At 47.2% G+C, this 72,089-nt stretch overlaps 2 protein-coding genes and 1 pseudogene across 4 annotated transcripts in view; 1 reads left to right on the top strand and 2 right to left on the bottom strand.

The window, feature by feature from the left end:
• Positions 1-15,131: 15,131 nt before the first annotated feature.
• LOC140219604 (uncharacterized) lies at positions 15,132-16,315 on the bottom strand (annotated as a pseudogene).
• An 18,604-nt stretch (positions 16,316-34,919) lies between these two features.
• Positions 34,920-36,866, top strand: LOC129385383 (uncharacterized). Its single transcript, XM_055072020.1, has 2 exons — positions 34,920-35,087; positions 35,988-36,866. The coding sequence occupies exons 1-2, from the start codon at positions 34,945-34,947 to the stop codon at positions 36,211-36,213; spliced, it is 369 nt and encodes a 122-aa protein (XP_054927995.1). The 5' UTR covers positions 34,920-34,944; the 3' UTR covers positions 36,214-36,866.
• An 8,695-nt stretch (positions 36,867-45,561) lies between these two features.
• LOC126534668 (uncharacterized) overlaps positions 45,562-72,089 on the bottom strand; it is a 155,289-nt gene continuing 128,761 nt past the window's right edge. For all 3 annotated transcript variants that reach the window (XM_055072460.2, XM_055072461.2, XM_050181929.2), the window contains 9 exons: positions 64,253-64,319; positions 61,400-61,632; positions 59,503-59,722; positions 58,525-58,678; positions 57,009-57,130; positions 53,598-53,727; positions 51,264-51,434; positions 48,103-48,216; positions 45,562-45,810 (listed from right to left, as the gene is read on the bottom strand). In XM_055072460.2, coding sequence (XP_054928435.1) covers positions 45,670-45,810; positions 48,103-48,216; positions 51,264-51,434; positions 53,598-53,727; positions 57,009-57,130; positions 58,525-58,678; positions 59,503-59,722; positions 61,400-61,632; positions 64,253-64,319 — 1,352 coding nt within the window. In that variant the 3' untranslated portion in view covers positions 45,562-45,669. The remainder of the gene's footprint in view (positions 45,811-48,102; positions 48,217-51,263; positions 51,435-53,597; positions 53,728-57,008; positions 57,131-58,524; positions 58,679-59,502; positions 59,723-61,399; positions 61,633-64,252; positions 64,320-72,089) is intronic.

Here is a 72,089-nt window from a genome sequence, read left to right as displayed (position 1 = left end):
TACAAGGCTAATGAAAGTGCTGCCGCCTATTTACGCGATGAATAAACGGATTTCACAAATTTGACATTTTTCAGAATGAAGGTAAGGCTAAGCCCAGTGAAATTTCAGGGGAAGACCGGTGTGCTAACTTCTCTGGAAAGCACTGCGTCGCCACAAACATAACTCTCAAGGCTATACAAGGCCAATGCAAGTGCTGCCGCCTATTTCCGCGATGAATAAACGGATCTCAAAAATTTTATCTTTTTCAGAAAGAAGGTTAGGCTATAGCCCAGTGAAATTTCAGGGGAAGACCGGTCTGCTAACTGCTCTGGAAAGCATTGCGCCGTAACATAAATAACTGTCAAGGCTATACAAGGCTAATGCAAGCGCTGCCGCCTATTTACGCGATGAATAAACGGATCTCACAAATTTGATATTTTTTAGAAAAAAGGTAAGGCTGTATGTAGCCCAGTAAAATTTCAGGGGAAGACCGGTCTGCTAACTTCTCTGGAAAGCGCTGCGCCGTCACATAATTGTGAAGGATAATGTAAGTGCTGCCGCCTATTTACGCGATGAATAAACGGATCTCAACAATTTTATATTTTCCAGAAAGAAGGTAAGGCTATAATCCAGTGGAATTTCAGGGGAAGACCGGTCTGCTAACTTATCTGGAAAGCAATGCGTCGTCACATACATAACTGTCAAGCCTATACAAGGCTAATGCAAGTGCTCCCGCCTATTTACGCGATGAATAAACGGACCTCACAATCTTGATATTTTCTAGAAAGAAGGTAAGGCTATAGCCCAGTGAAATTTCAGGTGAAGACCGGTCTGCTAACTTCTTTGGAAAGCACTGCTTCGCCACATACATAACTGTCAAGGCTATACAAGGCTAATTCAAGTGCTGCCGCCTATTTACGCGATGAATAAACGGATCTCACAAATTTGACATTTTTCAGAAAGAACGTAAGGCTATAACCCAGTGAAATTTCAGGGGAAGACCGGTCTGCTAACTGCTCTGGAAAGCACTGCGCCGTAACATACATAACTCTCAAGGCTATACAAGGCTAATACAAGTGCTGCCGCTTATTTAAGCGATGAATAAACGGATCTCACAAATTTTATATTTTTCAGAAAGAAGGGAAGGCTATAGCCCTGTGAAATTTCAGGGGAAGACCGGTCGGCTAACTACTCTGGAAAGCGGTGCGCCGTCACATACTTAACTCTCAACGCTATACAAGGCTAATGCAAGTGCTGCCGCCTATTTACGCGATGAATAAACGGATCTCACAAATTTGATATTTTTTAGAAAGAAGGTAAGGCTATAGCCCAGTGAAATTTCATGGGAAGACCGGTCTGCTAACTGCTCTGAAAAGCACTCCGCCGTAACATACGTAATCGTCATAGCTATAGAAGGCTAATGCGAGTTCTGCCGCCTATTTACGCGACGAATAAACGGATCTCACAAATCTGATATTTTTCAGAAAGACGGTGCAGCCCAGTGAAATTTTAGGGGAAGACCGGTCGGCTAACTTCTCTGAAAAGTGCTGTGCCGTCATATACATAACTGTCAAGCCTATACAAGGCTAATGCAAGTGTGGCCGCCTATTTATGCGATCAATAAAGGGATCTCGCAAATTAGACATTTTTCAGAAAGAAGGTAAGGCTATAGCCCAGTGAAGTTTCAGGGGAAGACCGGTATGCTCACTGCCCTGAAAAGCACTGCGCCGTCACATACATAACTCTCAAGGCTATACAAGTCTAATGGAAGTGCTGCCGCCTATTTACGCGATGAATAAACGGATCTCACAAATTTTGTATTTTTCAGAAAGAAGGTAAAGCTATAGCCCAGTGAAATTTCAGGGGATGACCGGTCTGCTAACTTCTCTGGAAAGCACTGCGTCGCCAAAAACATAACTGTTAAGGCTATACAAGGCTAATGCAAGTGCTGCCGCTTATTTACGCGATGAATAAACGGATCTAACAAATTTGATATTTTTTAGAAAAAAGGTAAGGCTATAGCGCAGTAAAATTTCAGGGGAAGACCGGTATGCCCACTGCTCTGAAAAGCACTGCGCCGTCACATACATAACTGTCAGGGCTATACAAGGCTAATGCAAGCGCTGCCGCCTATTTACGCGATGAATAAACGGATCTCACAAATTTGATATTTTTTAGAAAAAAGGTAAGGCTGTATGTAGCCCAGTAAAATTTCAGGGGAAGACCGGTCTGCTAACTTCTCTGGAAAGCGCTGCGCCGTCACATAATTGTGAAGGATAATGTAAGTGCTGCCGCCTATTTACGCGATCAATAAACGGATCTCAAAAATTTTATATTTTCCAGAAAGAAGGTAAGGCTATAATCCAGTGGAATTTCAGGGGAAGACCGGTCTGCTAACTTATCTGGAAAGCAATGCGTCGTCACATACATAACTGTCAAGCCTATACAAGGCTAATGCAAGTGCTCCCGCCTATTTACGCGATGAATAAACGGACCTCACAATCTTGATATTTTCTAGAAAGAAGGTAAGGCTATAGCCCAGTGAAATTTCAGGTGAAGACCGGTCTGCTAACTTCTTTGGAAAGCACTGCTTCGCCACATACATAACTGTCAAGGCTATACAAGGCTAATTCAAGTGCTGCCGCCTATTTACGCGATGAATAAACGGATCTCACAAATTTGACATTTTTCAGAAAGAACGTAAGGCTATAACCCAGTGAAATTTCAGGGGAAGACCGGTCTGCTAACTGCTCTGGAAAGCACTGCGCCGTAACATACATAACTCTCAAGGCTATACAAGGCTAATACAAGTGCTGCCGCTTATTTAAGCGATGAATAAACGGATCTCACAAATTTTATATTTTTCAGAAAAAGGGAAGGCTATAGCCCTGTGAAATTTCAGGGGAAGACTGGTCGGCTAACTACTCTGGAAAGCGGTGCGCCGTCACATACTTAACTCTCAACGCTATACAAGGCTAATGCAAGTGCTGCCGCCTATTTACGCGATGAATAAACGGATCTTACAAATCTTATATTTTTCAGAAAAAAGGTAAGGCTATAGCCGAGTGAATTTTCAGGCGAAGACCGGTCTGCTAATTTCTCTGGAAAGCGCTGCGCCGTCACATACATAATTGTCAAGGCTAATGCAAGTGCTGCCGCCTCTTTACGCGATGAATAAACGGATCTCACAAATTTGATATTTTTTAGAAAGAAGGTAAGGCTATAGCCCAGTGAAATTTTAGGGGAAGACCGGTATGCTAACTGCTCTGAAAAGCACTGCGCCGTCACATACATAATTGTCAATGCTCTACAAGGCTAATGCAAGTGCTGCCGCCTATTTACGCGATGAATAAACGGATCTCACAAATTTTATATTTTTCAGAAAGAAGGTAAGGCTATAGCCCAGTGAAATTTCAGGGGAAGACCGGTCTGCTAACTTCTCTGTAAAGCACTGCGTCGCCACAAACATAACTGTCAAGGCTATACAAGGCTAATGAAAGTGCTGCCGCCTATTTACGCGATGAATAAACGGATTTCACAAATTTGACATTTTTCAGAATGAAGGTAAGGCTAAGCCCAGTGAAATTTCAGGGGAAGACCGGTGTGCTAACTTCTCTGGAAAGCACTGCGTCGCCACAAACATAACTCTCAAGGCGATACAAGGCCAATGCAAGTGCTGCCGCCTATTTCCGCGATGAATAAACGGATCTCAAAAATTTTATCTTTTTCAGAAAGAAGGTTAGGCTATAGCCCAGTGAAATTTCAGGGGAAGACCGGTCTGCTAACTGCTCTGGAAAGCATTGCGCCGTAACATAAATAACTGTCAAGGCTATACAAGGCTAATGCAAGCGCTGCCGCCTATTTACGCGATGAATAAACGGATCTCACAAATTTGATATTTTTTAGAAAAAAGGTAAGGCTGTATGTAGCCCAGTAAAATTTCCGGGGAAGACCGGTCTGCTAACTTCTCTGGAAAGCGCTGCGCCGTCACATAATTGTGAAGGATAATGTAAGTGCTGCCGCCTATTTACGCGATGAATAAACGGATCTCACAAATTTGATATTTTTTAGAAAGAAGGTAAGGCTATAGCCCAGTGAAATTTCATGGGAAGACCGGTCTGCTAACTGCTCTGAAAAGCACTCCGCCGTAACATACGTAATCGTCATAGCTATAGAAGGCTAATGCGAGTTCTGCCGCCTATTTACGCGACGAATAAACGGATCTCACAAATCTGATATTTTTCAGAAAGACGGTGCAGCCCAGTGAAATTTTAGGGGAAGACCGGTCGGCTAACTTCTCTGAAAAGTGCTGTGCCGTCATATACATAACTGTCAAGCCTATACAAGGCTAATGCAAGTGTGGCCGCCTATTTATGCGATCAATAAAGGGATCTCGCAAATTAGACATTTTTCAGAAAGAAGGTAAGGCTATAGCCCAGTGAAATTTCAGGGGAAGACCGGTATGCTCACTGCCCTGAAAAGCACTGCGCCGTCACATACATAACTCTCAAGGCTATACAAGGCTAATGGAAGTGCTGCCGCCTATTTACGCGATGAATAAACGGATCTCACAAATTTTGTATTTTTCAGAAAGAAGGTAAGGCTATAGCCCAGTGAAATTTCAGGGGAAGACCGGTCTGCTAACTTCTCTGGAAAGCACTGCGTCGCCAAAAACATAACTGTTAAGGCTATACAAGGCTAATGCAAGTGCTGCCGCTTATTTACGCGATGAATAAACGGATCTAACAAATTTGATATTTTTTAGAAAAAAGGTAAGGCTATAGCGCAGTAAAATTTCAGGGGAAGACCGGTATGCCCACTGCTCTGAAAAGCACTGCGCCGTCACATACATAACTGTCAAGGCTATACAAGGCTAATGCAAGCGCTGCCGCCTATTTACGCGATGAATAAACGGATCTCACAAATTTGATATTTTTTAGAAAAAAGGTAAGGCTGTATGTAGCCCAGTAAAATTTTAGGGGAAGACCGGTCTGCTAACTTCTCTGGAAAGCGCTGCGCCGTCACATAATTGTGAAGGATAATGTAAGTGCTGCCGCCTGTTTACGCGATGAATAAACGGATCTCAAAAATTTTATATTTTCCAGAAAGAAGGTAAGGCTATAATCCAGTGGAATTTCAGGGGAAGACCGGTCTGCTAACTTATCTGGAAAGCAATGCGTCGTCACATACATAACTGTCAAGCCTATACAAGGCTAATGCAAGTGCTCCCGCCTATTTACGCGATGAATAAACGGACCTCACAATCTTGATATTTTCTAGAAAGAAGGTAAGGCTATAGCCCAGTGAAATTTCAGGTGAAGACCGGTCTGCTAACTTCTTTGGAAAGCACTGCTTCGCCACATACATAACTGTCAAGGCTATACAAGGCTAATTCAAGTGCTGCCGCCTATTTACGCGATGAATAAACGGATCTCACAAATTTGACATTTTTCAGAAAGAACGTAAGGCTATAACCCAGTGAAATTTCAGGGGAAGACCGGTCTGCTAACTGCTCTGGAAAGCACTGCGCCGTAACATACATAACTCTCAAGGCTATACAAGGCTAATACAAGTGCTGCCGCTTATTTAAGCGATGAATAAACGGATCTCACAAATTTTATATTTTTCAGAAAAAGGGAAGGCTATAGCCCTGTTAAATTTCAGGGGAAGACCGGTCGGCTAACTACTCTGGAAAGCGGTGCGCCGTCACATACTTAACTCTCAACGCTATACAAGGCTAATGCAAGTGCTGCCGCCTATTTACGCGATGAATAAACGGATCTTACAAATCTTATATTTTTCAGAAAAAAGGTAAGGCTATAGCCGAGTGAATTTTCAGGCGAAGACCGGTCTGCTAATTTCTCTGGAAAGCGCTGCGCCGTCACATACATAATTGTCAAGGCTAATGCAAGTGCTGCTGCCTCTTTACGCGATGAATAAACGGATCTCACAAATTTGATATTTTTTAGAAAGAAGGTAAGGCTATAGCCCAGTGAAATTTTAGGGGAAGACCGGTATGCTAACTGCTCTGAAAAGCACTGCGCCGTCACATACATAATTGTCAATGCTCTACAAGGCTAATGCAAGTGCTGCCGCCTATTTACGCGATGAATAAACGGATCTCACAAATTTTATATTTTTCAGAAAGAAGGTAAGGCTATAGCCCAGTGAAATTTCAGGGGAAGACCGGTCTGCTAACTTCTCTGTAAAGCACTGCGTCGCCACAAACATAACTGTCAAGGCTATACAAGGCTAATGAAAGTGCTGCCGCCTATTTACGCGATGAATAAACGGATTTCACAAATTTGACATTTTTCAGAATGAAGGTAAGGCTAAGCCCAGTGAAATTTCAGGGGAAGACCGGTGTGCTAACTTCTCTGGAAAGCACTGCGTCGCCACAAACATAACTCTCAAGGCTATACAAGGCCAATGCAAGTGCTGCCGCCTATTTCCGCGATGAATAAACGGATCTCAAAAATTTTATCTTTTTCAGAAAGAAGGTTAGGCTATAGCCCAGTGAAATTTCAGGGGAAGACCGGTCTGCTAACTGCTCTGGAAAGCATTGCGCCGTAACATAAATAACTGTCAAGGCTATACAAGGCTAATGCAAGCGCTGCCGCCTATTTACGCGATGAATAAACGGATCTCACAAATTTGATATTTTTTAGAAAAAAGGTAAGGCTGTATGTAGCCCAGTAAAATTTCAGGGGAAGACCGGTCTGCTAACTTCTCTGGAAAGCGCTGCGCCGTCACATAATTGTGAAGGATAATGTAAGTGCTGCCGCCTATTTACGCGATGAATAAACGGATCTCAACAATTTTATATTTTCCAGAAAGAAGGTAAGGCTATAATCCAGTGGAATTTCAGGGGAAGACCGGTCTGCTAACTTATCTGGAAAGCAATGCGTCGTCACATACATAACTGTCAAGCCTATACAAGGCTAATGCAAGTGCTCCCGCCTATTTACGCGATGAATAAACGGACCTCACAATCTTGATATTTTCTAGAAAGAAGGTAAGGCTATAGCCCAGTGAAATTTCAGGTGAAGACCGGTCTGCTAACTTCTTTGGAAAGCACTGCTTCGCCACATACATAACTGTCAAGGCTATACAAGGCTAATTCAAGTGCTGCCGTCTATTTACGCGATGAATAAACGGATCTCACAAATTTGACATTTTTCAGAAAGAACGTAAGGCTATAACCCAGTGAAATTTCAGGGGAAGACCGGTCTGCTAACTGCTCTGGAAAGCACTGCGCCGTAACATACATAACTCTCAAGGCTATACAAGGCTAATACAAGTGCTGCCGCTTATTTAAGCGATGAATAAACGGATCTCACAAATTTTATATTTTTCAGAAAGAAGGGAAGGCTATAGCCCTGTGAAATTTCAGGGGAAGACCGGTCGGCTAACTACTCTGGAAAGCGGTGCGCCGTCACATACTTAACTCTCAACGCTATACAAGGCTAATGCAAGTGCTGCCGCCTATTTACGCGATGAATAAACGGATCTCACAAATTTGATATTTTTTAGAAAGAAGGTAAGGCTATAGCCCAGTGAAATTTCATGGGAAGACCGGTCTGCTAACTGCTCTGAAAAGCACTCCGCCGTAACATACGTAATCGTCATAGCTATAGAAGGCTAATGCGAGTTCTGCCGCCTATTTACGCGACGAATAAACGGATCTCACAAATCTGATATTTTTCAGAAAGACGGTGCAGCCCAGTGAAATTTTAGGGGAAGACCGGTCGGCTAACTTCTCTGAAAAGTGCTGTGCCGTCATATACATAACTGTCAAGCCTATACAAGGCTAATGCAAGTGTGGCCGCCTATTTATGCGATCAATAAAGGGATCTCGCAAATTAGACATTTTTCAGAAAGAAGGTAAGGCTATAGCCCAGTGAAGTTTCAGGGGAAGACCGGTATGCTCACTGCCCTGAAAAGCACTGCGCCGTCACATACATAACTCTCAAGGCTATACAAGGCTAATGGAAGTGCTGCCGCCTATTTACGCGATGAATAAACGGATCTCACAAATTTTGTATTTTTCAGAAAGAAGGTAAAGCTATAGCCCAGTGAAATTTCAGGGGAAGACCGGTCTGCTAACTTCTCTGGAAAGCACTGCGTCGCCAAAAACATAACTGTTAAGGCTATACAAGGCTAATGCAAGTGCTGCCGCTTATTTACGCGATGAATAAACGGATCTAACAAATTTGATATTTTTTAGAAAAAAGGTAAGGCTATAGCGCAGTAAAATTTCAGGGGAAGACCGGTATGCCCACTGCTCTGAAAAGCACTGCGCCGTCACATACATAACTGTCAAGGCTATACAAGGCTAATGCAAGCGCTGCCGCCTATTTACGCGATGAATAAACGGATCTCACAAATTTGATATTTTTTAGAAAAAAGGTAAGGCTGTATGTAGCCCAGTAAAATTTCAGGGGAAGACCGGTCTGCTAACTTCTCTGGAAAGCGCTGCGCCGTCACATAATTGTGAAGGATAATGTAAGTGCTGCCGCCTATTTACGCGATCAATAAACGGATCTCAAAAATTTTATATTTTCCAGAAAGAAGGTAAGGCTATAATCCAGTGGAATTTCAGGGGAAGACCGGTCTGCTAACTTATCTGGAAAGCAATGCGTCGTCACATACATAACTGTCAAGCCTATACAAGGCTAATGCAAGTGCTCCCGCCTATTTACGCGATGAATAAACGGACCTCACAATCTTGATATTTTCTAGAAAGAAGGTAAGGCTATAGCCCAGTGAAATTTCAGGTGAAGACCGGTCTGCTAACTTCTTTGGAAAGCACTGCTTCGCCACATACATAACTGTCAAGGCTATACAAGGCTAATTCAAGTGCTGCCGCCTATTTACGCGATGAATAAACGGATCTCACAAATTTGACATTTTTCAGAAAGAACGTAAGGCTATAACCCAGTGAAATTTCAGGGGAAGACCGGTCTGCTAACTGCTCTGGAAAGCACTGCGCCGTAACATACATAACTCTCAAGGCTATACAAGGCTAATACAAGTGCTGCCGCTTATTTAAGCGATGAATAAACGGATCTCACAAATTTTATATTTTTCAGAAAAAGGGAAGGCTATAGCCCTGTGAAATTTCAGGGGAAGACTGGTCGGCTAACTACTCTGGAAAGCGGTGCGCCGTCACATACTTAACTCTCAACGCTATACAAGGCTAATGCAAGTGCTGCCGCCTATTTACGCGATGAATAAACGGATCTTACAAATCTTATATTTTTCAGAAAAAAGGTAAGGCTATAGCCGAGTGAATTTTCAGGCGAAGACCGGTCTGCTAATTTCTCTGGAAAGCGCTGCGCCGTCACATACATAATTGTCAAGGCTAATGCAAGTGCTGCCGCCTCTTTACGCGATGAATAAACGGATCTCACAAATTTGATATTTTTTAGAAAGAAGGTAAGGCTATAGCCCAGTGAAATTTTAGGGGAAGACCGGTATGCTAACTGCTCTGAAAAGCACTGCGCCGTCACATACATAATTGTCAATGCTCTACAAGGCTAATGCAAGTGCTGCCGCCTATTTACGCGATGAATAAACGGATCTCACAAATTTTATATTTTTCAGAAAGAAGGTAAGGCTATAGCCCAGTGAAATTTCAGGGGAAGACCGGTCTGCTAACTTCTCTGTAAAGCACTGCGTCGCCACAAACATAACTGTCAAGGCTATACAAGGCTAATGAAAGTGCTGCCGCCTATTTACGCGATGAATAAACGGATTTCACAAATTTGACATTTTTCAGAATGAAGGTAAGGCTAAGCCCAGTGAAATTTCAGGGGAAGACCGGTGTGCTAACTTCTCTGGAAAGCACTGCGTCACCACAAACATAACTCTCAAGGCGATACAAGGCCAATGCAAGTGCTGCCGCCTATTTCCGCGATGAATAAACGGATCTCAAAAATTTTATCTTTTTCAGAAAGAAGGTTAGGCTATAGCCCAGTGAAATTTCAGGGGAAGACCGGTCTGCTAACTGCTCTGGAAAGCATTGCGCCGTAACATAAATAACTGTCAAGGCTATACAAGGCTAATGCAAGCGCTGCCGCCTATTTACGCGATGAATAAACGGATCTCACAAATTTGATATTTTTTAGAAAAAAGGTAAGGCTGTATGTAGCCCAGTAAAATTTCCGGGGAAGACCGGTCTGCTAACTTCTCTGGAAAGCGCTGCGCCGTCACATAATTGTGAAGGATAATGTAAGTGCTGCCGCCTATTTACGCGATGAATAAACGGATCTCAACAATTTTATATTTTCCAGAAAGAAGGTAAGGCTATAATCCAGTGGAATTTCAGGGGAAGACCGGTCTGCTAACTTCTCTGTAAAGCACTGCGTCGCCACAAACATAACTGTCAAGCCTATACAAGGCTAATGCAAGTGCTCCCGCCTATTTACGCGATGAATAAACGGACCTCACAATCTTGATATTTTCTAGAAAGAAGGTAAGGCTATAGCCCAGTGAAATTTCAGGTGAAGACCGGTCTGCTAACTTCTTTGGAAAGCACTGCTTCGCCACATACATAACTGTCAAGGCTATACAAGGCTAATTCAAGTGCTGCCGCCTATTTACGCGATGAATAAACGGATCTCACAAATTTGACATTTTTCAGAAAGAACGTAAGGCTATAACCCAGTGAAATTTCAGGGGAAGACCGGTCTGCTAACTGCTCTGGAAAGCACTGCGCCGTAACATACATAACTCTCAAGGCTATACAAGGCTAATACAAGTGCTGCCGCTTATTTAAGCGATGAATAAACGGATCTCACAAATTTTATATTTTTCAGAAAAAGGGAAGGCTATAGCCCTGTGAAATTTCAGGGGAAGACTTGTCGGCTAACTACTCTGGAAAGCGGTGCGCCGTCACATACTTAACTCTCAACGCTATACAAGGCTAATGCAAGTGCTGCCGCCTATTTACGCGATGAATAAACGGATCTTACAAATCTTATATTTTTCAGAAAAAAGGTAAGGCTATAGCCGAGTGAATTTTCAGGCGAAGACCGGTCTGCTAATTTCTCTGGAAAGCGCTGCGCCGTCACATACATAATTGTCAAGGCTAATGCAAGTGCTGCCGCCTCTTTACGCGATGAATAAACGGATCTCACAAATTTGATATTTTTTAGAAAGAAGGTAAGGCTATAGCCCAGTGAAATTTTAGGGGAAGACCGGTATGCTAACTGCTCTGAAAAGCACTGCGCCGTCACATACATAATTGTCAATGCTCTACAAGGCTAATGCAAGTGCTGCCGCCTATTTACGCGATGAATAAATGGATCTCACAAATTTTATATTTTTCAGAAAGAAGGTAAGGCTATAGCCCAGTGAAATTTCAGGGGAAGACCGGTCTGCTAACTTCTCTGTAAAGCACTGCGTCGCCACAAACATAACTGTCAAGGCTATACAAGGCTAATGAAAGTGCTGCCGCCTATTTACGCGATGAATAAACGGATTTCACAAATTTGACATTTTTCAGAATGAAGGTAAGGCTAAGCCCAGTGAAATTTCAGGGGAAGACCGGTGTGCTAACTTCTCTGGAAAGCACTGCGTCGCCACAAACATAACTCTCAAGGCGATACAAGGCCAATGCAAGTGCTGCCGCCTATTTCCGCGATGAATAAACGGATCTCAAAAATTTTATCTTTTTCAGAAAGAAGGTTAGGCTATAGCCCAGTGAAATTTCAGGGGAAGACCGGTCTGCTAACTGCTCTGGAAAGCATTGCGCCGTAACATAAATAACTGTCAAGGCTATACAAGGCTAATGCAAGCGCTGCCGCCTATTTACGCGATGAATAAACGGATCTCACAAATTTGATATTTTTTAGAAAAAAGGTAAGGCTGTATGTAGCCCAGTAAAATTTCAGGGGAAGACCGGTCTGCTAACTTCTCTGGAAAGCGCTGCGCCGTCACATAATTGTGAAGGATAATGTAAGTGCTGCCGCCTATTTACGCGATGAATAAACGGATCTCAACAATTTTATATTTTCCAGAAAGAAGGTAAGGCTATAATCCAGTGGAATTTCAGGGGAAGACCGGTCTGCTAACTTATCTGGAAAGCAATGCGTCGTCACATACATAACTGTCAAGCCTATACAAGGCTAATGCAAGTGCTCCCGCCTATTTACGCGATGAATAAACGGACCTCACAATCTTGATATTTTCTAGAAAGAAGGTAAGGCTATAGCCCAGTGAAATTTCAGGTGAAGACCGGTCTGCTAACTTCTTTGGAAAGCACTGCTTCGCCACATACATAACTGTCAAGGCTATACAAGGCTAATTCAAGTGCTGCCGCCTATTTACGCGATGAATAAACGGATCTCACAAATTTGACATTTTTCAGAAAGAACGTAAGGCTATAACCCAGTGAAATTTCAGGGGAAGACCGGTCTGCTAACTGCTCTGGAAAGCACTGCGCCGTAACATACATAACTCTCAAGGCTATACAAGGCTAATACAAGTGCTGCCGCTTATTTAAGCGATGAATAAACGGATCTCACAAATTTTATATTTTTCAGAAAGAAGGGAAGGCTATAGCCCTGTGAAATTTCAGGGGAAGACCGGTCGGCTAACTACTCTGGAAAGCGGTGCGCCGTCACATACTTAACTCTCAACGCTATACAAGGCTAATGCAAGTGCTGCCGCCTATTTACGCGATGAATAAACGGATCTTACAAATCTTATATTTTTCAGAAAAAAGGTAAGGCTATAGCCGAGTGAATTTTCAGGCGAAGACCGGTCTGCTAATTTCTCTGGAAAGCGCTGCGCCGTCACATACATAATTGTCAAGGCTAATGCAAGTGCTGCCGCCTCTTTACGCGATGAATAAACGGATCTCACAAATTTGATATTTTTTAGAAAAAAGGTAAGGCTATAGCCCAGTGAAATTTTAGGGGAAGACCGGTATGCTAACTGCTCTGAAAAGCACTGCGCCGTCACATACATAATTGTCAATGCTCTACAAGGCTAATGCAAGTGCTGCCGCCTATTTACGCGATGAATAAACGGATCTCACAAATTTTATATTTTTCAGAAAGAAGGTAAGGCTATAGCCCAGTGAAATTTCAGGAGAAGACCGGTCTGCTAACTTCTCTGTAAAGCACTGCGTCGCCACAAACATAACTGTCAAGGCTATACAAGGCTAATGAAAGTGCTGCCGCCTATTTACGCGATGAATAAACGGATTTCACAAATTTGACATTTTTCAGAATGAAGGTAAGGCTATAGCCCAGTGAAATTTCAGGGTAAGACCGGTGTGCTAACTTCTCTGGAAAGCACTGCGTCGCCACAAACATAACTCTCAAGGCTATACAAGGCCAATGCAAGTGCTGCCGCCTATTTCCGCGATGAATAAACGGATCTCAAAATTTTTATCTTTTTCAGAAAGAAGGTTAGGCTATAGCCCAGTGAAATTTCAGGGGAAGACCGGTCTGCTAACTGCTCTGGAAAGCATTGCGCCGTAACATAAATAACTGTCAAGGCTATACAAGGCTAATGCAAGTGCTGCCGCCTATTTAAGCGATGAATAAACGGATCTCACAAATTTTATATTTTTGCGAAAGAAGGTAAGGCCCAGTGAAATTTCAGGGGAAGACCGGTCTCCTAACTTATCTGGAAGCAATGCGTCGTCACATACATAACTACCAAGCCTATACAAGGCTAATGCAAGTGCTGCCGCTTATTTAAGCGATGAATAAACGGATCTCACAAATTTTATATTTTTCAGAAAGAAGGTAAGGCTATAGCCGAGTGAAATTTCAGGGGAAGACCGGTCTGCTAACTGCTCTGGAAAGCACTGCGCCGTAACATACATAACTCTCAAGGCTATACAAGGCTAATACAAGTGCTGCCGCTTATTTAAGCGATGAATAAACGGATCTCACAAATTTTATATTTTTCAGAAAGAAGGTAAGGCTATAGCCCAGTGAAATTTCAGGGGAAGACCGGTCGGCTAACTTTTCTGGAAAGCGGTGCGCCGTCACATACATAACTGTCAAGCCTATACAAGGCTAATGCAAGTGCTGCCGCCTATTTACGCCATGAATAAACGGATCTTACAAATTTTATATTTTTCAGAAAGAAGGTAAGGCTATAGCCGAGTGAATTTTCAGGCGAAGATCGGTCTGCTAATTTTTCTGGAAAGCGCAGTGCTGTCACATACATAACTTCCAAGGCTATACAAGGCTAATGGAAGGGCTGCCGCCTATTTACGCGATGAATAAACGGATCTCACAAATTTCATATTTTTTAGAAAGAAGGTAAGGCTATAGCCCAGTGAAATTTCAGGAGAAGACCGGTCTGCTAACTTCTCTGGAAAGCGCTGCGCCGTCACATACATAAATGTCAAGGCTAATGGAAGTGCTGCCGCCTATTTACGCGATGAATAAACGGATCTCAAAAATTTTATATTTTTCAGAAAGAAGGTTAGGCTATAGCCCAGTGAAATTTCAGGGGAAGACCGGTCTGCTAACTGCTCTGGAAAGCACTGCGCCGTAACATACATAAGTGTCAAGGATATACAAGGCTAATGCAAGTGCTGCCGCCTATTTACGCGATGAATAAACGGATCTCACAAATTTGACATTTTTCAGAAAGAAGGTAAGGCTATAGCCCAGTGAAATTTCAGGGGAAGGCCGGCCTGCTAACTTCCCAGGAAGGCGCCTAGCCGTCACGTAACTTTTAACGGTAATCCTAGTGTTGCCGCCTATTTACACTATGAATGAACGGATTTCATAAGTCTGAAGTTTTTAGTCGGACCCATCCAGAACTCTGAAGCAAAGACAAGATTTTGACGTAGTAGTTTTGCGGATGCCCGCAAGGTGGAGGGAAATATTAATAAAGGGAAAATGAGACATCCACCCATACTAAGCGATTGCTACAAAGGAAACCCGAACGGGTTCCTCGAAAGCGAAAGCTTCGCAGTTGAGAAAAATCCGTCCTGGTCTGGGACTCGAACCAGGGACCACCGCCTTTCCGGGGCAGCTGCTCTACCATCTGAGCTAACCAAGCTTTTTTTTTCTTTATTGCATGGAATTATCAGTAGTGTCAAACTAATACAGTTACATTACATGTGAACATACACGAGAAACAAATTGACACATAGAATGCAGTCCAATGGCAGTTCAAAATTCTGGCAAAAAAATTCTGGCAAAAAGGGTCCACACGCGAAATCCATTCAGGTTCGGGACCAAATGTAGCCACCACACTACGGACTTCAGCAGTCTCTTCTCGGCAGATAGACCTTGTCGAGCGAGGAGGCTCGGCATATCTGTCGATCATTCGACTTCTCCATAATGAATAAAGTCCTAATAACATAAACAAATCGTATGGTGTATTACTGGCTGTCTTTTTGAAAGGAAGGAACCGGATACCATAACATGTGAGAGGAAAGTCTTTTTTGATGCTTCTTCGTAAAATGTCCCAAAAATGAAATGCGTCACGACAAAGTATAAAGCAATGTTCCATTGTCTCGGGTTTATTGAAAAGTCTACAATTTGTATTCCAGGGTACATACGGTCCTTTTCCCTGAAACCACGTTTTAAATGGCAGTGTGGAGCTGTGCAGCTTAAAGAAAAACGTTTTCGCTGCTGGCGCAATGCCCATTCAGCGGACATGGCAAAGAACATCTTGACCAAATAGAAACAGATACGGCTTTCGGTACAGAGGTTGAGGGAAAAGGTTATCTATAAGTGCTACATTTAGCGACGTGCGATTAACGGTAAACAAATATTCGATGCTTGATCTGGCTTTTAAGAATGAAATAGTGTCGACAAGTTCCCTTAGGAAGCCCCATAACGGTAGTTCTTGAGCAAAGTTTATCGTGACAAAAGGAAATGGGAGGTGTGAGGCAAGACGGGTTCGATTAACTGCGAGAAGGAATGGATGACGGACATTTTTAAGGTAAAATAAGCGCATGACCAATTGTTGCACAAACAATAGGCACAACACCCAGGCCTTCCTTTTCAAGCGGAAGAAAAAGGTTGTCCCTTCTCATGGCTTCTCGTGATGAATGCCAAATAAAACATGCAAATATTCTTTGAAATGCTTGGACATGGACACGTGAGCAGTGCAAGACCTGCAGAACATAAAGAAGCTTAGAAGCGAGAAATGTATTGCATGCCTTAACTCTCGCAAAAATGGAGAGATCACGTCCCTGCCAGGTGGTCACCTTTCGACGTATAGTGGTTATCGTGGACGTCCAATGAGGTCCGCTATTATGGAAGTTATCGAGAGCCACACCAAGATATCGCAACGGAGACTGATTCCAATGAATATTCGCGAATACAGAGGGAGTGAGCGCCCACATGCCCAGCCGAAAGCCTCTACTTTTGCAAAATTTACACTAGCTCCTGCAGTCTCACAGAAACGCAGGGTAGCGTTTGTGGCCTTGGTAATGCTTGGCTTATCGACGCAAAAGAAGGTAACGTCATCTGCATAAGCTTGCACTTTAATTTCCTCATCGGCGTACCTGTATCCTTTAATGCTCGAGTCGCAAAGCACGCTTAAGCAAAGCGGCTCTAAGTATATGGCGAAGACTAAAGGCGAGAGCGGACAAACCTGACGAACGGATGACTGTACCTGTATTATATCTGAGAGGGTACGTTTCACAATTACCTTTGTAGTGCAATGTTTATAACAAAGTGTTATACCATTGTATAATACATCCCCTAACTGAAGGTGTCGCAGTAGTTGGAACAAAAAGTCGTGTTGAACCTTATCACAGGTTTTGGCGAGGTCAATCTGGAGGAGAGCTACATGATCCGTACTACCCTCTATGCACTCAAGGACTGAACGTGTGATATGAACATTTGTCTGTAAAGAGCGGCCTCGAATTCCGCATGTTTGATGGTCACCTACTAATTTAGTCATGGCTGTGTGCAACCTATTTGTCAGTACTTTTGCAAATATTTTGTAGTCGACGTTACATAATGATATCGGCCTATATCCGTTTACCCTCTTTATTACTTCATTATCAGTGCTCTTTGGTATTAAGGTTGTCTGGCCCTGATAGAAAGATGGAGGAAGCTCACCATATTGATAGGCTTCCTCGAAAAGCTGCTCAAGAAAAGGACACAGGAATTTCAGAAATTTTATATGAAATTCAGCACTAAGGCCATCATGACCAGGCGTCTTGTTCTTTTGCAGCGTTTCGACGGCGAAATTAATTTCATCTCGAGTTATTGGCCCATCAACGCTGAGTTGATCATCTTCTTCTAAGTGCGGCATAAGCGAAATAATGTGATCAGCTTTTTCTTCGTATCCATTCTGCGGCTTAACTGCAGTGAAAAGATTTTTATAATGAGCTTCAAATAGGGTTATTATTTGGGACGTTTCTCTGTATATAGATCCACCAGACTCAATTTCCCATATTTGCTTAGAAAGCGCGTATCGCTTTTCATCACCGAGAGCCCTTTTTGAGGGCTGCTCATCTGTGAAGCGAGTAGTGCGTGAACGCACCATTGCTCCTTTGTACACTTACGTGTCATATTTTTGTATTTGCGCGCAAACTGTATTTATTTCATCACTATACAACCCTGGTTCCTGGCTTTCGAAAGCGTGCAGCTTATGAAGTAGATCATGAAGGTAATGCTTTTCAACCTTTTTTTTTTTAGACAGCTCACATCAAGTGGCAATCGCCTCATTTTTTACTCTATTTTTGAACATTTCCCATTGAGAAAACTATGGAAGCTGTTGACATTGTGTTATTTCTAGCAATAATTCTTTCACTTTGTTTACAAAACTTTCCTCTCGTAAAAGTTGTGTATTAAGTTTCCACAGTTTCCAGGCTGGAGCAAACTTGCGAAACTTTTGGGGACCCCATGAAACAGCTACTAAACAGTGGTCTGTGAAAAATACAGGCTTCCCGTCGTAGTTATGAATGTGAGACCAGAGATTCGTCGAAACATACACACGATCAAGTCGAGCTTGGGAGACGCCTTGAAAGTGCATGAACCGCAACCAAGAAGGTGTGTAGGCTCCCACGTCTATTAGATTGTGATCTTCCGTTAACCTGTGCAGTAAAGTAGCCCTTGCATCATAACGATTAGTTAGGTATGATTGATCTCTGGAATGATAAACACAGGTGAAGTCTCCCAAGAGTACCAAATCTCTGTCAGTATCTAGGAGCGGATCAAGTGATAGGAAGAAAGCCTTCCCGTCACTCACTTTTGTGGGAGCATAAACGCAAATAAACCGCCGACTACGGGAACGAAAAGAGAGGTCACAGCATGTAAGGCAGCCTTCCGCATCAACACATAGCGACAATGAAGAATGATTTAACTGCTTTCTGACTAACAAAAAGCATCCAGCGGAAGCACCACATGCTTGGCTACTACACACCTCGTAATCTGGTTGAAAAGATTGCAGCGCAAGGTTGACATCACCAGCAGACGATATCTTTTGTCTCTTGCACTGCACGAACATAAACTTCATGCTGCCTAAGCACGTGTAGTAACTGCTGCTGACGCCTTATATTCCTCAGCCCACGTACGTTGAGTGTCGCTACACATAAGGGGAGGGTGAAGGCGGTAGCCATTTTGCTCACCTAAAGCTTTTGTGTTTCATCGCCCTTGGCCACAGGTAAATCTGTGGTCCTGCTCCCTTTGGACTTCTTTGGGGCACTCTCCTGACTACGCTGATAAAACCGGCGTGGCACATTATCACCAGGAGAGGGAGTTCGTTGGGCGATAGGAGACACTTTCTCGGGTGCCTGTACTGCACTTTCTGTTGCTTCGTCGTTGCATGGTGCCGGACGTTTCCTTGCCTGACTTATGTCCATCGCCTCTTCTTCCTTGTTATCAGGAATCTTTTCTTTAAGGCTTGCTAGGCCAGGTGGGAAAACTGAGTCATCCTCGCCTGTAGCTTCGTTAGTGCTACTTGAGCTGTTGTGACTGCTTGGCATTGGCTTAATGGACTCCTGGTCTTCGTCCCTAATGCCACCTGTAGTCTCTCCGGTGGCATCTACTACCTCTGTAAAATCCATGAGATGGTCCAGTTGTGGCTCGTCTGCGCTATATTGCCCAGAACGAAGCTTATTGGCGTAGGTGGACACGCAGGCGTCCGCTGAGTGACCAAATCGGTGGCACTGCAAGCATCTCGGTGTTCTGCATTGTCGACGAACGTATCCCACACGCTTGCAACGAAGACACAGCAGAGACCTACCGGGGATAAGGACGAGGCACTGGTGTCCATAAATGCACATAATGTGCGGTATTGAGCTTACGGTGATAGTATCCTTGAGCACCAAGGAAACCTCCCGGTTTGTTGTCACCCACTGTTCCATATCAGTGCATCTCCACACTTCTCTCTCCACCGACTTCACGTGACCATAGGCCTGGAACGCCTCTTCAGCGCGTCGTGGTTCAAGGTGAGGTGGAAGCCACAGTAATTCCAGCTTGATGTTTTTAGTCTCCGGATCTATCGCCATGCACTTCAGCCCTTTGACACGGAGCTCACCACAGGCGACGAGAGTCTGTTTTGCCGCACTACTAGCGCAAGTAACCATCCATGCATGGCTCATTTGATACTGTCCGACACCTGCAATATCTGCAGTATTCACTTCTTCAAGCAGAGCTTCTCGGAAATCAACTCCGCATGAAGTCCGCATGAAGGAAAATAGAATTACCATCGTTACCGGTTGGTAGACGCGGGAGGCCAGCTTTGTAACTTGCATCTTCGTTCAAAAACGGGGTCGACGATCCTCGGCCTGGGGCCGATACGCTGTTTCCAGCAGAGAGCATTTTCGAGCACAGCCGTTTCGCACGGCTTCTTCTGCTTCCGCCAAGCCATGCTATATATAACCAAGCGGCTAGCAGATGGTAGGGCGAAGTCGAACTCATCAACAACTCTGAAGCAAAGGCAAGAGTTTGACGTAATAGTTCTGCGAAAGCCGGCAAGGTGGAGGGAAGTATTGCTATAGGGAAAATGAGACATCTACCCATACGTGGCAATTGCTACAAAGGAAATCCAAACAGGTTCTTCGAAAGCAAAAGCTTGGCAGTTGAAAAAAATTCGTCCTGGTCCGGGACGCGAAGCCGGAACCACCGCATTTCCGGAGTAGCCGCTCTTCTACCTTCTTCTATCTGAGCTAACCAAGTGGCTAGCAGATGGTAGGGCGAAGTCGAACTCAATAATAACTCTGGAGAAAAGGCAAGAGTTTGACGTAATAGTTCTGCGGAAGCCCGCAAGGGCTTGCAGCAATTTGTAGGTTTGGGTGGATGTCTCATTTTGCCTTTATTGGTTAACTCCACTGATGCTACCACTGATACTACTACCACTGTGATCATCGTTGAAGACTTCAATGTGGACATTTCAAAACGAGACAAGGAATGGTTCACTGAGTTTGTGCTAAAAGAGTTTGCTTGGAAGTGTCCCACCAATCCAAGTCACTCAACCGCTCAAGAACCGTCGTGTGTAACTTTAACTTTGGCCAAGATTCTGCCTGTGTTGTAACCGCACTAATCAGTGTATATAACAGTAATCACAAAGCTACATTCACTACCATTACCAAATGATGGAAATAGATACATGTAGCCTTGTCTAACCCTGTGTGATGAGCTACAGCTTCGGTGGTCATCCCGCTTCACCGAGTGGAATAGCTTCTCAATTTTTTTCTTTGTTGGCTGAGTTTTCTGTATTATACTTGCCTGCGCAGATGTATTTGGGAGTTTGGTGATGCCGGCCCTAAAAGGGCTTGTACTAAAATTTTTTCCGCATAAAAGAACACAAACGCCGGCGTTCCTCTTCCTCGTTCTGTTTCTGTCAGCCTGCCTTTCTGTACTTTATGAATCCGTACCGACTTGCTTCTCACCCTGTCGTTCCATGATCTGTTTTCGTTTCCACATTGCTTCGCAGTTGTCATTGCGGCATTTTACATATTTTTTTTCTGGTGCACTATAACCAACAATCAAGCGCAAAATGGAGCTTCTTGGAGACATTGGACAAGCTGTAGAAGAAGAGGAAGAAGACGAAGAACAAACCGCCGTAAGGAAGTTGGCGATTCTTTTCTAAGTTTCCACGTTTCGAAGCGTTTTGTGACACTGTTTCAATAATTGTGAGCTGTTCGTTCGTGGTTACGTGTTGGTGGCGAGCGCGCAAGTGTTACAAGTAACGGGCTTTCACTTCTCGAAACCACAACCTGGCTATTTAAGACGCCGTGCAGCGGAGGCCTCTGGAGTCTGGAGTAACTTTAGGTACGGAAAGCTCGCTGCATGGTCGTTTTCGCATTCCAGCCTTTGGTGCAGGATGTACACTGTGGCTATGAATAAGGCCCGCCACCTCACGCACAGCAGCATAATTTCGTAGCAGCGCTGCTGTTTCAGCGATTTTGGCTTAAGATCTGGCAACTGTTTTTTTTTTGTCTGTTTAGCGACACATTTTATTCTATGATTAGCGAAACGACATCTTTTCAGCGAGATGACAGAACCATGTAGCGACATTCTCGCGACTTCGAAGTTCAGAGAGCTGCTTAGAAGGCGGTTTTCCTGAACGATATTCTCGCGACTTTATAGAACGCTTCCGTAATTCAAAAGCGTAATTCAAAAGTTACAAGTGGGCTGCAGGAATTTGCTATACAGCGCTCAGCGATTCCATCCGTCTAATGCCACTGCCCAGAAGAGAAGCGCGGTGCGGCCTCCGAGCACCGACAATCGTTCCCTCGCCTGCGGCACACCCGGTGGGACATACTCAGCGACCTAGGTTGGCTAGAGGGTCACCGAAAGCCGGCGCACACCTGAGCGCACTTGAGGCGTACCCTGCTAAAGGCGTCGGGTTGTGATCCTTGAGGAACCTTTGTGACGTGTGGGTTCGATTAGACCACGAATGGGATACACTTAAAGGATATATTTTGTGATTGTAAGGCGGCACATTTCTAGTGGCACATAGCTAGTTGCCCGATTTGGCCCCAAATACGTTCATTGAGGAGCGGCACATACCTACTGGCACATACCCTGTGACCCAAGTTGGCATCAAAGACGTTCACTGAAGACCAGCACAGGCCAAGTAGCACGACCCCAGTGCTCTAGGTCGGCGTCAATGGTTTTGTTGAAAGAGCGGTGCCCGCTGTTACGTACGGCCTTCAAGGCTACCGACCTGCAAAATTTTCCCAGCCAGCCGCAGCTGCGGAGGTGGTGAGCTTCCCAGAAGCGACCCTGGAACCCTTCCCCACCTGCTGCGGCGACTCTTTGGGACGACAATGTGCCGCATCAACATCCCCTCGGCGCCACTATGACTAAACGCGGTCGGCGGACCAAATATTGTTAGTGGATTCGCCCTGGTCGCCACAGGTTTCTTGGAGCGGGGGAATTCCTGGAAAGATATTTTGCGGCTGCGGTCGCACGGGCGCAAGAAGTCGTCGGTCAATGGGCAGACGCGGCGGCCACTGACTACGGGGTCAGTTCTTGGATTAAGAGGCGCCTGCTCGGGTCAAGACCCCTGTCTGCAAGAAACCCTCTCACCTCGGTGTGTTCAGTGAAATCTGTGCGGAAGTGAGTTTGTAAACCCTCCCCCTCAAAGGCGGGTCAACGACGATGCCTTTGAACGCTGCGTTTGGTCGAACGGCCGTTTTCCCTCACCTAGGGATCTAGGGAGAACAGAGTGTTTACAAGTAGCCGTTGTCGGCTCTTCAGTGTGCATTCCTCTTTCAATCATGTTAGACTGATGAACTGTAACATTCTCATGTAAATACTGTAAATAAATCCCATATTCCTCGTTCTCGATGAGAACAAGTCTCTTCCTTCAACAACGTCCTCAGCGAAAATAAGTTGGACGACGGCATGGGCCAGCTACCCTCTATTTCATGCCCGACCCCAAACGTGACAACTGGCTGACAGCGGTGAGACGGACTTTGCGACGTGGTGCTGTGGCTGCAGTGAGTGCTTGGTTCTTGCTTTCACTCTCTATGCTTCATTTTGTGGTTGTTCTGTTTAGAACAGTAAGGAAGCTGGATTGTTGATTGATAGCTAGGTTGTGTTTCCCTAGGTAGGTTTAGCGAGCAGGATCAAGGCAGTAAAGCAGCAATCATGGAGTTCAGGACACTGCTGAGCGACGAATTGTTGGTTAGGAACTGGGCCTAGAGGTACACAAGGAAATGTTAAAATGGGAATTATTGAAGCTGAGTTCCGAAAAGGCCAGGGTGGAGGACATTGAAATTGGGCTAGAACTTCTCAGGAAAAGAGAGAAACGGCACACAGAGAGAGAAGAACGGGACAGAGAGGAACGCGAGTTAAGAAAAATGCAACTTGAGCTTGAAAGAAAACGTTTGGAGTTGTCTCAAGGAAGTGAAGGGGCTCTGGGACGATCAAGTGAGGCAGAATCATAGCGCATGGAGAGGCTGTTAAAGCCATTTGAGGTCGGGAATGACATATGCTTGTTCCTAGGAAATTTTGAAGGGACTTGCGAGAAGATGAACTTCGGTCCAAGTACATGGCCACAGCGGTTGCTGTCTATGTTGCCGTGTGAGGCTGCGGAAGTAATAACCAGACTCAGTGGGCAAGATGCATATGATTATGCAAAGGTTAAGGCTAGTCTTTTGAAGAAGTACCGCCTTTCCGCCGAAACTTGGAGAAGCGTAGATTCCCTGAAGTCGACCCAGTAAGATCTGGGCTCGTCGGTGTTAGCTCGAACGATCCCTTCTTTTTGGATGTCTACGACCTATACGTCTGTTCCTTCGGACAGCTCGGGCAGATCGCGCACTCCGTGGCGTCGGTCGTAGTCTCTTCTGGCGCTGACGCTGCGACCTCTCGAAAGCTGCCACTTCTTGGAAGTCCGGTGTCCGAGGCTGGAGGCTTTCGCTGGACGCGGACAGGGTCGTGCGCAGTCTTCTCCCCATGAGCAGCTCGGTGGGGCCGTATCTGTTCTTCAGTTGGTGTGTCCTGTAGCCAGAGGAGCTTTATAAGCGTCGGCAGTTTTCTTTAAGGACCCCTTGATAATTTTAACGGTGGACTCTGCCATTCCGTTGCTCTGATGATAGTGAGGGCTAGACTGCATGTGTCGAAAGTTGTACTCTGTTGCAAACTGAAAATTCAGCGCAGAGGGCTCTTGAGAATTGCGAACCATTATCGAAAACCACTACTTCCGGAATCCCGTGTCTGCTGAAAATAGATTTGTAGTCGTTTATTACTGCTGATGAAGTCAGGTTATGCAGTGGTATGAGCTCCGGGTATCGTGAAAAATAATCCGTGATGACCAGCGACCACTTTCACTGAGGAAAGAATAAATCCACCGCAATGCGCTGCCATGGCCTATCTGGAAACTTGGTCTGTTGCAGAGGCATCTTTCGGGTGGTGCTCTGCTTGAGGCACCTGTGGCAGTTAAGTCGTTCAATGTTTGCGTCGATACTTGGCCACCAAAGTGAGCTCTTGCAACGTGTCCGGCACTTCTCAATTCCGAAGTGCCCCTAGTGAATTATTTCAAGGACGGGCTGCCATAGTCTCGATGGGATCACTATCCGAGAGCCGCACATGAGCAGGTTTTCAACAAGGGCAATGCTTTGCCTCTCATTCTAGTAAGGCTTCATGTCAAACCCAACGTCTCGACCGCTTGGCCAGCCATTTGTACACAGGTTGATAAGAGCTTGACTTACCGGGTCTTGCTCTTGCCCCTGGGCGATAAGTTGTAAACTCGGCGCTGTTACCGGAACTGACGAAGCCACCAGTCTGAGATAGCCCTGGATTTCGTCCTCCAGCAGTTACATGGATTCCGTTGGTAAAATAGGTGACCGAGAAAGGGCGTCCGCCACTGTCAGGTCCAGGCCTGGATCATATGCAATGTCATACGTGTAGCGCATCAGACGCATGCGCATTCTTTTTAGTCTCGGTGTTAGTTCGTCAATTCCTTTTGACCCAAACAAAGACACGAGTGGTTTGTGATCTGTCTCGAATCTAAAGCGCTTTCCTACGAGGTAATCATGGAACGTTTCACTCGCCCATGCGAGGGCAAGTCCTTTTTCAAATTGGGCGTATCGTCGCTTAGTGGTTGTAAGAGTTCTGGAAACAGATCACTTTGAACTGACCGTCTTTTTGCCTATGACGCAGGACAGCTCCAAGACTGTACGATGAGGCGTCTGCTGTTACCACGGTTTCCATGTTTGAATCGTAGATTCCCAGAACAGGGCCCGATAAAGGAAGCGTCTTCCACTTCGGGACCCGACACAAGATCTTGTCTTGAGCTCATCACCAAAGAGGCTGGAGGACTTCCGCCATGCGGGGCACAGAGCAGGCCAGATAATTTGCCACGCCCATCACGCTCCGTAACTCTGTCTTGGGCGTCAGATGTGGCATTTCCGTCACCGCGTCAAGTTTTTTCCTTATCGGGACGCACTTCGTTGTTCCCGATTGTATGTCCCAAAAATGAAATCTGGGTGACACTGAACTCGCACTTATCTCTGGTCAAAGTAATACCCACTGTATGGAGGTGGTCCAACACGACCCGAAGCCGCTCGTCATGCTGCGCCTGCATGGCATTCCAAATAAGCATATCGTCAATGTGGCAGACGACTCCCTCCTGTCCTGAAAGAACCTGTCCCATTCGTCTGTGAAAATGTTCTAGGGCCCTACGAGATTCCGAACGGAAGTCGGTTGAAATAAAATCCTCCGAACGGCGTGATAAAAGTTGTGAATTCTTTGCTGCCTTCACTCAGCGGTACCTGCCAGAAACCCGAGTTCGCGTCGAGTTTCGGGAACGTGCTGGTTCCCCGTAACATTCCGATGGTGTACTCGACAGCAGGGATGGGATGCCATTCTCGTTGAACGTATCTGTTGAGTTTCGTAAAGTCAACACAAATTAGAACAGCGCCAGATGGTTTAAAAACGACAACCATAGGTGCACGCCATGTAGTAGACTCGGTGACAAGAGAAATGACTCCTAGTGCTTGCATCCGCTCGAGCTCTTGTCTTGTTTTTTTGAACAAAGGCAGGGGGACTCTGTGTTGGGACGACAGCGTGAAAGGCTTTGCTTCCGGATTCAACTTGAGGTCATACTCTTCTTCGAAGGTCCCCAGTCCCTGGAACACTTGTGGAAAGTCAGATTCGGGGTCCAATTACTTCACTACGTTGGTTTGTGGTAGTACGTCGGGCTTTTCTATCGCTGGCTTTCCAAAAGGAGGGGTTCGGAGACCTTGAAGTACGTACACGTTTTCGCGGCTGTTCGTTCCCGCAAATGTCATATTCATGGCAGCCATACCAGACATGGCAAGGGATTTACCGTCAGGTCCCTGAAGCCGGTACCTTACTGGTTGAAGTTTTATTGCAGGAAAGATGCTAGTGAAGAGCTCTGCCGGAATTACCGTTTCGTCGGCGCTAGTATCTATTTTAAGTAGCACTTTGGAGGATTGAACAAGAACTGGAACTTCCCACTTGTAAACGGATGAACAGGATGCGACTCCGAGGAAGCCTGGTTTTTGGGTACCGTTTTCGACTGTTCGTGACAGCTCTGGTCGATCAGCAAACCGCCTCGAAGTGCCCTCTTTTGTCGCACTTTCTGCATACTGCATCTTTCGCTGGACAGGACGCTCGACTGTGCCCGTTTCTTCCGCACTATCCACATGGTTTGGGAACGTTGCTTCCACTTTCAGGCAAAGGCAAGTTTTTCCCCATTTGTCGCGTAGTCCTCTGCGACTGTACTTAGTGAACTTCCTGTTCTAGCATGCAGTGAAGCTCTACCTGCTGTTGGTTGACGGTCTCTTGCTGTCGTGCCATCAACAACGCTTTCTGTAGTTTTAGGTCCGGATCGAGTTGCAGAGCTCTCGAGATCTTACAGTCTTGGAGACCTACCACGAGACGATGTCGAATTAAATATTCTCGCAGCTCCCCGTAGTCGTACGTGGAAGCGAGCGCGTCCAGTGCGGTAACAAAATCATCGACGGATTCGCCGTCTTGCTGCGTTCGGGTGTTAAACTTGACCCTTCCATAAATTATGTTCCGTCGAGGAACAAAGTAGTCCTCGTACTCCTGCAGTACGAACTCAAACTTCTTTTGGTCGCCAGGTTCAAGTTTGAACGTTTGAAGATATCCTCGGCCTGAGGTCCCATTAGATACACCAATGCATCTACTTGACTCTTTTCTGGCTTTCCGTCTAGTCCAGACGCAGTTCTGAAGCTAAGAAAACGTTGTTTCCAGGGGGGGAGGGGCAGTCGTTGGGTGTTGCGAAGCTGAAGGGCTCGGGGGGAGCAATTTGAAACAAAGCTATCTTACTTGGTCTGTCCTTGTAAGGTACCTGGTGGCTTGTACGACGTCTAGCACTGTTTAGTGCGCCCGTGGCGTCCTCGTTTCAGGACTAGTCCGATGTCCCATAGCCGTGGTGGCTCATCCCACTTCTGACACCATGTTTGCGTCGTGACGAGACGGAAAGAAGTGTGCGTCCTTCCACTTCGGCAAGCAACAACCCTAAAGCCCTTTATTATCAGGAAGCAGCGGCTTTTATAGACAGCATCGCTGGTGCCACAGCGGTGCTGTGGCGAGCTATCTAAGCTGGCGAGCTATCTTATCACACAGACACAAACACGCGCATTAGCAGGATGTGCCATAAATGCACTGGGTATGTGCCGGTTTTCATTGACGACCTTCCACACTAGCGTTTTATCGAGCTGCGCCATGAATGCACCGGGTAAGTGCCGCTTTTCAACGCAAGTATTGCCAACTTGGGTCACTGAGTATGTGCCATCAAGTGTGGTGCAAACGAGAGAACACGATTGTCATGCGACCATGGACGATACAAGTTTGCGGGAAAGCGGTTAGATAGATAGATAGATAGATAGATAGATAGATAGATAGATAGATAGATAGATAGATAGATAGATAGATAGATAGATAGATAGATAGATAGATAGATAGATAGATAGATAGATAGATAGATAGATAGATAGATAGATAGATAGATAGATAGATAGATCATTCAACAGACAGACACAGACAGACAGACAGACAGGCACAGACAGACACAGACAGACAGACAGACAGACAGACAGACACAGACAGACAGACACAGACAGACAGACGCAGACAGACAGACGCAGACAGACAGACAGACAGACAGACAGACAGACAGACAGACAGACAGACAGACAGACAGACAGACAGACAGACAGATAGATAGATAGATAGATAGATAGATAGATAGATAGATAGATAGATAGATAGATAGATAGATAGATAGATAGATAGATAGATAGATAGATGGCCCCCGCAAAGTGCGTGAAGTACTCTAAGAATGCTAAGCGCATCAAAATAGAAGAAACGCAAAAAAAAAAACGGCGATCGTGGGAGAGAAAGTGCGTATCTGGCAAACACCACCTCTTTACCTCGTGAATTACGCGTTGTCGTCACGTTAGACGTAAACCGCCGGTACATCCTCGTACCGGAACAACACATCCAAGATAAACAGAACCATCAATCAATTTATTGGATCAAAAGTGAACATTCTCATAGAATGAACAAGTTTAGCTGAATGAACGTCAACTATACAGGACCACAGTGAGACGGAAAACACAGTGTCTGTTTAACGGCCCGACTTCGGAGGTATTTCTAAATTAAATTCTCAGTTTTTACGTGCCCAAATCGTGATTTCCTTATGAGGTGCACTGTAGTGGCGGACTCCGGATTAATTTTGACCACCTGGGTTTCTTTAACGTGCACCTAATGCAAGGTACACGGACGTTTGTACAGAGGTGGTGTAGGGAGGTAAGTCCTCGACGGAGCCACTTGAAGGGTTATATTATAGTGATAGGTAACTACGTAGCAGCAGCGCTGTGTTTATATATTGTGTTTAAGAGCAACGAATGAGAAGCAGTATTTGTGCTGTTGCGTTTCAGTTGACTATGGGCGACGCATTAGACTCGTAGGCAGTAGCAGCAGATTGTGACGTCGAAACTCGCAGATGACCACAGATACTACTCATCGGAGGGTACAATCTCACACGTATAAGGCCTTATCATTCGATTATTACGATGCTATCGCGTGTAGGCTAGGATCTTACATGAGATGCACGCATCCTTCAAGGAATATGATGCTGTAACATTACGGTCACCTGGTTGAAGCATGAGGAACAGTTTTCTTTTTGCCATAGCGCTTTTTATATGGCGTTTGTTTCCCAAGCGCAGCTGGTAAGAGGAGATGTCCCGCAGTGAGTACGAGTACGAATTTCCGGTCAAGGAGCGCGACCCAAAGCTGCACCGTTACGACCTGCCTCGGTACGGGATTAACGAGGAAGGGGGCTACGTCATGGAGCCACTGAGGACCGAAGACCTGCCTGAGGCACGTACCAACAAATGCGCTTACCGGGCAGCACAAAACGAGAGAAATGCTAACGTGCATGTACCAAACGTTGGGCTGTGACCTCCGACATCTTCAGAGCGCGACATATTGTGCTCTGCAGGGGAAGCTTTAGCTCGGGGGCTCCTATCTATGAATGCACGGGAAAGGAGAAATCGTGTTTCTCGGCAACCAGTGGATCAAATTTGACGAGATTTGTTGCATTTAAAAGAGAAAGTTAAACTATAGTGACTGCTGGTAGCGAATGTTTTATTTAGGCCGTCCAAATGGTTGAAAATCGCAGACTTTCAGAGAGCGAAACTGTCAGATTTACAACTCTGTGAATTAGCAATAAAAAGGTTATCACAATTGCGTAAATATCGCCTAATAGCACACCTAAAACGAACAAAATTGATACATTATACATGATTTCCAGTAAACCACCAATATACCAGCCGAACCTTTTTCAAAGCCCTTGTAAACAATGTAAACAATTCACATAAGATATAAGTTGTCATAAGATTTGTCCGCTTTGGGTGCTCTAACGGATGCAGTTTACAGACGTGCGATATTTGTTCTTGGTACAGAGCTGCGGATTTGGAAACTTCGTCCTTCTATTTTTCTCAAACTTACGAATTTCAGAAAGTTCATTTTAAAAGTTGGAAGCCCTAAATCGAAGTGCCATTTCCAAGATTCACTAAAATTGAAGTGGTTCTCTCAAATGCAACAAATTTAATTAAAATGGGGCCAGTGGTTATCTTAGAAAAGCGTTTCTACGTTTTTGCATGTATTTGAATAGGCAGCATCGGAGTTGGGCCCGACCTAAGCATTCCTCTTAGCACTTTTTTTTCTTTTTTATGGGGTTTTACGTGCCAAAATCATTTTATGATTATGAGGCACGCCGTAGTGGAGGACTCCGCAAATTTCGACCACCTGGGGCTCTTTAACGTGCACCTAAATCTCAGTACACGGGTGTTTTCGCATTTCGCCCCCATCGAAATGCGGCCGCCGTGGCCGGGATTTCCTCTTAGCATCATGTTTGGATGCACTATTTGCCGGCTTCGCAAAACGAGTCAAGAAAAGAAATAAGAAAACTTGAGAACGGTGCTGTTGAAGGTTTTCTGTAAGTCCTTGCTTGTTTACGTTACATTCCCCACTCCTTCATGTAAAGTCGCTCCTCATGGCCTTTAGAATAAATAAATAAATAAATAAATAAATAAATAAATAAATAAATAAATAAATAAATAAATAAATCAACAAGGCACATACGCGTTGTCCGTGCGCGATAATGTGGACAAAAAAAAAAAAAAAGCCTCGCTACGCGGCCTATTTAGCAGATAACAGACGACCGAGCAGATGACCGAGCAAGGGCAAATGGGTCATTACGTCACCGCATTAGGCCTCTTCGGAAGCGAAACCGTAACTGTTTAGTAGAAGTGCCATTACAGTTAACTTAGGATGCTCTGAGGCTTGCCAGCATTTTTCTGTTTCTAGGGTTTCGAGGTATGTGCAGGAACTCTATTTCACGCAAAATATGAAAAAAGTCGCACGTGTCATAGATCGTCGCAAGCGCTGCGAAGCAACACTGTGTGCATGCGTGCGTTGCCGCGGACGTTTCCTAGAGACGTTCCTTGCAGCACGTTCCAGAATGACTCGCCCTGTCGATGCTCCGCCCAGCCATGAACTTGACGTTCCGTATAGCCTCCGAATGAATATGGTAAAACACAAAAAGGAGGGCAGGAAAACGTGTTATTATTTCTTGTTTTGTTGTCGTTAAAGCATCTATTTATCTGACCCCCAACGATCCGCCCCCTCCCCTCTTAGCACCGCTGTGCGAGCCGAATCATCCCTCTCCCCTTGGCCCTCCACGCCAGGCCTTCTGGTGTAAGAAAAGAAAACAGCTGCCGCAGAAGCCATAAGGAAAAGCCGCAGTTTCGCCAGAAAGGCAAAGTGTTGATTGCGACAGCAAATTAGAGGACAGCTATACTACGTAAGTTGCAGAGGTGCTGCTTCTGGGGCATCTAACGGATTGCATTCAAACAAGAAATGAGGTCTTCACATCCCTAATGTACTGGTCAAACATGAGAGAGTTGAAAAGCGTTTCTGCCTCTGCGTTGTGCTCGGGCCTCGAGAGGGTATACCAGAGTATATAGTCGGTGCATCACCGGAACTGCAGTACACAGGACCGCACGTTCCGGCTTGAAGTTTCTCTCTCTCTCTCTCTCTCTCTCTCTGTTTGTATCGAACAACGGATTATCAGACGGTGATGGTATTTGTACAGCGTTTGAACATTCGCGTTGAACTACACATCTGTAATTGCTTGAGACGTATATCTAGGAAAACGCGACTACACTGTTAAATAAGTTACCACCTTCAAAGTGAATAAGAGTGTAAATCAGGCTCCAACTCACAATCTTACACGCAAAGAATTTCCCCCGCTACGTGAGGCATGCTCAAGAGGCCTCGGTCGCGCCAGGAAAGGGTGAATTCACGGATGAAACGTGCCACGCCTCGCTGTTTCTTTATGACTCACAGCGCACACTAAAAACACGGACAAAGATTAGAGATGAAACGCGAGCGCTCGTGTTTCGTTTCTCTTCTGTGCCCGCGCTTTTAGTGCGCACCGGGAGCAATAATAAATGCAGATGTACCGACTCGCCCAGCTAGCTACCATACTACAGTTCATTCCTTACTGCTCACCACGAAGTCCGTTCTTTTGGGCGCAAGGGCGCGAATTATTGACCAATTTACACCTTTATTCACTATTAAGGGAGTAAATTATTGAACACCCTCTCAGACAAAGGTACACCCTTTGAGGTGTATATCTGCCATACAACAATAATCGTCATCTGCCTTGCTTGCGTTTCCTTTCTTGAAACCCGCTACTTTCATGTCGGGAATGCTATGTCATGCTGATAACGCCCATGCCGTTCGTTACTGGGAAGCACCGGGCTCGCAGCGTTAAAGGAAATGCGGACAAGACAGATGACGTGTATCGTTGTGCGGCAGGATACAACCCAAAGGGTGTAATTTTGTTTTAGAGTGCACTCTTAGAAAAATTTACACCCTTTGGGGCGTATCTTGTCCCACAACGATAATCGTCATCTGTCTTGCCCGCGTTTCCTTTCTTTAACGCTCCGAGCCCGGTACTTCCCAGTCACGAACGGCATGCGCGTTATCAGTGTGACGCAGCATTCTCGACAGGAAAGTAGCGAGCGCCGAGTTTCAAGAAAGGAAAGGCAAGCAAGGCAGATGACGATTATTGTTGTGGGACAGATATACACCCCAAAGGGTGCAACCGTTTTAAGAGTGTGCAGCGTACGCAGTGCGGCCAGGGGAGTGTATCTCCGCATGGCTGCCATTGGCTGTTTTAGAGCAGACGCTCTGTCGACGCTAGCGCCAAGGTCCCCTTCAGTTACGGCCCAGTTAACCAATGGGCGACGCAGAAGCAAAATGGCTGCGCTCACGATACGTTGTCACGGCAACAGGAATAGCAGCTGCGCGGCGTCTCCTCTCCCAAATGTTTTTCTTTTTGTTTTTGTCATGCCGACCCGCTCCGTTCACTTTCACCCTTTCGCCCATGCCGCGCGCGCCGCTTACTTTTTTTTGTTTTTACCTGTACGAGGCGCGTTTTTTTTTTTTTAAATCGCGCGCGTGCTACGGCGCACCACGCGCTAGTGCGCAAGCAATGCGCGCGCTACGCAGCGCATTGGCATTGCTTGCGAGCTGGCGCGTGGTGCGCCGTGGGCTATGCGTTGGTACGCACGCAGTCTTGCCCATACTTATATTATACCAGCATGTGCCGGGACATAACAACATTCCACTTCCAACACAAGAGATGTTTAGTCTCGCTTTATTGACTTCATTTCCGAAAACAGATTTTTCTTATAACGTGGTGTGATAAGACGCTCAAAAAATGAGCAAAAGTGAAAGGTGCATGACATATGCAAGAGTACTAAACACAAAAGTTCACAGACGGTGAAATAACAAAAGAAAGCGCTAGAAAACGCCAAGGCCGTTTCATGTACGCACATATAAAAAAAAACAACAACGAGATTTTCATATAACGCCCTCAAGACTGAAATGTAGACGAGATACTGATATATGCACAAAGATAGTGCACAAAATTGGACGACATGTATTACATAGTCATGACAACTTTAAAAAGGGAAAACTCACTGGTAATGGCAAAACAATGACACGAAAAATACCTAAAAATAGTATAAAATGCTAACATTGTTTGATTGAGAGCCATACCCAAAAAAAGAGCTTACTTATAAATCTGCAGGACAGTATATGAAATGCGTGACATGTTCATTACTGCTGAACAAATTGAAAGAGAAATGGCAGAACAAAAATAACATTGTACTAAAAACTGAAATACACATTATCACATTATTTTGCACTTGGCCACAACTTGAGTAACGGTGGCAAGGGAAACAAAAGACAGTCGGCTTTTGCAGCAGCACATAGAAAACATTCGCAGAAAGGCTTATTCCCCAATCAAACACCAGGTAAAATAAGCCAACAACATGACTTTTCTTTCGACCCGAATGTAATGCTTAGCAATAAAATTACGTCACTTAACGCACTAAGTCGTACCTACTGGGCACTCCTTTGTATAATAAACACGAACTGCAAGAATCTGCATATAGGACACTTGCAATGCTCATGCTTTCCAGAAGAAAGAAAAAAGCGTATCATGCCTACAAATGAAGGTTGTTCGCGCGGTTTTCCCATCGGTGGTTACTGAGATAGTACACAAACACGAACAGTAATTTTCCAGCTGTTAGTACGTTTGCAGAACGTGACACACAGAAAAAGCACTGAGGGCGCTATGGAAAGCTAGGCAAGTTACTGAAGTTCCAGAATGACATTTGGCACAGAAAAACACAAGTCATAGACCAGGTGACAATGAGGAGGAACATATATTTGTCAGCTTTCTCTACCGGGAATAGACGAGTGTAGCACAATCAACGCGCAACAACGTCCGGAGCCTCATGGAGCACACACATGGACAGGGCTGTGTTCATGTACATGCGCCTTCTTATGTCCTTGGGTGTGAGCGCTCACATGTTGTCTTTAGGTATCCGGAACAACCTTGCAGGGCTTGTTTTTTTGAGGTATTTGTGTACCTCTGCACGATGCACGAGTGGTACGAGTCGTGAAACGGGTGAAACATCGCGGAGCACAAGCACACAGCTACAGAGGACCACGAGACTGACGAAACTACCCACGCCGGTCAACGCACAGCAGAGCACGCTTCGCGATAGGAGCAGATAACGAAACATGAAACGTCATGCAGCGGGCTGAGCTGGTGCCGGGCCGGCGGGGCCGCACGGCGTGCGCGCGGAGACAGTCGAAGGTGAGGGAGTTGCGAGGGAGTAACGAGGGAGGGCGATTGGAGAGGAGTTGGGGGGAAAGGGCTCCGACACCTGGATCGGCGCGTGTGCGCGCGACGATCTAGGAGGCCATGCAAGGGAAACGGATTTTCGGGTTCGCCCAATACAGAGATGGCGCCAATTACATCTGCCACCGAAACCGGGGAGTTTCCACCCACTGGTGCTGCCATGAATGACATCGAAGTGTTAACGATGTATACATGAACGTACAGCTACATTCGCCGTTGTCTTTAATTTTTTTATGCCCACAGCCACCGTCCAGCAACGTGATCCATTCGCACAGGAGGCTCATGGCGGCACTCGTGTGCGTCGTGGCACTGGCATCCGTCACGGCAGCCACCGCGACCGTTATCCTGACGCGCACGGACGAGTTCGTGGACGCCGACGCCAGCACCGGCGAGAAGGACACTACCATCGAACGACCGCACATCGGGTAAGTGCTGGGGACCTAAAACCCCTTAAACTTCGTAATGTAGTGCCACGCTTTGAAGAATGCCGCCTCCTCCTCGCGCGCTCTGGCCGAGGCCGCCGCTGCGTCGCTATTGGCCTAAAAGCATCACGTGGACCCTCGCGCCTTACTTCAGCGCCATTTTTGCTCGAGAAGCGTCTACGGAGTGGCGAGGAGCGCATGCTGGCGCCGTTGCTACGCTCGAGCAGTGTAGGTGGCGTCATAGTCGAGGAGGGAGCGTGAAAGAGAGGAGAAACGAGGACGAGTGAAGGCGGAGGAGGAGAGTGTCGCTACTTTACGAAGTTTAAGGGGCTTTATCGGGACCAGCGTACACCTGCGGTTTTAAGGCGTAAGCGTTTACTGGCACATGAGTGTCCGAGCGCAGTCCGTGATGGACGCAGGAAAGCGGTGGTCACTGGCGAAGGGGACAAGGAGAAGAGGCGCGCTCGGCGAGGGGAACAAGGAGAGGAGGCGCCATGCCAGTAGCGCTGTGCGAGTGGGCGCATGGGAGAGCGCGGACATGCGCCCTTCAATGGGGGCGCGCGCACATTGGCGACAAACTTTGCAGCCATGTGGCTGTGACTGCATCCCATTCTCGCTGCCACGGCGGCGTCCGCTGGCAGATCACTTCAGAAAACAGAAACAGAGGCAGTCATAGATAGGCTTTCGCCTATCGCAATTTTTAGCTCAGCGAAGTGCCCATCGATTTTTTTTACAAAACCACATTCCTTTGAACAAAGCGGGACAACGCGCAAGAAAAAAAAAAGGGGGGGGGAGGGTTAAGACAAGCGCTCACTCCTCGGCGAACTTAGAAGCAACGGGTTGTCAGTATTTCCTTTAACATGCAAGAAACGATTCCCTCCACGCGTGCTTTGTTCTGCGCAGGTTCTGCACTCTCGATCGCTCGAAAACTCGCTCTGACGGAACGTCGGAACTCTCCAGCACGGATTTCACCGAGAGCTACGCCATTTCGCAGACCGTGACCGAACCTTCACAGACCCTGAGCGAAATTTCGCAGACCGTGAGCGAATTTTCGGAGACCGTGAGCGAAATTTCGCAGACCGTGATACCTTCGCAGACCGAACCGCCGCAGACCTCCTCCCTCCTATAAAATGGAAAAACAGAAATTGCGGAATTTCTAAATGAAATTTAACTCAGATGCGAACAATTTGTATTACAATGGTGTTGACACAGTTTACTTATTTAACACATTCTCATCTTATGGTTATCTTTCTCAATATACAATGTACTGTTAGCTATATACAGTTCTGTTTCTCGCTATATTACGCGTTGTTTTTTGTATTGTTACAAATGCTGAATAAGTGTTACTTCTGTGTTGTGACGAATTATTCAATGTCACGCCTTTCTTTTCTACTTTCTTCGCACTGGTCGTGTCATTTTTTTCTTCCGTCCTTTTTTCTTTTATTTCTTAACTTCACCTGTTTTGATTTTCATGTGCGGTACCAGCTGTAACTGCCCTGAAGGTAGCATAAAATCCTTCAAGCTGGTATATAAGGGCATTTTTGTCTTCCCCAATTTCTTTTTCTTTGCGATTTCCGCAAGAACTGGCAATAAACATTTGAACAACGTAGTCCTTCTTCCACAATCTAAGGCCTTGGAAACGAGCCCGAAGTGACCAGAAACTACAAATCCTTTCCTACGATCGTACAAGTGTGCCCCATGCGTATATGAAACATCTAATTTCCCGCCTCTGCAGCCAAAAGTACACTCGCGTCTAATGTGAGCTGTAACAATAGTGCTGGTGGTCGAAGAAGCTCCAGGACTGCACGGAGGCTGTGGCAAACGAAAAAAAAATCCAGTTAATAAATATAAGTGATTGGAACGGCGTTCCGCAATTTTTTTACGCATGTCGGCGCCTCCTACATACGGGGCTTAGGACATACGCCGCCGACACTGAAGGCGCTTGCACCCGAACCTTCAACCACGGGAGCATGTGTTGCAACTCGTATTGAACGTGACTGTATTTGAGTGTTAACCTTTTTCGAGGGGGCAATACTCTTTGGTGGATCTCTTGCCTCTGTAGTGGGCCGTAACAGTGCTCATTACGGTGAGTGAGTCTTCTATGCTCGCAGACTTAGTAAACATATGTACTTAAGTTATGTAAATTTGTTCTTCCGGGCGAAACAATCACTGCCGATCACTGTGCTTGGCTAACGTAGCCTGTATAACAACACTACTGCATGCCGCGTACAAAGTCTATTTACCTCATTTTGTAATCCGCCCCTTTCTTTCCCCTTTTGAACAACAACAACAACAACAACAACAACAACAACAACAACAACAACAACAACAACAACAACAACAACAACAACACAGGACTAAGCAAAACCGGCAATAACGGCGATGTCTTTATCTTTCTTAGCCTTTTCTTTTTAATTCAGATGTTCAAACTCGTCGTGGTTATGAACGAAGTAGCTCAATTAAATAATATTCTGATTTTCCGTCTGTCTGCTTCATCTTTGCCGTGCGTTGGTGTAGTGGCGCTTTTCACCTGAAGAGCGAAACAGAGGCACTAGTAGCTGCAACGGCCTGATGCAGACGTGGAAAACTGTCAATTTCGCCTTTTGTTTGCATTTTTCTCGTGTGTTGCGGTTGCGTCAGTTTCATTTGGCGCATCAGTATACTATTTCAAATGCCTGGCTTGTGGGGGGTGTATCGTAATTTCGGCGCACAGCTGCACGTTAGTAAACGAACAGGCGAAACGAACGGACGGACAGTATGTGGACCCTTTCACTTCGCTCTTCGCCGCTTTTAGCAAGAGTGAACCGGACGTGGGAGCCCAGTGGGCATGGCGTTGCTCTGCTGAGCCAGAGCTCGAGGTCGCCGGTTCGATCCCTGGCCGCATTCTGGTGGGGGCGAAATGCAAAAACGCTCTCGTACGAAGCACCGAGTACCCGCTTGAAGATTTCCCAGGTGGTCAAATGTGGTCCGGTGTCACCGACCACGACGTGTCTCGTAATCACATCGAGGTCGTGGCACGTTGAAACATCAGAATTATTTTTTTTCCAACAGTAATATGTCTAATGTAGCCTCGGAAAACTTGGCCACGTTCCTGTCAATCTTGGTTATAAATCAAGAAAAGTTAGTCCAGTAGTCTGCGCCAGCTTCTTTTTTTTCGTTGCATAGAGTGGGACGGCGGCGACTCCGACTCTTTAGTGAGGTCGCCCTCTGCATCTTGCCAGTGAATCAAGAGATCGTTGGTGTTAGTATACGCAGGTCTTCCGCCAACTACCCGTGTGCGAAGTCCAAGCGTAACACGCAGATTTTGTATATATGAAGTAACTTGGTTTACATAGACGAGCACTTCATTGGAGGCACTATACCATGTTTGACGGGATGCTTTACAGGCCGAGTTCTGTCAGAAATGGCGAAAAGATCGTTTCTTCCTTCCAAGTTATGTTTCTATCGAATAATTACCTCGGCTAAGCGCATCGAGCGAGTAATTAACCTTTTTTTTGTTGTGAAAAAAAAAAGGTCTGCATAATTGTATGCACAAGAAGTCAATAATTTAGTACCCTGTAAAAGAATGAGACATACTCAATGCGATAGCTCAGTGTTTATGGCGTAGCGGTGCTGAGCTCGACGTCAGGGGTTCGACCCCGGCTGGCCGCGGTGGCCGCATTTTCAATGGGGACGAAACGCAAGAAACACTCTTGCACTGGCGGTGCATCTGGCAGACACGTCCTTAACTTAGGCTCAAGACTGATAGACGTGTCTAGGTTTTCAGAAGTTATCTTTTGGAACTATTACTGTCGGGCAAAAAAAAAAAAAATATATAATTCTTGCGGCCTTACGCGCCATAACCACAACATACTTATTAGGCATGCCGTAGTGAGATATCTCTGGGGGGAAAAGTTGATTTACAACTACTGCGCGCCCCTCATCAGGACGTGGTTAAGGCACACGAAACCGCAGAATTTATTTAAACGCGAGAAATCATTAGAATGTGAACAAAGCATTGTTCTACCACTTCGAATTTCCTGCTATTGAGTGCGAATTCCTGGAACGAGTTCCTTGCCACCAGGGGATAGAAGGCTATGAACAAGTTTACTTTTTAGCCGGCATTGACGGTATAACCAGCCCGCAACACGTCACCAGTCCACCAGCGGAGTGCCCGGCACCACATTCAGGGACGACTCGGGCTACAGAGTCGTTATGTGATGACGTTTTCTTATAGCGCTGTGCCGTGGTATGACATTGGCAGCATGTTACACTCCTGTAACACGTGAAGACTAAAGCCTGCTGCACACGTGGTAATGCATTAAGTTATCCGATCCGAAGGGTCAAAGAGAGAGAGAGAGAAAAAAAAATAAGGGAGGAAGGACAGGGAGATTAGCAAGTGTAGGTACCGGCTGGCTACCCTGTGCTGGGGAAAGGGGTATAGGGAATAAAGAGTGAAAGAAGAGTAAAAAATGAGAAAATTTACGCAATAACGCGATGCTACGCGCTGTAGCCATCCAAAGACGCTCACACAATTCACAAGTCCTTAAAGCCTTGAGTGCCGAAACCAGCTTGGACCAGTGCCATAGAACTTTCTCTTCTCTAAAGGGGTCAGAATTCTTGCAAGACACAGTGAGTTACAGTGTCTATATTGCGCTGCATATCGAATTCCTCGACGACACATGCGAGCAAGTAATGCAGTATCTAAAGGTTCTTTCTTTTTTTCAATATTTCTTTCTTTCTTTCGGCCGTTCTTTTTTTTTCGTTCTTTATTTCGTTCTTTGTTTTTTTTGTTCAGATTCAGCCATTGCATCGTTGTTTGCTTACGGCGTATGAGCCATTCCTGGTGTTGACGTTTTCTTTCTTTCTTTACTTCGTTCTTTTATTTTTCATGTCTTCACTCATACTCAGTCATTGTATCTTTGCTTGCTTACGGGTGTATGAGTCACTCCAGATTATGTTTTTTTTTTCGTGTATGAGACATTGCTGCTGATGACATTTTTTGTACCACTCGTCAACCTTCTTTAAACCACTCGATCTGATGATGATATTTTTTGAACCTCTCGACTATATGCCGCTTCTTTAGAGTAGGAGCCATTGCTATGGGGCCTCTCAGCAGGCCACATAGGAAATTTTGGTTATACCCTGGAAGTTGTTACGTGCCCTCTAGGAGGCGTCCTGCCGCAAGAATTTTTCATATTGGTTCATTAATATCCGAGATAGAAATATGTCAGTGCCGCCAACCCACGACTTAAATAGGCGAGTGCCACTGCCAAGAGAGACACCCTCTCCGCTTGCCCCGTCTAGCCTCCGCAAGCGAAATTCCTTCCCTGCGTTCTGCCATACCGGAACTCGAGGATCGCTTGACGCATACGTCACGGACCCCGCCTTCGTTTTCCCCCCTCGCTTTTCTGGCTGCGCGGTATACTTCCACTGACGGTATCGCGCGCGATCTGTCACGTTTGTCTCGTCTCGTGCAGCGCACGATTTTGCATGCTGTGCACGAGAACACATGACTGGCGGTATAAGTCAGTGCCACACAAATACCGAGGCTGACACAATCGGATCACAGAGCATGATCGCGCACTGGAACACGGTAGAAAATGACAGTTTCGCCGCGGTCGCGGTATCATCCACGTTGCGGACCCTCAACTCCGCTACGGTCCTCACTCGAGACCTTGAGGTGGCGGAGCAAGTAGTCATAGCCCTGGCCGGGCTCGACGGCAAACGGGAAGTGATCTACAGCGACTCCAGACCGGCCATCAAAGCCTTCGAACGTGGCGTCGTCTCCAACCGGGCGTTACGCATCCTCCGTAGCGCGAAACTGAGCACCCTCAAGCACCACACCGTCATCTGGTACCCCGCCCATCTCGGTCGGGTGCCGGGCACCTCCCGCACAACTTCAACGGGATGGCCCGACCGCGCCGTCCCCGGGCAACGCCATCTCGTCGAGCTAGAGGACAATCGGAACGCGCTCATTAATTACGTACAGCGAAATTACAAAACACTTCTACCTGGGGCACCTTGTCATTCCGCCACCCCACCCCAAACAGGCCGCAGGCGCCAACACTACGCTTACTAAAGACGCACATTGTACCCAAACCCTGCCTAATTACACGTTTTCTGTCCCGACGCGTACCCTAGCGACACGTGCCCCTCGTGCGGAGACACGGCGACACTCGCACACGTTTTTTGAGTGAGTGAGTGAGTGAGTGAGTGAGTGAATAAACTTTATTGTAGGTCCGGCGAGGACGCGAACTCGTCGCGCACCCGGCTAGTCCCACGTCGGGACCGGTAGGTCTAGCCCACCGGCCCGGTCGCGGGCACGCCGGACGGCCAAGATTTGCTTTTCTAGAGCGGGGCTACGCAGAAGCGAGTCCCACTCCTCCTTGATGAACTTGGGGTATGTCGACCCGCACTCCCAGAGCATGTGAGGTAGAGTGGAGGTCTGGCCGCAGGACGGGCAGGCGTCGTCGCGATACACGTCGGGGTAAGCCTCTGGGAGTGCTCTGGGAGTGCTCTGGGAGTGCAGAAACGCTCCACCCGACTCTACCTGGGACAAGTGGGAGAAGATCCTCAGAAGCTCACTACTCGCCGACCAGCAGTCCAGCAGGCCCGCGAAGCGGCCGCCACGTACTCCCTGTCGGTTCCCACGTGGGAGACGCCCGCTACGCGCGTCCTTCAGGACCATTTTAAAGCAACAGACTACACAAATTTTATAACAAATGATGCCTTGAATATTCAATTCTTAAAATCTCGTGCCACTCTGAGCGACATCGCAGCACTGCCATGTACGTAGGCGCACTTGTGCGAAGGCTTTAGCCTTAAATTTATGTGGCTTTGAGGCCCGTATATACAGTTTATCTTACTGCGATTCGTGAAGGAATGGGCTAAATAGGGTGCCCCAGCGCCACAAATGCCTCGCTGACTTTATATAAATTATTTCAGCGCGGTGTTCGTTTAAATGGATAAGCTACGGGGCGTGGCGCCAGCCCTTCGCCGCGAGAACATGTGCTGGCCAGGTGTAGCATGCTTCTTGGCTTATATATATATATATATATATATATATATATATATATATATATTTATATATATATATATTATCGAGGATACAGGATGTATGTCGATTAAACAGCTGAAAAACACTCTGCAATGGGGTGAACATGGTTTAAATCATGGATCCGAGACCTCAAAGAGGCGTGACGTATCGCTAACGCAACGGCGGCTGTAAGTCTGACACCGCTAGCATCTGTGTGAATCTCAGTAGGCGCACTGGGATCGAAGTGGCGCAGTAGTGAAGGGGACGACAGAAGCCGGCGGAGGCTCGTAAATGAGTCGTCAACTTCAGGATTCCTAGCCGAGAGGTGAGACGTTCCAGTAAGAAGCTGCGTCAAGGGGGCGGTCAAGGGGGCGAAATTACGGATGAAACGCCGGAAATAGAAGACAAACCGATGAAGCTTTGCAGTTCCTCCAAGTCTTGGGGTACTCGACAACGGCACGAAGCTTAGCAGAATCTGGCATAATTTTCTTTCGAGACGACGTGGCCAAGGCGCGCTAGCTTATTTTTTTCAAATTTCGGAGCAACCCAGAGTGAGTGAGTGAGTGAGTGAGTGAGTGAGTGAGTGAGTGAGTGAGCGCAGACGACTAATCCCACGACGGCACCGACAGGTCTAGCCTGCCGGCCCGATCCCAGGCGCGCTGGGCGGCCAGGATTTGGTCTTCAAAGACGGCACTTCGCAGCAGCGCGTCTCACTCTTCCTTGGTGAGCTTCGGGCCCTACTACCCGCACTCCCAGAGCATGTGAGACAAATATAGCAACCTCACCACATGTTACGCAATAACAATTCGGCTACATGTTAGGATATATGCTGTTAAGGGGCGCCGGATTTGGGTAGGAGTTAGTTTGCAGGAGTCTGAGCGTGACTGCCTGCGGCCTGCCTAGCTTGGAATGAGGCGCAGGAAAACCTTTCTCTCTAAAAGATAAGAGCGTCTCTGTGTGTTGGGAGAGAGTCGCCCGATGCGAGGGCAGCGCGGTCGCTAAAGCCACGCGCAGCCTCGTGGGCACACTCGTTGAGGTTCAGAGGAACCCCTTCAATCGCCCCGACGTGGGCAGGGAATCAAACGATGGAGTGTGTGGAGCTGTCACCGTGTTTACCGCCTATCAGAAATTGAACTACCTGCCGGGCTTGCATGGCGAGTGCAATGAGAACTTGCTCGGCAACCTCGGAGTCCGTGGTCCGGACCGCAAAAGCCTTGCAGTTTCTGTACGTGGTGGCGTCCACGAAGCATCGATCTTGTCCTTGTATGTTTGCTTTATTATCGTCGACGCTCTTGCCTTGCAATGACCTGCGTTGTGCACGGGATGAGCGTCGTGGGGGCGAGTCGGATGTCCTCGAGGAACCTTCTGCCGGCCGGCGTGGTGCACAGACGAGCTAGCTGGGCCCGTTCCTGGGGCTCGGCCATCTCCATGGTGTTGTGTATAACGATCCGGAGGAAGTCTTCGGTATGTGTTCTGACGGGCAGCCCGAGGGCATTGAGGTTGTCCCGCTCGGCATAGCCACCATGTAGGTCAAGTGACCCAGCACAAAGGCTTTGATGAGCCGAAGCAGGTTGTCCTCCTTGAGGCCACGATGTCTGTTCGTGACCCTTCGCACGAGGCAAAAAGCGTTGTCGGTCTTCGCAATGATTTCGCGCAACGCAGTGCCATTGCCGCCACCCGATTAGATTAACATACCCAGAACTGTGATGCCGACATTGGGTATCGGGTCGCCGATCCGACAGGTTTCCAGCTATTAGAAGACCCCCGAGAAAAGTGGCAGGTGCTTTGCAAAAGCTGAAAGGAATTCCATTGAATTCATATAATCTATCAGTAGTTACAAAAGTAGTTTTTGGACTGTCGGCTTGAGCCATCAGAAGTTGCCAGTAGTCGGAGCGCAGATGAAGCAAGGAGAAGGACTCTGTTTCTTGTGGCAATCCAGGGTGTCGTCGATGCGAGGTAGAGGACAAACATCCTTGCGGGTAACATTGTTTAGCCGGCAGTAATCGATGTAAAAACTACCATGTCGTCGAAGTAGCGAAGGCATCTGTGCCATTTAAGACCCCTGAGAATAATGTCCATCACTTTAGCCACCGTTTTACCCCACCAGCATGACCAGAGACATCCAAGGACTGTGGGAGGGCTGGATCACACCACGTTGCAGCATGTCGCCGACGTGTTCGTCAGTGACACGGCATTCGGCCGCAGGACCATGGTATGGTCGCTGGCCCAGCGGAGCATGGGGACCAGTGTCAATACGGTGAACAAGCGCTGATGTCCTCCCCAAGGAAGGTTGCATAGGTCGAAAGCAGCACGTAAACATTCAAGAACTTGACCGCATCATCAACGGTATGCAAGAAAACATCCGCGGAACGTCACTATTCCTGTTCTATCCTATCAGCGGAACGTGAGGCTGGTGCGGCAGCAATATTTACGCACCGATAGGCAGTGGTTCCTTGTCAGAAGGTAGACCAAATGGACGAATGACGCCAAAAATGTCGAGACGCCCCACAGGTCGCCTCGACTCTTGATAGAGAAATGGATTGCATGCATAAATTGTAGCGGGACCATCGGTGATTGTGACGACGCCAAACGAAACTATTAGAAGGTTCCGTCGACGCGCACAATCTTCGGATGGTGTAAAAAGGGGCAGTCATGGCGGAGACGCAAGTGACGGGCACCAAGGCGACAGAGAAAAGAAATAATGACCACTTTGGGAGATCGACGGTAGTGTCATTCAACGGAGACAAAGCCAGTTGCGTACGACTGCAGTCAACAACAGCATGATGCGTGGAAGGGAAGTCTCAAACCAGAATAACGTCATGCGAAGCACTGCGCAGAAGATAGTATGCCCTGAACCATAACACGAGCGGTATATGGGGCAGGTTTGACTTGCTACGAGCAGCTTCCGTATCGACAAGAGCGGTTGTTGAGGCGCTTTTGACAGTACTGAGATTTCGTTAGGAGGAGACAGACGGTGGCGCAGTTCTTACTTCGTGGAATTGCGACTGTCACTTGTCCTCCTGACCAGAGTTGGAACGGCGAAGCAAGGGTGAAAAAGGAACGGCAGCGAGGAGGAGGTCGACGTGAGCGGAAGGCGAGGCGACGTGAATGCGAATATGACGTGTCAGGGATACAACGCTGTTAATGTTGGGGAAGGTATTGCTGAGGTTCAGTGCCTCATTACGAAAATTTAGTCCACGGCGGCTACAGAATTGCGCCACATGTCCCGAAATACCGCGTGCTGGTTATCTGTAGTGCGCCAGGTGTTAGTGGAGGGGTCCGGAAGGCGACACAGTGCGAAAACCGGGCGCCCCGGCCGTGGCGACGACGAATAAAAACTGGCGACTGGTCTGGAGGTCGTGCATTGCGTATCACATCACTGGTAGACTCAGTGGTAACTCACTGGTACCAGCACAGCATGCTTCGCTTACACCGATTCCGTCAGATTTATAACTAGACTTCTTAAAGAAAAGGACTTTATTGCTCGCAAGGCTGGTTTCCACTGGTTTCCGACAGGTGGCGCAGTGCACTGCTTGCACGGACGCCCATTGGCTGCGGCTTAGTGCGTCACGCAGCGAGCGCCGACTTGATGGCCTTGAGGCGGACGAACTTTCCTTTCCCGCAGGCACCTTTGTAGTCGTCCATTTCAACGTTGTACACTGCTAGGCCAGTGAAATTCCGGGGCATCATGCTCAGCCGCTTGTTCGCCTGTGGAAGAACAACAGGGAAAATTAACGTTCACGAAAACTGGCCTTGGTTTGCCGCCATGCCCCAGCCACCCCCGAAATGACGGCGACGAAGGCGAGCTGCTGCGGCTTCAGCACCTTCATGTTACTGCAAGCGCAAGAACCAGTGCATGCAGCTAATAATTATCGCAATCACTGTCATGATCAGCCTATTTTCTGTACACTGCAGAACGAAGGACTCTCCTGGTGATGCCTTGTCTCGGCTGTCTTGTGTCTCGTTTCACCTATGCTTGCTACACGCTACACGCTACAGCAGTGGCTCTCGATAACGGAACCAAACCTCGAAGAATATTCTTTTGCTGGCAGTAGACAATGTTATGAACACCTCGTTCATGACATTGTCTACAGCCAGCAAAAGAATATCCTTCGAGGTTCATGAACACTTCGTTTTTGAACATCACCCATTTCATCTCAACATATGGTGTCGTAGACCGTGTTTTCCTTGCATGGCACCCATTCTGCAGCCCTAGTAGACCAGTGGTTATCCACCCTATGCATTATGTGGGCTTGTTAACTTCATTCGCTCTAATCAACACAACTGTCTCCGTGTCTCTTCCCATTAGGGCTACCATATTGCCTACTATATTGTGGCAAGTAGGCGTTCCCTGTGTTCCCGTCTTACAGCGAGCCTTCGAAAGTCAACTTTCCATGAAGTCGAACGTTCTCCCATGCAGTCGAACATAATTGGTTTTCTCTCCCGCGCCTTCAAAAGTGACTCGTCACCCACCGCGCCGTAGATTTCGGAGGCGCTGTCGCCAAATACCTAGGGAAATTCGTGAGGCGCTTTACGAAGTACGGAGTAGAATGTGCTTGTGTACCAAGCAGGCCGGGGCACTTTAGCGGATAAACACACCAGACATTTTTTATTCGGCGATTGTTTCCGGCCCCCAACGTCTAACGTTATGGTTACCCTGTGTAGGTGGATACCAGCTAATGCCTTACTGTTAGACCCCGATCATGGTTTCTGACCGCAGCTTGCCCGTGACTCCCTACGCAGCTTACACCAAGAGTACGGACTTCTGCACGTGCAGAGCTTTGTCGCGTTCCCATCAAGTTGGATAGCTCGTAGTAAAGACAATAATTCGGAGCTGTACCCAGATTTATTTTCCCTCCGTTCTGAAACTGCATGAAGGAAGTAGGCTAATTTATCACGCCTTCCTTATCAAAAGAAATAATGGGGTAATACCAACCCATCGGTGAGGATTTCAAATTAATTTGATTAGCTCTGAGCGGTTATACGATGCGCTCGCGTGGTGGGTAGCAGTAGCCATGGCCGGACGGTTACATTTTGGATGTCCCAATTTCTTTTTCAGAAAAATCCCTAAATATAAGGTCCGCTAAAGATAAGGTCCGCTTGTTTTGAGCGTATCCCCTGAGAAAAGCTGGTCACATGTGATGGCTATTTTGTAACAATATTGGTTACAATTCCGGTTGTGGTGACAGCCGCAGCGATTCCAGTCACGAAGAGAGCACGTGTATCGCGACGTCATGACGCGCCCACCGTCCGGGTACCGAAACCAAAACTACTTTGTAGAGATACGCATTACGGTAATATTTAAGCAATAATTTGTAGTTATATATCTATAGCAATAATTGATTGAAAAATATGTTTTTTTTTCGAAGGAGCCCAAGGCGCAACTTAAGAAGTGTTTACCTTTAATAAGTCACAAGAGCCAAACTACAAAAAAGATTCATGACGTCACACTGACGTACCAGGGCTCTGTGAGACTGGGACCTACATTTTAATCAACGTTTTGCATGATATTAGCGAGACTGGAGCTCTCTCAATAGGCTTATTGTTTCGCTTGTGTTTCTTTAACGTAACCAGATATGAAATTCATGAAGCTGCAGCGAATATTAGTTGCACGTTGATCGGCGGAACGCCGTCTAACCTTTCGTTACACTGTCGTGATGGAAAACGTACTCCGAAATTTGAGGAGAGTATGGTTCTGTGCAGGCATAAGAACGCCTTCTGGTTTGGTTTTGCAGCACGGCATTTTATTAATAGCGGTAGCGCACTTGCCTCCTAGGTATCATAAACCGAGATTACTTCGTTAACTTTTCGTGAATGCACCAACGCGTCCATGAACTGACGGGTTGGTACTGCCTTCTAGCTAGCGAGCGCACTTGTGAGACCTTCAGAGTTCATAGCCGGCGAAAGGCGAATGGTTGGCGTTTGTGTTCCTGCTTGGGTCGTGTTTTTTTTTACGCCTGCCTTTCACTGTCACGAACATTAGGCCGTTGCTTGGCTCACCTTCTTTGTGAATGTGCTTGCGGAATCGAAGAGAGCGAGGAACTTCTTGTGCTCGTCCGAAGCGTACAGGGTGCCCGTGTCCTCTGTGTCCTTTTCAGTTTTCATTTTGCACACCTACGAGCAACAAAAGATTCAAGAGAGTATTCCAGCAGCCTTTATAGCCTCGTTGTGCGTATTAATTCTGCATCTTTGGATAAATTAGGGGACGATGTCGGCAAAACAACTCGCCTTATTACTGCCGGGAACAGTTGCATGCTGACGCATCGACACCGGTAGCTGCCAAACGAAATTATCTGTCTTCCGGCAATATCTAAACACGAACTCCACACATATGGACCTATATTTTAGCAAACATGTATATCAAGCCTTATGGCAGAGCACGGCACTCTGACGAGCAATCAGCACACTCCCTATTTAATAGCGCTAGAGCCATAGAGTTTCATACAATCGCTGTATAAGTTTACAGGAGCTGCTAGCAGGGCAGTTCAGCGAGCATGGATTTGCACGAACTTAGTCCTTCTGGCTTCAACTCATTTTCAACAAGGTACTGCTTTATAGAGACAAACGTTATTATAACTGCCCGCCGTAAGGATTAGAACACAGGACCTCTATCATAGAAGACCGAATTTGAGAATATCCCGCCGCGGACGCATGGACAAAAGCGAAACCGCCGCGATCGGCAACAATTATGCGTGTTCGCAGAGTCTCGTCTTCAGAATTCAAGGACAAAGCAGATCGCTTTGAAACTTAGGCCAATTAGGGCAGAAAAGGCAAAATAAATGAAGCCACAAGTACGTCTGAAGCCACAAGCACAAAGACCAGGCAAATCCATGCACTAAGCCTAATTTCCATGGATACTGAACAGTATCCAGCGCCAGAGTTCCCTCTAATAATTATTGCAGGAAACTGACCGTCCATACTTCATCAAGTCTGAAAAATGTGCAGTCTCGTGCGCATGCGCCCATTGTTCACGGTGTGGCAGAAAACTGTCCGCACACGACGTGCGATTTACCTCCGCTACGCCTGTACTCACTCCACTAGTAAGCTCGCCGCTCGCCAGAGTGCTCTGCATGTAACCCGAGGAACGAGCTCCCGTGTTCGCTGTCATAAAGCTGTACTGTGCAATTGCTTCGCGGTGCAAGCGAATGCTTCGTAAACCGGCAAGACGGAACGGCCCATTTCAAGAGGGGATGAGCAACACGCTTCGGCAATGAATGCTCCTCGCTACAGCCAGAACAGGCGGCGGAGAAGCGCCCTCCGACACAACCTACCATAGCATCTAAGCCATCGGGCTTAGTTGCTATGATGCTTCTAACGAAAACTGATTTGGAGATTATGCATCCATAAATATAGGCAGAGATAAACGTTGCGATTACCTTTTGCTGTTGTTAATAAAGGAAAAGGAAAATTGGGAAAGAAAGGCAGTCCAACTGCCTTTAAACTGGCAAAATTGCGAATTGCCAATTGGCAACTGGCAAAAAACCGCAGGCTGTGAGAAAAGATTTCCCATATCTGCCGCCATGACCGTGACTAGTGATAGCGAACACTAGTATGGCTACGTTTATTACGCACATACATTACAAATGGCCAAGAAGAGTGAACGGACAGACGATGCAGTGGCGTTTTCACTAATCTAAGCACACGGTGTTACGGTTGGCGTGTAACACCCCAGTCAAAAAGGATGCTCGAAAGACCCTGCTCAACCGAAACGGAGGATTGATTCCTAATTTGATATGGTTGTCTCGTGCTGTTGCCAGTCTGGTGGAGTGTTTACAGGCCCCTTGGTGTTTGTGCGACCACGAGGAGAACCCTTTTCACAAACTGTGCGAACCCTTTCCGCGAACCAACGTCACCTAGAAGAAAGGATCAGCCGCCCATCCCGGACCTGCGGGTTGCCACCAGCAGAGGCAGGCAAGTGCAACGTCGCCTAGGAAAGTGGGAGCAGCCGCAAAGCACCAACGGGAAGGTGCAACATCGCCCAGGCAAGTGAAAGAAGCCGAAAAGCAACGAGGGGGACTCAGTGCATGTCACGTGACATTGAAGTGAGCAAGATCCCACCTACGATTTTAGTGGACCTATTTGGGCCCCGCAATGTACTTTTATTTTAATTCGTTCTCTTCTTATCCTTCTCAAACCATTGAATAAACAGTAGAAGGTTCGCACTAGAAATCGTCTCGTCCTTGCCTGGTCGCCATGGTCTACCGGACGCCTGCAGCCCGCCGACAACGCCACACTACCCAATAGTAACGCCGGTCGAGCTTCGAGAAACAGGCGTCGCAAAAACTAGTGTTTCCGCATTTCGCCCCCATCGAAATGCGGCCACTGAGGCCGGGATTCGAACCCGCGACTTCGTGCTTACAGCCCAATGCCACAGCCACTAAGCAACCACGACGGGTTCTACAGGCTTGACAGAAGTTATACGGAATGCGAGTTTTAAATTTCATTATTTGATAATGCACACCGTACCAAATTAACCACAGACGCTATTCGTTCGAATGCAAGACTTTACTTTTTTAAAACATTACCCGACAGAAGCTATCGATTAATATTCGTGACATAAGGATCTCGACGTATAGTCGTGAAGAAAGCTATAGCAACATACCGAGCTATCGGAGCTCTTCCGATGCTTGCCGTATATCCAATGCACTCGAAGACACAAGGGAAAAACTACTTTTTACTTTTACTGAAAACATTACTTTTTGAAAACTTTACTTTACTTTTTGAAAACATTACCCGACAGAAGCGGTCGATTAATATTCGTGACATAAGGATCTCGACGTATAGTCGTGAAGAAAGCTATAGCAACATACCGAGCTATCGGAACTCTTCCGATGCTTGCCGTATATCCAATGCACTCGAAGACACAAGGGAAAAACTTCGTTTGAGGTGCCGAAGACACCTACCAAGCCTACGATGAGGACCACTTTTCTCTGGCAGTTCCGACGAGGAACTGCCAGAGGGGCAGCGACCAGCGAGATTGAAAGAAAAAAAAATGGGCTCTCCTATTCTTGAATTATTTTTCATTTCTCGGCAAGTTCGATATGTACTGGTCGACCTGTATTCGTGTGCGACCTACATTTGAGTAAACAGCTGTGATGAAATCTGTGAGCGCAATCGAAGGCTCTTGTTACGATGGTGAAAGACGAGCGGCGCAGACTCACCGACGAGTAGTCCATGTTGAGGCTGCTCTCTGACATCTCGCGGGCAGCCGCTCCGTTCCACGTCTTCTTCATGCGGTAGGTCCTCGCGAACATGGCAAACGACAGCAGCGCGTACTTGCCTTGGCTCGAGATGGCCTCCAGCTGCTCCTCCATGTCGTCTTTGATCGCAGCCTGAAGAAAATTGCGAGGGGAAGGCAGGACATTCATTCATTCATTCATTCATTCATTCATTCATTCATTCATTCATTCATTCATTTATTCATTCATTCATTCATTCATTCATTCATTCATTCATTCATTCATTCATTCATCACGTCTTGCATTGAGCCTGGAATAGGTCGAGAGAAGCGGACAGTAAAAACGAATTCATTCCTTCATTCATTCGCCAAAACTAAGGTCATGACGTAATGTGCACGTCAACACCTCTTCCGCTACTGCGAATGAACTACTCCTTTCTTTACTCGCATTAGCAATGTTCCTCGAGCCATCCGACTCCGTTTACCGGCTAACGGGCCCTGACCGCCACCAGGTGTACTGAAGTCGAGCCACGCTTCACCCGAAAGGGGTAGCGTACCCCATGACAGTTGGCCTCCACCCCGAGTTTTCATTTTCGTCTTTTTCTGGCTTAGAAGAGCTATATTCTCGCTGCAAATGACAAATTCGTTATTACAGAAGTTTGATATTCCCATCTAGCTCGACCTAATATTTTCCTTTCATGTCCTTTGTCCTGCGAGTGTTCGTAGCGCTTTCTCTCTCCGGCTTGGTGGTTCTACAAGGCGCCGCCTGCTACGTCAAAATGGCGAAGCACTGACATCAAACCCGGAGAAAAAGGTGCCCACATACTATACCTGAATGACTGTTGTGCAATATCAGGATTACGAGGATTGCACTGTTTCATTATATTTACGTTTCTTTTTGTGTGTGTAACCACTATTATTGCATATGAGTATTGGATCATTGTATTTCAACACATCACTGTGTGAAAAGATGATCGCGCGGCTCAAACCACATTAAAACTCTTTGGAGGACGCGCGCCGTGTACTGGTGTCAGTATCAAGGTGTGCGATCCTTACAACAGTGCTTTACTCCTTCGAAACCAACGTTTCTAAATGTTTCTTCGATTACACATTTGGTGGGGTCGATCACCTTTCATCACCAGTCTCTGCGATTGAAGCGATCGGTCCACTTTACTGCGCTTGAACTTATCGTGTGCATCAAAAGTTCCGGGTGCACAACAAGTTCTGGGTGTACAAGTTCTGGGGTGCGCCCAAACAAATTTCTCGGTGCGCCCAACGAGTTCTGGGTGCGCCTAAAATGTTCTGGGTGCGCCAGAAGCTGCGGGTGCGCCAAAAATTGCGGGGGCACCAAATTTCTTGGTGTGCTAAAAGCTCTGGGCGTGTGAAAACTGCTGGGTGCGGCAAAACTGCTGGGGGGAGTCGAAAGTCCTGGAACCTTTCAAACATTTAATACTGAGTAGGACAGGTAATGACATCGCACCCACACCACTACGCTGCCCGTAAAGAGCCGTGCCAGTGAATCACTAATATGTATCAGTCTGAGAAGACTTAAGATGAAAGGCATGCCCGGTGAATGTAATCTTTCATGATATTTGTTTGTAGACTGCCATTGTCAAAATTCTCAGGAATGGTTTAGTCGAAAACGTAAGACGTGGTATAAAGATATTTAGTTATACAATACTGTAGCAATATAATCCGTGCATAGGGCATGGATAAGCGTATAGCATACACATACCTCAATATATGCGGAGCAATAGTGCAATAAAAGCGGGAGTTTCGCCCGACGGGCGACGCACTTATAGCGATAGCAAGATTTAGCATTGCGCTTAACCAACTCCTCGGATGGTGTTTTAACTATGCGCGGATGCGACATACACGGGTGCGGCCTGAATATCTGGCACCCTTGAATGCTTTAATACGCTGCGTAGGGCGTGTAATAGTATCGCACAGACTACACTGTGCTACCAGTATTTCACTTTTTATTTAACAGTTATTTCACTGCGCTCCAAGTAGAGATTGGCGCCAGTGAATTAACACTTTTATATTGTAAGAAGTAACATTGTTTTGCGTGTTTTAATTGTCCAAATAAATTTAACGTAGAGGGCATGCTGCAATTTAAAAAAAAATATCCTGAGGAATATTTCAATTAAGACTGCTCTTGCGTGTACGGCATGAACGTATTGCCTACATATACATAAATGTGTGTGCAACGTTACAGCGACGGCGAAAATTCGCCATCGCAGGTAAAAACCAAGCACGCACGGACATGCCCTCTAACGTGGACGCACTGAGGCAGCACACGCATATTCTCACTCACCAGGGACAGAGCGTTGTGCTCGGACAAGTCCACATCGTCGGGGTTGGGCGCGAGTGGCCAGTGGTCGCCGGCGGGGCCGAAGTTCTCGGTATGCAGCTTGATGATGACCATGGTCAGTTCGGGGAAGTCGCTAGCATTCAGAACGAGCAGCGCATAAGATCAGTAATCTTGTAAGTTGGGCCAGTTGGTTATTCATCATCATACCTTGCTGGTGGAGCAGCGCACTGACACGGACACAGTGAAGACACGCAAGAAAAGACTAAAGGAAGAAAAAACTGTGATAAGAATGTTTGTTAGGGGTGCAACAAATACGATAGGATTGCACACCACGATAGATAGGTGCCCTATCTAACGCCCGAGTATGCGCGGGCGAATGATTAAAGAAATTTCTTTATTCTTGCCTTGATCTTCTTGCCTTTGACGCCTGAGAGTGCGCAGGTATATAAATATGAAGTATATGTTCTGAAATGAAATAGTGTCATCTTTTCTTGTGTGTCTGCATTGTGTAATGTAACGCGACAAGGCAAGGTAGGTGGCGCTACGATCACGCATCACACAACACGCAACACTGACGGACGCTAGAGCAGCTGTTCGCACCATCTGCACTTACGAACAAATAAATATGGCGTGCTACATGACAGCAACTGATGCGATTGTGCTTGACGTGAGGTGCGACTTTGTACAGCCGTGACCCATATGAGAGGAAGCACCTAAGCTTTTTCAAACGCCCGTGGGGCCCATACACACATGCCATTCATAACAGTCAAAAGGGTTCATAATACAAAAAGTTATTAAGGGAAACGTTACGTACCAAGTTCCTAGATTTGAGCTCATATATAGCGAGTCACGGTCGCCTGTTCTCTGATGTTGATCACAAATTGACCAAGCTGTTGTCACACACAAGAGACGAAGCAGATCTGAGCATATTAAATGCCTAACGACGAGCAAACGAAGAGACGCACGTATACGTTCGCACGGCCGCACTTGGGGCATAGCTTCCGCAGAGCGCCGTCTGCATTCGCGACCAAGGCACAGTGGCGCATTGCATAATGTGAGCTCAACGCACACAAAACGATTCGCGATTTGCCGCAAATTTCACAAACGTAGTCGTGGTTATATCAGGAGGTTATTCTTCAGAATACATAGTATGCACGCACGTCATTCAACGATACTCCGCGACTTCCGGTTTGCGGCAGCGCCATGTTGGGGAACCTATAGGCCTATGCGCGCGCCTGTTGATAAGGTACCCCAAGATGGCGGAAGCAGACGACAGCAGCTGAAGTGACGTCACGTGCATACTATGTATACGTAGCAGACCAAAGGCCAGTTCTCTATGAAACGCGTGGATTGATACATTCATAGAGAGTTTTAGGGGACGCAAGCGGTTTGCGTACGGAAGAACTAGGGGCCACAGTACTACACCACGCAAAGACCTTCTGCGCACGCGCAGTACTGTGGCCGCTAGTTCTTCCGTACGCAAGCCGCTTGCGTCGTCTGACCTAAAGCTGTCTTATGTGAGCACACTCTTTTGTATCCTCTTGAGTCCCATAGTTCCAAGTTGTGTACATTCTTTTATTCTTTTTCAGGATTAGCTCAGCGGCAATTACGTAAAATATCGAATCCCAATTTAAAATCTGAGGAGCGCGGAAAAGTGTAAGAACGGTTTAGGCGCATTACTGCTGTAAGCCTTTGGAAAAATTCCCACCGATTTGCTATGGCCATCGTGTAGTCACAGACGACAAAAGGAAACTATCAAGTACCTCTCGATTGCTTTAAGTTGATACGATAAAAAAATACAGGATACAGCGTCAATAAGCCAGCGTACCGAGTGATGTTAGATCATCTACGATCATCGATTTTTTTATGACAAGGGTCGCAAGGAGACGGCACTTTTTCCATTTACATGGGGATGCTGCCTCTAGCATCTAACCTGTATTCAAATGAAAAATACTATGAAATATTAATTTCATAGTACATACCAGTCGATAATGAGAACCGACTTGAAATGTTATGTGCCCCTGAACGGGCTTCTGGTCTGAGGAGGGTATAAAGGAGTGCAGCAACAGAAATTGAGAAGAGCTCTACTTTTTCTCATCCGTTCGCAGAAACACAGAATGAAGGTGTTTTGAAGTGGGAACCATGGCGAACCATAAGCTGTGCGCTTCGAAATATAAAGACTTCACTAAGAGCTATATATATATATTGAAATTTATTTACTCGAATTCATATATTGAAATATATGTACTGAAATTTCGCAGAAAAATCGCAAATTATGGTCCCGATCGTTTAACACGACACTTGACAAAGTTATTCGCTTGGTTTGTCGGCAAAAAAAAAAAAATAAAAAATACGGCGATGTAGCCATCGTGTGCGCCCATTACACATTGAGGGAAATGTACTAAATATGGCGTCCGTGATGACACCTTGTCACTTCCGGCGTCCACAGTAATCGTGGCCTTGAACATTTGTTCCTGCTAATCGCCGGGAGTTCCTATGACCAAGAAAGGCGTAGACTAAGGCAAATCCGCATTTTCTTTTTTCGACGAAGCATGCACAGATAAAGCGCAAGAAATTAAGCGCTAACAAGTTTGGTAACTATATACAGAACAAGCTGCGTGAGGAATGTCAAAACCACCGTCGAAGTCAAAGCAGTGTTCAGCAATTGAAACTCGAACACTGCTACAGAATTCACCAAGGGTGACGACTTCAGAGAGTAGACCTCGAACAGCAAGTGTTGTCATAAGCGTTATATTTCTCGCCTAGGCGAGGAGTGGTCCCAAGATTTTGTTCATGGTCTCAACATCTGGTCCCAAGAACAAGATCATGGTTCCCAAGATCTTGGTCAAGGGGAACGGTTTTCTATCTAACTGATTTAGAGCTGTGCAGATGTCATATCTCATTTTCAAAAGATGGGCAGTAGCAGCGGCAAAATTCCTACCGTACGTATACACTGAAGGTTGGCGTTGTAGCAAAAGCGGCGGTTGTGTCGACGATCGTTCCATCATCAGCCACACTATTTTGACGTCCAGATCAAGCATATTTGACGCAAAATACGGTTAAGAAATAAAGAACCTTCAGAACGAAAGAGTGCATATAATTACACCCGGCGTTTATGAGCCAACTCTGCTCGTAGCTTCCTCGGAATATGCTTTGAAGGGTCCGTTACACTAGGGGCAGGGGGTTGTAGGGAGAGCACCACTAGAGATGGTAACGTTTGCATTCTTGACCGGCGGGAAAAACGAAGCTGTGTTGGCTTCTGAACCTCGAGTTGTAATAAATTCACTGTTTTAGTTGGAGACGTTTCTTCACTACTAATTCCAACCAGACGGGCAAATCTTCCCTGAGTGTTCAGCGTCCAGAAAATACGTTTTAGTGTCGAAATCAGGCGCGTTATCACTGCACGAGACTTACTCGGAAACTCGCTTGGCGGCGTCGAGGATCTTTGCTCCTTTCGAACCGTCTCGGAGAGATAGACCCAGAGCCTTGTGATACGAACGGGCTGACGCCTTACGCTTCAGAAACTCGTCGGCTACCTGCAAGGTCGGAGCAGCGAATACTGCAGCGTGTTGAGATACCCGAGCTGCGACATCAGCTCATTGAAGCGAATTGCTTTCCATGGTTCCGCAAAAAAAAAAAAAAAAAGAGAATTGTACAGATTGTGTTTGTGCAGAATTGTAGCGTTGAACAATTGTACAATTCTGTACATTTGAACAATTGTACAGAATTCTTCCAAAGAAAACTTGTGCGTCATTGCGCGCTTATCTGAAATGATAAACGTTTAACAGCAGAAGTTGATGTATAACGACGGACCGGAGCAAATGGTTGGTCTACGGTTTAAAAAAATAATAAATAAATTGAAGTTCATTGTTAGGAATTAACCAAAGCCATATTACATCAAGACTGATGTATTATATATGTCACAAAAATATACCACGAGTTCCATTGCAGGGACATATTAAATATCGTAACAGTATTGTAACAAGCTGTATAAACTATCGCATTTGCACTACATTGACGAACTCCGATTTGCATACTCGCGTACGCGTGAATTGCAATGCTCTCAACCATTGAGCTGCATTTGATTTAAGTCTGTTAGGCACGAACGATGAATTATCATGACGGTAGGAAAGAGAAATCGATTAAGCGCATGACATTCCGGAGAAAGTTTCTCAAAAATCGGTCAGCTTACAGCTACCAGGGAAACTTCCTCAAATCCATTTTAACTGCCCCGGGCGATGTGTGCCTTAGCTTGCGCGAAATTTCACTATGTTTGCGAGGGCGTTAAAGATGTCCTGCTCCCAATTTATTGGCGCTATATCTCGTAGATGAACATACTTTTAAGTGCCTCAAAAGGTCATGTTTACCAATTCATAACCACTCGCAACTCATTACTAGATTTTTTAGAGTTGACTTTGGGAGGACCTTACTAAATAATGTACCAGTATCGCAGCAAGCTGTGAAGCTCGCACATCGAATTTGCCCTACCTCAGTGGCAACCGCGAATTTTCATATTCAAATGGACGTAAAACACAAATGCTCTCGAAACAGCCGAACTAATTCGATTCAAGTTTGTTGTTAAGAGTTAAACTATATGCCGTAGTTAAAATTATTTGATAGCCTGCACGAGGGTGGATTTTCTCCATTTATTTTAAATGCAACCAGACTGATAGAATTCGGTACACTGAATGTACGCGTGTATTTTGTTTGGAGCTCCTGGTTTAACAGCTCTTGATCGAGAACAGCTGCAGAGCTAATCGTATTTATTCAAATTTTATTCAAATTGGCTAAACTGTTCAATGTGCGCTGTGCTATCCGACCCAAATAGTAAGTTCACACCGCAGCGTCAATCGTAATGTCTGCCGTGTGCGCCATGTATGCGTCGCACTGGCGCTGTCGGGGCTTGGGTGCGGCGAGCGCGCGCATTCACCTTGATGTACTGCAAATCGGCGTCCTTCAGGTTGTCGTAGTCCTCGATGTTCTCCACATTCAACATGCCGAAGTGGAGCATCTTGGCGCTGAACAGGTCTGCCATGGCGGCCATCAATTCAGATTTCTTCTCCTTCGTAGCATCCGCGATGGCCCTATAGCGAAAAAAAAAAAAGAGAAAGGCTCACTTGCCGAAGTTTGGGTGGTCTGCAATGCACCTGGACTTGGGAAAAGTGTATAGGGTGCATCGATGCATTTCCCTTGCTCTCGTTACGTTCACAGCGGTAGAAGTTTCACTACAGGAGTGAGTGCCGGTTAAAACGCGCGGGCAGACATAACAGCGTTTTCGAGTGGTCGTGAGTATGAATGTTGGGCGAGTGTCGGCCAATAGAGGTGCGTGGGACTGTGTATGCGAGTGAGTGCGTGATCGCGTTGAGGCTTGAACATTGGTTTTCTGCATAACCTTATTGCAAAAATGGAAAAGAAACAAAAACAAAAACCTGCTTTGACACATACCGCTAATTCAGTCAAGCCGAGCTTTCACAACTGCCGCCGGCGTAAGAAGCGGTGACAGGCTGGCTTAGAGGAGGCGACTTACAAGGAATCAAGTGGTGTTTCTACGGACAAACAGCTAGGCAAGCGTGGAATACTTGAAAGCCCACAGGGCTGACACAGTCGAAACACTTGATGGGGGTCTCTATGTACTTGTAACTCCGGCAGGAGACACACGGGACTCGGTTAACGGACCTGTATGTCCCCCCGCCAACCAGAATGCCACCCCAAGTACCGCTGTTCTCGGACGCGTCCGCTATGTGCTAAAACTCGCTAATGAACACTGCGCGAAGCGCAAGAGGGACGTCGCCACCGGCACCGCTGTGGCGGAGTGCGTACTATCTGCGTAGCAAGTTCGTCTCCGCTGCGCTAAAGCTCCCAATACTCTGTCGCAAACCACTGCGTGTGTATATCGAGGGCCGCTCACCCAGTAGCCATGGATGTGCCGAACGATGTCCTTGTGTACTTCTTGGCGGCGGACTTGAGCACGTCAAATGCCGGACCTCCGTCCTTGGGAACGATGGCTTCAGCATCGCCGTCGTAGGTTACATCCGTGTAGAAAACGACATCGCACAAGCCGTCCGAGGGCACCATGGTTTTCACCACCCCAGACTCGCCGTAAGAGCACACGAGAAGCCTAGCCTTTCCTGCATGCGAAAATGTTTTAACATGCTACGGTTCAGGAGCCTGCGGACACGCGACCCCGCCGAGGTCTATACTGCCCAGAGAAGAAGCAACTATTTTAGAAGTGCGTTAAGCAGTGATGGTTAGCGTGGATACTTAACGTTAAAGTGAAATTTCGCTGCAGCTGTCCTCTAAAAATTGATCCATCTGGTTGGCATTGGTCTCGCTGCATGCTGGCCTCCCGCTGTGGGTTCAACTACCTTGTCTAAATTTTGCGAGTTGTTCGCAGAGATAACATGATTGCAGCTGCTTAATGAGCGTAGTTGAACTGCGTTCAAATGTACGGAATTGAAACATGAGAATGGCCATGTCAAGATTGCTTAAATAGTTCAATGTCAAGACGAGGGAGGACAAAAGCAATGTGGACGGGCGCATGCTTAGAACCGATTTGCTATCGGAAGAACAGTGTATATACAGGCGTACAGGATACGCGCAACATGCACACTCAAAAGCGATCTCCCAGAAAGTTGCATTCGTTGCTGGGCATTGCAATAGAAGATTCACTTGAACATGAATCATCCTTCTTCGACAATATATGGCCCAGGAAACTGCATCACGGCTTTGTTTCAGAATTTGAGTACCCAATAGCGCGGACTCACATGTGCATTTACAGCGATGAAGATGGTGCAAGCCAGTTCCGTCCGCCACGGACAGTGCATGTTCTCCTAAGCAATCACTGATGTATCAGCAAGCTTGGCCGAACTGCACCTTGCCACATCTTAACGTATTTTCGTAAACTGCCCTCAGACAGCACTCTACAAAAGACCTAGCATGCTCCTTTACCCGATTTTCTTATTTTCCGTGTTCCAGTACACATCTGCAAATCTTAGATAATTTGCATGGCGCAGAGAAAGCTATAGGCACGTCATACTTGAAAGCCGCCTTGTTTAGATTGTGCGCCGGTGTGAGACGGCACGGAAAGACCCTGTTGAATTGTGGAACTAGGAGGCCTACTTTTGAACTGCTTTAGCAGTGCTTCAGCTATGAAAGATAGCGAAACACACTAGGATAACCCCCTGAAAGGAAGTGGCAAACTTGGAACTAGCTTGCACGGCGTGACCTCATCAATTCTTTGGGGCTGATTCCAGACTCGCAGCTGCGATCGCTCGTGTTCCAGGTTTGGAATGGGTGAAGTCAGAAGGTAGAAGGCACACGGGCGACGGTACGTCGTTGTCAGAAACATTCCTATAAATGTCTAAAAACTGGAGACCGTTTATCAACCGGAGTCTCCTGGCTAAAATTAAGGGATTTCCTGTGTTCTGTTAATACATTTAAAACATCGAACGCGTGTCACGCACCAGAGGCTTTCAATTGCGCAATAAAAAAATTGTGCGAGATAGCTTGCAATCTAAAACCTTTTCTGAAGATGCATCGAATAGTGTATCAACTCATATAGTCATATGTTGTAGTTGGGCGGCAAGTGCTGTCGCAGTTTGTTATTTTTACAATACTCGCACGTTTGTGCGACATTTAACATTGGACTCGCTGCTAGCCTCCGGATGCGGGCTCCGCCATCCTGCGTTAATTTTGCCAGAGGTTTGCATACAGTTGAAGGTATAGGTTCGAATAATTTTAACTGACATTGACTGAAATCAATTCTAGTGAAATGGTGAAAAGAGGTTCAAGACGCTACTCCTTACTCGGTGCAGCCTTGACGGCCAGTGTGCCTGCAGCATGGCGCCCCTTGATAGCGCGCCGTCTGGTTGATGACTTGACATAAGGAACTTTCAATTGAGCGGGTATTGTCACGTAGCCTTTTAGCTCGCCTGACTGATCGAAGAACCCGACCGACTTGTGTGCCGTCCAATCTTTATCGGAGAGGACCACCTCATTCTCCTCGGCGTCGGCGGTTCCAACTTCCAGCTTCTCTGGCCTGCCGGAAGAGGGTGAAATTAAGGAAAGCATTTTCGGGGATTGTACTTTTCATAACAAAGATTTCATTGTGAGGCGCTCCTTAGAGGGAGGCTACGAGTCATTTTTGACCACCTAAGGTTCTTAAAGGCGCACTTTAATGTGTAAATACATGAGTAAATTACCGCCTCCCCTCTCCTTTCGCCCTTTGAATGGAGGTTGCCATTTGGCGTTCGCGATAATGTGTTAAATATTAGAAGAGAAAATAAAGTTCAAAGTCATCTTATTTAACGCTCCCGTGCATAAGTGCGTAAATCGTCTACTGCTTACCCTTACACCCTCACAACTCACGTTCTTGTATGCTTCTTGGGTGTAAAGGTAAATGATCTTTACAAGTTTGATATCAAAGGGTCCCTCACCAGGCCACATTGCAAATTTTGGTTTTAGGCTGGATATTGCGTGTCCTCTAGGGAATGTTTTACAGCAAGAATTATTCAAATTCATTCACCAATGGCATGGCTAGAGATACTTGAAGTGCCATAGACCATCTCCCCCTTGCCGCCGTCTTGCCTCCGCAAGCAAAATTCCTTCCCTGCGTTATCCTAAACCAGAGCTGGAGGATCGCATGACGCATACGTCACGCGTCCTGTTTTTTATTCTCTCTTGTTTGCGCTGCGTGACGCATTCCGGTGACGGGTTTCGCGCGCAACTTGTTGAGTTTGTCTCTTCGCGCAACACACGATTTTGCGCGCTGTGCACGAGAACAAGCTGACTAGGGCACTGGCTTCCTTCCTTTTGTGCTATATTACGTCGGATTAGCTAAGGGGTTCGGCAAGACAAATCTTTCCCTTGCTATTCACTGCATGCCTAGAATAAGTATTCAGGGTATTAAACTGCAAACGATTAGGAGCGAGGATCAACGATAAATATCTCAAACAGCTTTCGGTTTGCAGAAGATGTCGTCTGCAAAGTGTTACACCACATGCGCGCCGCGAAAACAGCTGAAATTTTAAGCCTAACGTCTCGTGCCCACGCCTAAAGCCGGAGGTTGCCACACTGAAGCAGAAGCAAGCGGCTCAAAGAGCACGATTGCACGCTGGAAGCTCGTAGAAAATGGCGGATAGGGTCGTTTTCTGCGCACATGACTGCACGACGGGGGACCAAGCAGACGAAACGGAAGTACGTCACGGCACAGAGTAAAACGAACACTTGCAGGCATTCAGTTTGTGGCTCTTCTCTAAGCTTTAAGTCGCCTATAGGGGAGCAACAGATGGAACAAATAATTGCTGGCACCTTCAATAATTTCTAGTCAGTTTCGGCAATACGAATTATGTATAGCGCACGTGCACGTTTGACCTCGACCCTCCGGCTTTAGGCGTGGGCACGAGGCGTTAGGCTTAAAATTTCAGCTGTTTTCGCGGCGCGCAAGTGGTGTAACACTTTGCAGACGACATCTTCTGCAAACCGAAAGCTGTTTGAGATATTTATCGTTGATCCTCGCTCCTAATCGTTTGCAGTTTAATACCCTGAATACTTGTTCTAGGCATGCAGTGAATAGCAAGGGAAAGATTTGTGTCTTGCCGAACCCCTTACCTAATCCGACGTACTGTAGCACAAAAGAAGGAAGGAAGCCAGTGCCGCTTTTTCTGTTTACCATTTTCCTAGTTTATTGCGGAAGACTAAGGTGGGGCTTAAAATTTTTCTTCATCGTATCCCTTATGGGTTAATATAATGTAATTCTTCCAGCTCTCTGGCACACTTGAAGCCCCGAGTCCTAGCCGTCACCGGCGGTGTCAGCATTCAGCATGTCGTATAGTACCTCCTGCCTCTATGAATTATTCGGCTGTTATTGCATCTTGTCCTGCCACTCTTCCCAGGGACATGCCTTTAACCTATCAAGATTTCGTGGCTGCTCTCTGACCTATGCCGAGATCTTTATTGCTTCGAGTTTAACATTGACGAGTTAATGACTGTGAACAAAAGGACTCCGAGGTGGCCGTCACTGAATTCGCGCACTGCGGCTGGCAGGGGCGTGCGTTCCTTTAGTGAGTCAGCAACATGTGCCATTAATCTGAACGCGCAGCGCACGTGGGGCAACGGACAACGGCTGAGCCCCGCATTTGAGTCTCGCGAATGTTTGGCTCACGCGACTAGAACGCAGTGTTCGCAACAAGCTACGTAATGCGTGGCCAAGTGAAAACACCACAAGCAGGAGGAACAGTTTTTCATTGGTAAATGGACCTGACTTGCACTCAATTGGCACTGCCGTGGCCATCGCTCTAGACCTTTAAAAGTTTAATCTGATGCGATCACAGAAAGAAGTTCACCTCGGATTGGAAATCGTACGTGAGAAAAAAAGAATGACACCGATTGATGCGGTACGGCTTCTGCTTACACCGGCCGACTAAAAGCGCCCGCGAAAGCGTAAATTTCAAGCGGCTGCGAAGCGAGTTTACCAATGTAAAGCATGTAGTTATAATACATTTATCGCATTTCACTTGCAATAGATCTGTCTATTGTCTATTAACTAAAAGAGACCAAGTCTAACCAAGTGTCGTTCAATGTCGTAACATAGCACACCAACATAACAAAATTATTGTCACAAGGCATCTTTATACCAGGCGCATATTTTCTTCACTCACCTGAGCTTGGGGTCATCCTTCTTTGGGGGTATGTCGTTGCTGCCATGGACATAAATCTCGGGCACGTCTGTTAAAATATAAATGCTTGTAAGCATGCAAATGGCTAAACTACGTGAAAAGGGTAGTGTTAGCTCATACACAGATGGACTTGGAAAAAGATGTTGGGCGCGTTAGTGCTTAGCTAATTTGACGTACTGGGGTACAATTTAATTTAAAGGAAGGAAGCAAGTGCCGCTCTTTCTGTTTACCATTTTCCTAGTTTCAGAGTGCAGCTCTGAAACGAGGAAAATCCAGACCACAGGTACGCTTGCGGACGCGTGCAAGCTCGCGTCTACGCGCCTTGCGCCTGCCGCGCCTCGCGAGGAATGCTGGTTTGCATCCGCAAAGACGCGTCCCCCATGTGCGCGATAGCGCATGTTCACTGGCTAAGTCACAGACGCCTTCAAATGCGCCGCTTCGTACTAGTGTTGCGAAATGCTTCATCTATAAACGTAATTGTTATATTTTTAGAACTGTTGGATCAGCACAAAAAGAAAGCCTAACCACTGCATTTTTTGAGTATACTGCACCGTAGCTGCGTAGCCAGGTGCGCCGACGCGAGGCAGCCCAAGCGCGCGATAACAGGGAGCAGGTGCTCACCGAGATCGCGTCGCGTTTCGGCGCGTACGAGCCGTGCCGCACCGTCTGCGCATGCGCGGGAGCGAGGACGCGAGCTTGCGCGCGTCCGCAAGCGTACGTGTGGTGTTGGTTTTGGGCGCCCGTTCCTGCGTAGAGCCTTGGAGTCCCTCAGCTTAACCAAGCTAACGAGCCCAGCGAAGGATGAAACAGCTTAGACGGAGTGCAGCGAATCCCCTTAAACTTCCTAAAGTAGCGCCACGCTTTGAAGAATGCCGCCTCCTCCTCGCGCGCTCTGACTGAGGGCGACGCCGCGTCGCTATTGGCCTAATAGCATCACGTAGGTCCTCGCGCGGTGCGTAAGCGCCATTTTCGCTCGAGAAGCGTCTACGGAGTGGCGAGGAGCCCATGTTGGCGCCGTTGCAACGCTCGAGCAGTGGAGGCGGCGCCACCGTCGAGGAGGGAGCATGTAAGAGGAGAAACGAGGAGTGAAGGCGGAGAAGGAGAGTGTCGCTTCTTTATCGAAGTTTAAAGGGCCCCTGAAACGGTTCGGACAAATTTTGTAGACGCGTAGGGCACAGCTTAAGTAGAACATTCGCACCACATTTTAAGTGAAGCGTTACTATTAATGGAGCTACAAGCGATTAGAAGTTACCCTCCTCCTTAGCCATGCTTTTCCTCCTCAACTCGTTCGCCGAGCGATTGGGGCTAAGCTCTGCCTTCACGGGTTCTGCGTCACGATGCCATGTCACATCGTCCACTTTCGGTTGTTTGGAGCCGTCTCAGCCACGCATTGCCGTGTTCACGCTTCCTGAACAACGATAGACGCAGCCGGTTGAACTGCTTCGTCTGCCGATGCTGCTAAACGAGCTGCTCGAGCAGAGAGGCTAAGCGCCGCCGCAGAGAGAACCATGTCGTTCAGAGTCAAATTCTTTGCCACAATACATGGCGAATTAAAAAAAAAACCTAAACAGCTACGATAAGAATTCGCATTAGGAAATATTGTAGATGCCGGTGATTTTTATTTTTTACTTTGCCTGCCACAGTATGCCACAAGGAGATTCCCAGCAGGCATGTATCAAGAAAGCCGTACGCTGTGAAAATTTAATTCCTGCGAGGACTTCCAAGTACATGCCTAGCTTGATTCATATACCCGAATGTAACACGAAGTTACAAACGGAATCCTATACTGCTTTCTCAGAAAGAAAGCTTCGCAGTCGAGAAAAAGTTCGTCCTAGTCCAGGAATCGAACCCGGGAGCAACGCCTTTCCGGAGCGGTCCTCTACCCGGTGACTTAACCAGACTGCTAGCAGACAGCAGCGCGAAGCACCGGGACACTGAATGTGCTAAATTATTTCTTCTAAATCCCTCAAAGTTGAGAAAGCTGTAGATAAACCACCCCAAAAACAGGCGCTGGTCCCGGGTTCGAATCATGGACTAAGAGGAATGCTTGCTCAACTGCAAAGCTTTCTGAGGAAGCAGTATAGGTTTCTTTTGCAGCTTCGTCTACATTCGGGTGCATGAAAATTTTCCCTTTGGTGTTATGAAGAAGTACGTTAACCAGCCTAAATCAAGCGTTGCCTTTTAGGGTCCTTTTGACAGGCGACACCGTCACGTGCGCGTCTGGATGCGGTAAAAAAGTGGCGAACTCGGACAATACAGCGATAACTGCAGAATGAATGCAGACATTTGTGCCGCGCATGCATCTGGTGCGGCTTAGCTAGCACATGTCAAGCAGAAGGGACGTACGACAAGGTTGCCGCTTAGGATGACAGAGGCATCCTTGTCATAACTTTGGTCCATCTGCAACTGAACCGCGTTGCCTATCAGGAACGTAGCAAAAGTGCCCCTGAAAGGGAACGAGCGTGCACGCGCTTGCGAATGCCATTAGTGTTACAGTCACACTCCTTGATTCAGCTATTCTTCCCCGAGTGAGCAAGGAAGAGATGGTAACGACTGGATGTTTTCTCACGCTTCTGAGAAACCTATACTGGTTTCTCAGAGAGCTTCGCTCCGTGATTCTCCGGTTTCTCAGAGAGCTCCTGGTCCGTGATTCGAACCCGGGAGCAACGCCTTTTTTGGGGGTGGTTGCTCTACAGCTTTCACCACTGTAAGGGATTCCGACGAAATAGTTTACCATTTCAGTGTCCGGGTGCTTCGCGCTGCTGTCTCCTAGCGGTAACGCACATACGCACGCCGATGGATGTTGGGTGAAGAGGTCAGGTAAGTGAAAACTTTTCAAACGACTCATGTGATCGAGAAAAGGCGAATTAGAGCCTGAACAGTGCTAGCATTGTTAGGAATGGACGTACGGGGTGGCAACGTGCCAGCTTTTAGACCACTGCACGTGTTCCAATACAACCAGACGAGGCGCACTTCAGAGAACTGCGGATGACCGGAAGCCACGTGGCGCGCGGTCAGCTCAGGAATGTGCTACCCTCCAGCGCCACCCGGGACAAAGCAGATTCTACGAAGCCCTCTGACGTCGGCTCCGGCCCTTTTCACCTGTGTGTGTGTGTGCAACACGAATATGTGAGCCCGTCATCTTCGGTGACGTCGAACGATGGCTGGACGAACGTTTCCGGTCGCTTGGAATCAAGGGGGGACCAAGGGCTTATGAGCAGCGGTTGCCGGCTGCTAGAGAGTGCTCGTCGTCGGGAGCTGGGTGCTCGTTGCCATGCTAGAAATGTACTAGTGAGCTGTGTGCTCATAAACTGTTTGCTGTATGTTAGTCTTGCGGGCTCCATATGGGAGTCACGCTAGACTGTCAATGTATCTTGCTTAATATGTAAATACTGCTAATAAACCCTGCTCGCCTAGTCCTGTCCTCCCAAGTTCATCCCTACAGCTACGACTGCCAAATCCAATAGTATGCAAGAAAAACAACTTGGAAACACGGAGCCATGCGGGTCAAACGAGTCGTTTTTGTGGCTTTGGGTTATTAGACAAATTTTCTTTGTCTACTCACTTGGGCTTTCGTTTTCAGCAGTAATTAACCTGTCAATTACATTACATATAGCCCTTCTTTAAAGGAATATTTCATCCATATTGTTACGTGTGGAAAGACACAGACGAAACATGCTATTTACACGCGATTTACACTGGAGCCAGGCAGCCAGGCTGACACTCGCTTGTGCGAAGGGCACCGACCAACTTCGTCGTTCACGTGGTGGCTCGTCTCTTGAGCGTCGCTCAATGATATCGAAATATTACCCCCCGGCGGCAAAAGCACCGTCACGGTGCTGTTAAATATCCAAGGTGCATGGAGAGTTCTAGGGCTTGAGTCGGGCAACGTGGACAATGTCACTGGTTGTCACAGCGAAGGACGTAGTGGGCGTGGCTAGAACAATTTCATATGTGACATCGGTCACTGTATCACGCGATATGGGCCTGTGTAACAGGAAAGCAGTTTTTCACAAAGGCCGACCTTCCGCGATGGTGACCAAAGCAACACGAGGGCGCCGAGCACAATATGGACATCACGGTGGCGGAGGTGGTAGTGTTGTTTCTGCTTGTCTTGAGACACTTGTAGACGAGCGCGCGCAAGTTGACGAGCATGGTCAGCACGGACGATTGCATCACGGGCATAATCGCTAGCTGTGGCGAACGGAAGCACAGTGTCCAGTGGTAGCGTCGGTTCTCGGCCATACGAGAGGTAAAACGGGGAAAATCCAGCAGTTTCGAGACGGGAAGAGTTGTACGCAAAGGTAGTGTAAGGTAGAGCCAGGTCCCAGTCACGGTGGCCGTCTGAAACGTATTTGGATAGCATGTCTGTAAGGGTGCGGTTCAAACGCTCAGTGAGGCCGCTCGTTGGAGAGTGGTATGAGGTGGTAAATTTATGCTGTATGGAGCAGGCACGCCTGACGTCAATGACTTTGGCCAAAAAGGTGCGGCCGCAGTCTGTACGCAATTGACGCGGAGCACCATGCATCAAAATGATATCATGTATGAGGAAGTCCGCAACGTCAGTTGCACAACTGGTCGGGAGAACACGGGTTATGGCGTAGCGGGTCGCGTAGTCCGCCGCGACTGCAACCCACTTGCTTCCTGTTGTAGTTTCCGGAAACGGGCCGAGAAGGTCCAAGTCGACACGATGGAAGGGCTCGGCAGGGATGTCGAGCGGCTGCAGGTAACCAGCTGGAAGCTGGGAAGGCTTTTTGCGTCGTTGGCAAAGTTCACAAGCGGCGACGTAACGTCGTACGGAACGGGCAAAGCCCGGCCAGAAAAAACGGCGACGTACAGGGTCATAGGATGGAGATACGCCGAGGTGTCCTGCCGTTGGTGCGTCGTGAACCTCTTCTAGAACGGTCGAGCGGAGGTGTTTAGGTACTACAAGCAGGAACTCAGAGCTGTCCGGATGAAGGTTACGATGGTACAGAGTACCGTCGCGGAGGACGAAGAGGCGTAGAGCAGCATGGGCCGGAGAGTGTTCAAAACGGTCGATGAGTGCTCTGCTGCAGGCGTCACGGGGTTGCTCGTCGGCGAAATGAAGCAGCTGGTATACAGAGAATACGCAAGAAGCACTGGCAATATTGGAGGAGTCAGAGTCGTCAACAGGGTAACGCGACAAACTGTCAGCGTCTTGGTGCAGGCGGCCAGACTTGTACACCACGGAATATGAAAATTCCTGTAGCCTCAAAGTCCATCGACCAAGCCGGCCTGTAGGATCCTTTAGCGATGAGAGCCAGCAGAGAGCATGATGGTCAGTGACTACGGAAAAAGGGCGACCGTAAAGGTGAGGACGGAACTTCGCAACCGCCCAGACAACAGCAAGGCATTCGTGTTCTGTAATGGAATAGTTGCGCTCCGATGGTGCTAGGAGGCGGCTCAGATAAGCAATAACGCGATCCTTGCCACGCTGACGCTGGGCTAAGACCGCTGGCCGTGACCGCTGGCATCTGTACGTAATTTTGTAGGGGCATCAGAGTCGAAGTGGGTGAGAATGGGTGGTGAGGTTAAAAGAGTGACGAGACGAGAGAAGGCGGCTGCTTCTGCAGAACCCCACGAGAATTGTACGCCTTTCTTTAAAAGATTAGTTAGGGGCCCAGCAATTGTCGCAAAATCTGGAACAAAGCGACGAAAGTACGAGCACAGCCCTACAAAACTTCGAACGTCTGTGGCTGTCTTCGGAACTCTCGGACACGAGTTTTGTCGGGTTCAGGCTGTACTCCGGGAGCGTCAACGAGATGGCCCAGAAGAGTAATTTGTCGGTGGCCAAAACGACATTTGGACGAGTTAAGTTGCAGCTTCGCCTTGCGAAATACATCAAGTATAGTTGTCAGACGCTCAAGGTGAGTGTCGAACGTTGGCGAGAAGACGATGACGTCGTCGAGGTAGCAGAGGCATGTGGACCATTTGAAACCTTGGAGCAAGGAGTCCATCATACGCTCAAAGGTGGCAGGGGCGTTGCATAATCCAAACGGCATTACCTTAAATTTGTATAGGCTATCAGGTGTGATGAACGCGGTTTTTTCTCTGTCCGTATCGTCAACAGCAATTTGCCAATATCCCGAACGAAGATCAATAGACGAGAAATAACTAGAACCGTGGAGGCAGTCAAGGGCGTCGTCTATACGTGGGAGCGGGTAGACGTCCTTCTTAGTAATGTTTAGATGACGGTAGTCTACACAGAAGCGCCACGTGCCGTCCTTCTAACCAACACCACAGGTGACGCCCAGGGACTCGATGAAGGCTCAATGTTTTTATCGAGCATTTTGTTCACTTAATCTTGAATTATTCGGCGTTCCGACACAGAAACTCGTTACGGTCGTCGGTGAATAGGCACAGCATCGCCAGTAAGAATGCGATGCTTGACCGCGAGCGTCTGGCCTAAAGGGCGATCGTCGAAGTCGAAAATATCGCGGTAGGATGATAATACTTCGCAAAGGTCTTCAGCCTGCGTAGAGGACAGGTCCGTTGCAATCATTTTCTTTATGTTGCGATCGACGCCCGAGGCTGGCGCGAGGGGCATGCTAAGCTCGCGAGAACCATCGGTCGATAACGCTGCCACGTATTAGTCGCCGAGAAAATCAATGGTGGCAAGGCAAATACTTTGCAGTAGAATTTGCTTTGCCAATCCAAAGTTACAGACAGGCATGCGAGTGGGGTTCGCAGTAATAGTAAGTATAATGTGAAGCACGGTGACGTCATACTGTATTGGGATGTCAGGCTGAGGAGTGACGCGGTACTCGCCATCAGGAACTGGTGGGAAAGACAACAGTTCAATGTAGGCTATGGACTTTGGCGGCAGGCGAAGAAAGCCGGTGGAGCGTAAGGCGGCAGTGGGGTGCGTCAGAAGGTTCTGCGAGCATCGGCAACTCAAGGCGAAGGGTACTGGAAGAGCAGTCAATAAGAGCAGAATGGGCGGAGAGAAAATCGAGGCCGAGAATGAGGTCGTGGGCGCAATGAGCAATTATGGTGAAGAGGACAGGAGTGTGGCGGCCGGCGATGCTGACACGTGCCGTACTCATGCCGGTGATAGGCACAGTACCGCCATCCGCGACGCGGACGACGCGTACCTACGCTGGGGTGAGGAGCTTGTTCAGTCGTCGTCGGAAGGCAGCACTCATAATAGAAAGATGTGCTCCTGTATCGATGAGTGCCGTGACAGTATAGCCGTTAACGTCAACGTCAAGAATGCTTTCGTTAGTAGGTAACGTGAGCAGAGGATTTGAGGGCAGGGTCGACAACGCAGCTTCACCTCCAGAAGCTGCAGTGCCTAGTTTTCCGGCTGGGTCCGGGAGGCGATAGGCGGCGAAGAAAAGCGGCGGGGTAGGGGCGAACGAGACTGGTGGCGTCGAGCTAGGTGAGGGCGAGCGGCTGTAGCGAAGGTTCGGAGCAGGGGCATCAGCGGTAGTGGGTTCATGGCAGGTGGCATAGGGTACAGAAGGTCCAAAGGTGCGGGAATAAGTGGCGGCGTAAGTCCGAGGAGGTGGTGGCCATCGGTTGCGGCAGTGACAGGCGACGTGGCCTATGCGGCAGCGGCGGAAGCAGATCGGCCTGTCATCAGGGGTACGCCATTCGGACGGGTTGCGGCGAGATGTGGCAGAAAAGGACTGCCGGGGACGAGGAGGGCCGCTAGGTAACTGGGGAACGCTGGGTCGAGACGTGGAACACACGGTGTTCAGACCCATGTTTTCAGATTCCTGTCTTACGACGGCCTGAATCATCGCTATGGTGGTTGCTGGCGGATCGGGAGGCGTCGTGGAGAAGGCTGGCGAAC

Source organism: Dermacentor andersoni, chromosome 7, assembly GCF_023375885.2.
Source record: "Dermacentor andersoni chromosome 7, qqDerAnde1_hic_scaffold, whole genome shotgun sequence".
NCBI classification, from domain to species: domain Eukaryota; kingdom Metazoa; phylum Arthropoda; class Arachnida; order Ixodida; family Ixodidae; genus Dermacentor; species Dermacentor andersoni.
This window is presented reverse-complemented; position numbering and strand designations above follow the sequence as displayed.

Excerpts from the sequence above, each read along its gene's own strand:
- LOC129385383 (XM_055072020.1), top strand. The coding sequence starts at position 34,945 with ATGGCGGCACTCGTGTGCGTCGTGGCACTGGCATCCGTCACGGCAGCC. Across the intron at positions 35,088-35,987 it reads ATCGAACGACCGCACATCGG|GTTCTGCACTCTCGATCGCT; the intron begins GTAAGTGCTGGG and ends TGTTCTGCGCAG.